The 56,085-nt window shown below is 43.9% G+C and overlaps 3 protein-coding genes across 4 annotated transcripts; 1 reads left to right on the top strand and 2 right to left on the bottom strand.

Moving 5' to 3' along the window:
- Window positions 1-4,460: 4,460 nt before the first annotated feature.
- On the bottom strand, window positions 4,461-11,041 carry LOC311251192 (acylphosphatase-2-like). The gene is made up of 4 exons (XM_084343547.1): window positions 10,922-11,041; window positions 10,623-10,639; window positions 6,083-6,192; window positions 4,461-5,260 (listed from the first exon to the last, which is right to left on the bottom strand). Exons 1-4 carry the CDS (start codon window positions 11,016-11,018, stop codon window positions 5,146-5,148), a joined length of 339 nt encoding a protein of 112 aa, XP_084199673.1. The 5' UTR covers window positions 11,019-11,041; the 3' UTR covers window positions 4,461-5,145.
- A 1,077-nt stretch (window positions 11,042-12,118) lies between these two features.
- LOC311264328 (equilibrative nucleoside transporter 1-like) lies at window positions 12,119-23,455 on the bottom strand. The gene is made up of 13 exons (XM_084365117.1): window positions 23,169-23,455; window positions 20,937-21,106; window positions 19,630-19,711; window positions 18,620-18,792; window positions 17,910-18,049; window positions 17,225-17,359; window positions 16,954-17,051; window positions 16,439-16,517; window positions 16,280-16,347; window positions 14,767-14,875; window positions 13,547-13,632; window positions 13,189-13,388; window positions 12,119-13,034 (listed from the first exon to the last, which is right to left on the bottom strand). The coding sequence occupies exons 2-13, from the start codon at window positions 20,960-20,962 to the stop codon at window positions 12,923-12,925; spliced, it is 1,308 nt and encodes a 435-aa protein (XP_084221243.1). The 5' UTR covers window positions 20,963-21,106; window positions 23,169-23,455; the 3' UTR covers window positions 12,119-12,922.
- A 26,372-nt stretch (window positions 23,456-49,827) lies between these two features.
- On the top strand, window positions 49,828-51,073 carry LOC311273036 (uncharacterized protein). Of its 2 annotated transcripts, none has more exons than XM_084379891.1 (3): window positions 49,828-50,209; window positions 50,318-50,431; window positions 50,566-51,073. In XM_084379891.1, exons 1-3 carry the CDS (start codon window positions 50,165-50,167, stop codon window positions 50,755-50,757), a joined length of 351 nt encoding a protein of 116 aa, XP_084236017.1. In that variant the 5' UTR covers window positions 49,828-50,164; the 3' UTR covers window positions 50,758-51,073. The 2 variants fall into 2 exon arrangements, with proteins under 2 accessions (XP_084236017.1, XP_084236016.1); XM_084379890.1 differs by having other exon boundaries at window positions 50,315-50,431.
- The last annotated feature ends 5,012 nt before the right edge of the window (window positions 51,074-56,085 follow it).

The raw sequence follows: 56,085 nt of genomic DNA, 5'->3' as shown, positions 1-56,085 counted from the left end.
GTTTTGTTGTTCGAAATAGCGCTGGCTCAGTATTCAAGAATGTTTATATAGAGTACAAGAAAATAAGGCCTATTCCACATGTACATAGGTATTTTTAAAAATGCATTATTTTCAAAAGATTCCCGTCCATACAAACGCAGGCTGCCAAGCACACGCCAAAGTGATATAACGCTCAACTGTCCGCGTACGTGTGAACGTAAAGCAACTGTTCATTCTGTTCTTAAAGTGGCATCAAAAACAACCGATAAGAGTAACAGTGACCTTCCTATCCCTATCCAACGGTTGCCTGGCAACTGCTTGAGTCAACAAATCATCCAAACCAAAAACCAACCAGACTCAAACACAACCTGGTGAAAACTGAATGAGACTAAAATATTATCAAATGTTTGTCCATTAGAGTATCACATTAGAGGAGGTACGGAAGGAGTGGGGGAGGTGAAGAAGGAGAAGAGGAGGTATAGAAGAAGTGGGGGAGGAGTGGAGGAGGAGTGGAGGAGGTGGAGAAGGAGAAGAGGAGGTACAGAAGAAGTGGTGGAGACACTGTCTTCAAGCTGTGTCTCATGGTTTTCACACAGAGTGAGCGCTCGTGTTGCAGCTGCAGTGTTTTTGGAGCTTGGCCAGCTGATTACATCATTGGGTGACCTCATCGGAGTGTTTTTGTCTCCAGCAGCTCGACTCGGTTCTTTCTTCACTCTGTTCCATCAAGATGCAGTCGCAAGTTTGAGCTCTTCAAGTTTTGTCATCAGGACGACCTCGTGTCAACATCATCTTCATCACCTTTACCCCATCTGCACCCTCTGTGACATCAGACCCAGGCCCCGCCTCTTCTGCACCACCTGGCCCTTCTCACATGCTACTTGATGAAGATGAAGAGGAGAAGGAGGAAGGAGAGCCGCTGTCTCACTGTGGATGTGTCTCAATTCAGGGGCTGCATCCTTCGAAGGGCGCATTTGAAGGCCAATTACATCGGAACGCCACGCGAAGGCTGTCCCAATTCAAAGGCTCCTTCAAATGCAGCCTTCTTTTCCCTCTTTTTGGAGGACGCACTGCTACTATCCTTCGTGGCCTCCCATATCCCAAGATCCTTTGCGTACCCTGTGATGACAATTTTGTACTTCATGTAGAGGAATGTGAATCGACGTTTGCCCTATTGACCTTACGCCTTATTGAGAGAGACCGTTAAATGTGAACTGTGACCTGTAACTTGTGACCTCTTTTATGACCTTGTTTTATTACTTGTTTTATATTGTTTTATGACCTATGTAAGGTACCGAGTAATCACTGAAGGTAAACACTCTCTTCTCTGTAGGAGGGCATGAATGAGCAGCTGTTAGAGTGAAAACACACCCACAGAGATATAAACCAAGCCTTGCTCTGATAATGAGTCTTCACTTTGTAACTGACCTGTGTGTTGCTCTGTGAATGCTCCTCTTGTACAAGATTAAAACCCTTGTTTGAACTTTGAGCTGACTCCGATCTCATTCCTCCAGTTCTAAATTAACGCAGCATTATTTTAACACACCCAAAACAGAAGAAAGAAAGAAGGAAAATGGCGACATCAAGTGGTGTAGATCGTCACTTTCGCTACCCTGGGCGGCAGAAGTCGTGACCTAAGGGTAAGGGGCAGGAACATCTGGCGACGCAACCAGGAAATGCTCCGAAGGCTAGACCGTCCCATTTAACAACGGTGGACGCGGCTTTTGAAGGTACCTCCGAAGGACTCACCTTCAAAGGCCTCATAGGCCGCAACGGTTGAAGGATGCAGCCCCTGAATTGAGAGACAGCCTGTGTCTCCTCCAGATTTGTCAGAAAGATCGCTATCTGCAGGAGCACTGAGGAAGCAGTGCATGCTGGGAAATCACCGCCAACATTAGCAAAGGGGGAGATGACACTGGCTGTGTCTCAATTCAGGGGCTGCAGCCTTCAAGGACGCGGCCTTTGCGGCCCATGAAGGCTGGGTCCTTCTGAGAGACCTTGAAGGCCTCGTCCACCGTTGTTAAATGGGACGGTCTAGCCTTCGGAGTATTTCCTGGTTGGCCACCAGATGTTCCTGCCCCTTACCTTTATGCCACGACTGTGAATGAAGAGATGCATTAAAGTCTGTTTTGGTTCAAATCTATCAAATGTGTACATTTATTTGTGTGTGTACAAAAATTAATGACAAAATCTAAACTGAATGATCAACATTACGAAATAAACATGAACCCATTGGTGAATAACAACTATATTTACCATAGCATCACCAGCGTCACGTGTTGTAACTGAAAGTTAACATCTGGAGGTTTTATAGTCCCCTGAAGTTTAACATATCTGGCGTTGGATGTTCAAATGACTAAAAACCGAGTATAAACCCATTACTTAAATTTGAATGTCATGTCTGCGCCACTTGATGTCGCCATTTTCTCTTGCTTCCTCTTCTGTTTTGGGACTGAGCAGCAGTGTGCAAAGGATCTTGGGATATGGGAGGCCGCAAAGAATAGTAGCGGTGCGTCCTCCGAAAAGAGGGAAGGGCAGGCTGCGTTTGAAGGAGCCTTCCAATTGGGACAGCCTTCGCACAGCGTTGTGACGTAACTTGCCTTCAAATGCGCCCTTCGAGGGCTGCAGCCCCTGAATTGAGACACAGCCACTGAGTGATGAGGAGGAGGTGATGAAGAGCACCTGTGAACATCTGTACGTCCTGTTCTTGTCCTCTACCACCTCTTTCTTTCTTCCTCGTCTCCTCCTCTACCTCCTTCTTTCCTTCTCTGGTCACATGATTTGTGTGTGTGTGTGTGTGTGTGTGTGTGTGTGTGTGTTGTAATTTTCAACAGGAAGTGAATCTTGCTCTGGAAGTTTCTTTGTTCTATCAATGAACAGGTCAGAGCACTTCATAGCTTTAAGCTCCAGCTAATGGAACCACAGCACGCTAACACTGATGCTATCACGGATTCTAATCAGCACTTTGTTTTCCTGACTGAATAATTCATCTGGCTGAAAGCACTCAGTTTGTTCTACATGAACAGAACAAACATCAAACTTTTCTGCTGAACCAAACTAAACGTGGAACATCGACCGACGTCTCTACATATTTTAATCTCATACTTGTGGTGTGTGTGTGTCTGTGTGTGTGTGTGTGTGTGTAACCCTAACCCGCTGTTTGAGATTATGTGTTCTTGCATGTATTACATAATATCACCACCAGAGGCCGTCGCCAGTGCTGAAAAATCAATTAGTCTCATTAATTCTTTTACATGCAATTCTATAAGTTAAAACCGGTTAATAACAAATGTAGACCAACAGTACAATGATTGAATTGAAATTACATCTCCTTTCATTCTGCTTGTGTTTATTTTGTACATGACATGATATTAATGTAACTACATCTGGGTGAAATATAAACGAACAGTTAATAACTATGTTTTTCTATTTTATACAACTTTGTACTTGTAATCCATTACATTTTGAGGCAAATATTCTTTTAAAAAATTACTTTTTGCTACATTTGTCTGACAGTTTTAGTTACTAGTTACTTTTCAGTTTTCAGTTTTTCCTCTCCCCCCCTTCCTGTCCAGGTAACCCTGTATGTTTGGGTCGAACCCTGTATGTTTGGGTCGAACCCTGTATGTCTGGGTCGAACCCTGCGTGTCCGGGTCGAACCCCCGTATGTCCGGGTCGAACCCTGTATGTCTGGGTCGAACCCTGTGTGTCCAGAGTGCTGTGATGTTGAAAGTTGGTGAGGAACTGAAGGAAGAAGTGCTCCTTTATGTTCTTCAACTGAATAAACTCTTTAAAACCCTCTTGGATTAAAATGCATCGTCACAGAGCTCAGAAAAGATACAAGGTTCTCACAGGAAAGCCAGGCTATAAACACATGATGATCTCATAGACCATGATGCATTGCTGCAGATGAAACCAGCCAACAGGATATTAGGGAGTGAAATGAGCTTGATCTTAAACATCTACAGCAGTAAAATGACACATACACATTAATGCAGCAGGAATATTAATCCACAAACTTCTGACAGAACGACACTGACAGGAACAGATTACTGCAAAATCAGTACTTTTACTTTGAGTGCTTCAAGTAGAATTTGCTGCTAATACTTACATACTCTTAATTCAGTCAGGTTTTGAATGCAGGACTTTTATTTGCATTATATACGTACATTTGTTTCCTTCACAGCTTTACCAGGATATTATATACTTATATGATAAGTGGAGTAAATATTAAATATATGTAATGACAGAATGACAGCTGTGGGCCTGGCTCTCCTCTGTAACTGTTGCTGCAGCAGTGTTGTTTCATCAGAGAGCTGCCTTGTGTTGTTTTATTCCACCTGAAAATCCCCTTTATCCTCTCAATGCCATCATTTCAATTTACCATCAATCAATCAATCAATCAATCAATCAATCAATCTTCATTTGTACAGCACCAATTCACAACAAAATCTCATGGAACTTTCCAATTAGAGGTCTGGACCAACTTTTTAATTAATTTATTATTCATCCACTAAAACAAACTTTGGCACAATACTGTAGCAAGACGGGTCTGTGGGCACGCCTGCAGTTCTTAGAACATTTTTGTATTGGGACAGTTACAAAAGATGAAGAATCACAAGAACAGACGAGATAGATGCAGACCGACAGGCTGTTGAGGCTGCAGGCTGTCTGAAAGACTCACCAGGGTTAGTGTAGACGTTGGGATTGGAACATTGACCTCATGATAATAGTTCATGAGATGGCGAAGTTTATATTAACTGACTGAATGTGATGGACAAGTGATCAGGCAGGTATTGATCAGGATAGATTGATTTATTAAACTGCTGTGAGGGAAAGTTTGACTTCTGTGAAAGACTTTAACTATTTGAGGCTATTTAAGCCAAAATTATCTCCAATAAACTCCAAACACAAGATGCAACTTATTACAATCGGTGCTGGTCAGGAAAAACAATATAAAGTTTGATTTAAAAAAAAAAAAAAAAGGCTCAGTAATTTCCTCAATCAGCTAATCACTGAAGTTTTTATCAAACATTATTCAACATTTTTTGAATAACTGAACATTTTTACATGTTCTGTTGACTCACTAATTGAATAATTAAATTTTTCAGTTCCACTTTGAGTAGCAGCAAATTGTTCCTGTTTTTGCAGGTGAGACGTCACTGATGATCAGTAGCGGGTAGAGAAGCCGTGGATCTCCAGTTTAGAAATGTCTCTCTCGTTGGAGAAGACGGCTCGGTCGATTCGAGAGCTCGGACTGCCAATGCTCTTTAGCCAGAGTTTCCTGAAAAACATGAGAAGAAGAAGAAATGTGGATTATCTGAACAGTTTAAACGTAAACGACGCAGGAGAATTCCCTAAAACCAACACACACACACAAAAAAAACAATGTATGGACTAACCCAGTGCATGTTGGGGTGTGCACCAGCTGCGGCTCAGCAACCGGACTTTGAGCGCTCGACATGCCTCTGAAATGTCATGTGTTTTGGACACTGCGCGAAAGAGGTCAATGTGTCTTCCTGTGTCCACTGTGTTGCCTCAGAGAACACTCAGTAATTACATGTTAGGTTGAAGTTTATCAAAACTAGACTGCACCATGAAAATGTCACATAAATCAAATGACCCACTAGGTGGCCCTATGACAGAATATTGCCATGTCAATGTCTTCAGGACTCTTATGTGAAGTTTGGGGCAGATTTGACAATGTACAGTGTAATTACAACAACTTCCTCTTTTAGATTCTTTCGACAGGTTTCGGAAAGTATTTTGTTGAATAAATGAATAAAAAACAGGAAGAGGAAGAAGATTCTGTCTTCAATACCCAAATAACATTCTCATATTTTGACACTTGAGGGTGATATGAACACTGTCATGGCCATTTTTGGATAAATCAAACCCCAAACCTGCAACCGGTCAGCAACAGCACTGACATGATATCGATTCACAGATCAATTCATCTGTATTGAGCCTCGGAGTTCACTCCACTCAACAAATGAGCAGTTCTTCAGTTCACTTTTTATGCCCCCATTCTCCTTCATCTTGAGACCTGAACTTCAAATCCAAACCCAAAGACCTCCGTCCTTTGAAAGTTTAAACTTGGACTCACATGTCGCTGACTTTGTCTGAAGGGCCCTGGATTTGACCCATCACAGTCCCCTGTCTGGTGTTCTTCACCCAGCCACTGAGTCCCAGACTACGGCCGTGATCCTCTGTGTACTGACAACAACACATCATCATCACATCATCATCACATCATCATCACGTCATCACGTCATCACATCATCATCACATCATCATCACGTTATCACGTCATCACATCATCACATCATCATCACATCATCACATCATCACGTCATCACATCATCAGATCGTCATCACATCATCATCACATCATCATCACGTCATCACATCATCAGATCGTCATCACATCATCACATCATCATCACGTCATCACATCATCATCACGACATCACGTCATCACATCATCATCATCACGTCATCACATCATCACATCATCATCACTTCATCACGTCATCACATCATCATCACATCATGATCACGACATCACGTCATCACATCATCATCACATCATCATCACGTCATCACATCATCACATCATCATCACGTCATCACATCATCACATCATCATCACGTCATCACATCACATCATCATCACGACATCACGTCATCACATCATCACATCATCACGTCATCACATCATCACATCATCATCATGTCATGACATCATCACGTCATCACATCATCACATCATCATGTCATGACATCATCACATCATCACATCATTACATCACATCACATCATCACATCATCATCATGTCATCACGTCATTACGTCACATCACATCATCATGTTGTGCTCACATCACACGAGGCACCATAATGTAGTGCTTCATGCAAGAGTTTTGGGTTAAATTTGGCTATCAATAATAATTAATGATTATCAGGGATAATTATTAATTCTGATTACTAATAAGATCCAATTTACATTAGATCACCTTGGGGCACCACCCTTGAAGAAGGGAAAATATAGCCAATTCACCAAATCAGTCTCAGAAAAGGTACTAAACTGTTTGTAACTCTGATCAATAATTAACTTAATAACTACAACCAATATTACCATAACAGCTAGTAATGGTCGAAGGATTTTGGAGCTCTTGACAGAGTAGAGGTTGGCAACATTCACTCTTATACAATATTAAATAGACAACATGTGGGTTAAAAAGTATTTTATTCAACACAAAGATGAAAACACACTAACTAACATGTACTATATACAGGTGTGTGTGTATGTGTATGTGTGTGTGTGAGTGTGTGTCTGGCAGAACAAAGAAACAATGGTGGTCACTGATCTCGCATGTGGGTGTGATATGCTCCAGGCTTAAGGAATGTGTGTGTGTGGGTGTGACGTGATGCCAGGTTATAGAAGATGGTTAGTTGCATGCAAAGACCCTGAGTCTGTGTGAAGCATCATTCACTAACTAGAATTAGCCGTCTAGGAAAGCAAACTACCAATAACCTGACCTGAGATCACAATAACACTCAAACAGTGGACACACATAAATTGATCACATATGCATTACATCAACCAGAGTTTAAAGTCCTGTGCTTAGCCGTGCTATGCTATCTAAGCCCAGTTCAACGTTACCAGTCTTTGAAGAAAAGGTGCTGGTGGTTGCAGGAGAACGTTGGGATTCCAATGTTGAATGCTGTTCTTGCTGTGCAAGGACTGATGAGTCGGCAGAGGAGGACAAGGTTCGCTCCTTTCCTTTGCAGGGATAGCAGCTCAGTGCTAACTTGCTTGGTGTTCCTCAGATTGTGAAGTTAGCTGGCAAGCTTTGGGTCGCAGCTGCTGGTGCTAACTGATCAGGAATACTGGCAGGACCTCATGTCGCTGCAGTGAGGAGAAGTTCTTTGGGCCTGCTGCAAATGAAGCTTGCAGCTCTCCGCAGCTGTTAGGCCCAGAAGAGATCTTGAGGGCAGGCAGCCCCGTGGGGGGGGGGGGATGGAGAGGAGCCCTTGAGGATAAGAGAGGCTTGTGGAGAAGAGAGCTTGTGGAGAAGAGAGAGAAAAAAGGAAGGCGCTGGAGTTTTGACTCTCTGATCAGAGGGGGGTCTGTCACCCTGACCAATAGTAGCTCAAAGCTGAATTTTGCACCTAGGTGTGAAGAATGGGGAATTCTGGGACACTGAGTTCAGTTCAGAGTCCATTTTGAAATCCACAATAAATGACTTCATCTGTGGGTCCCAACAATCACATCATCATCATCATGTCATCACATCATCATCACATCACATCATTACATCACATCACATCATCATCACATCATTACATCATCATCACATCATCACATCATCATCACATCATCATCACATGATCATCATCACATCATCATCACATCATCATCACGTCATCACGTCATGTCATCATGTCATCACATCATCACGTCAACACGTCATCACATCATCATCATGTCATCATCATGTCATGTCATCACATCATCACGTCATCACATCATCATCACATCATCATCACATCATCATCACGTCATCATGTCATGTCATCATGTCATCACATCATCACGTCAACACGTCATCACATCATCATCATGTCATCATGTCATCACATCATCACGTCATCACATCATCACATCATCATCATCATGTCATGACATCATCACGTCATCACATCATCACCATGTCATGACATCATCACGTCATCATGTCATCACATCATCACGTCATCACATCACATCACATCATCACATCATCATCATGTCATCACATCATTACATCACATCACATCATCATCACATTATCTCATCATCATCATCACATCATCATCACATCATCATCATCACATCATCATTACATCATCATCACAACATCACATCTTCACCATCACATTATCACATCATCACGTCATCACATCATCATCACGTCATCACGTCATCACATCATCACGTCATCACATCATCACATCATCATCATGTCATGACATCATCATGTCATGACATCATCATGTCATCACATCATCACATCATCATCACATCATCACATCATCATCATGTCATGACATCATCACGTCATCACATCATCACGACATCACGTCATCACATCATCATCATCACGTCATCACATCATTACATTACATCACATCATCACACCATCATCATGTCATCACATCATTACATCACATCATCACATCATCACATTATCACATCATCATCATCACATCATCATCACCACATCATCACATCATCATCACATCATCACATCATCATTACATCATCACGTCATCACATCATCACATCATCATCATGTCATGACATCATCACGTCATCACGTCATCACATCATCATCACGACATCACGTCATCACATCATCATCATCACGTCATCACATCATTACATCACATCACAACATCACATCATCATCATGTCATCACATCATTACATCACATCATCATCACATTATCACATCATCATCATCACATCATCATCACATCATCACCACATCATCACATCATTACATCATCATCACAACATCACATCATCACATCATCACATCACCATCATCACATCATCACATCATCATCACATCATTACATCATCACGTCATCATCACATCATCACATCATCATCACATCATTACATCATCACGTCATCACATCATCATCACATCATCATCACATCATCACCACATCATCACATCATCATCACATCATTACATCATCATCACAACATCACATCATCACATCACCATCATCACATCATCATCACATCATCACGTCATCACGTCATCATCATGTCATCACATCATCATCATCACGTCATCACATCATTACATCACATCACAACATCACAACATCACATCATCATGTCATCACATCATTACATCACATCATCACATCATCATCCCATTATCACATCATCATCATCACATCATCATCACATCATCACCACATCATCACATCATTACATCATCATCACAACATCACATCATCACATCACCATCATCACATCATCACATCATCATCACATCATTACATCACTATTCATCATCACATCATCACATCATCATCACATCATTACATCATCACGTCATCACATCATCATCACATCATCATCACATCATCACCACATCATCACATCATCACATCATTACATCATCATCACAACATCACATCATCACATCACCATCATCACATCATCATCACATCATCACGTCATCACGTCATCATCATGTCACCACATCGTCATCACGTCACATCATCATCACATCATCATCATGTCATCACATCGTCATCACGTCATCACATCATCACATCACATCATCACATCATCATCACGTCATCACATTATCACATCATATCACACCATTACATCACCACATCACATCATCACATCATTACATTACATCACCACATCATATCATCACATCATAAACATGATGTCTGTCATTCAACCTCTTTAAGTCTCACTTCACTAATTAATGATCAAAAACATTGTCCATTCATCGATTATTCATCGATCACTGACTGACTGTATTTATTGTAACATGAGATCATTTTATATCATTTAATAATTATATCATGAGTATGAATATTGAAATTTAACATGAAACTCACCATTCTGAAGCAAACTCCTGAAAACAGACAAACACCTAATTAGTCTGATAAAGAACACAATAATATACAGTTTAAATTATATATGTATATATAGTATAAAATGGAGATATTTATACCACATCTCAAGTTAATATGAAACATTTTTAAATCCTAAGATCCTGGATCCACAGCTGTCAGTCTCTTATCATTGATATAATAATGAATATTTTAGACGGAATAGAATCTTTAACAGACAGAAAATAACTTTATACCTTAATACATGAAACATACATACATGGGACACGTGACACGTGACTTACCCTGCACATTCCCAAAAATCTCAAAATCCACTGAAGTCAGTTTGTTTTGGGACATGACGACGTTAAAGAGACAAAATAAAAGTGCAGACAGAAACATGTCGGTCCACCTTAAATTTAACTCTGAACTTAGCAGCGTTTATTTTTATCTCTGATATCTGACACTACTGACAGAATGACAGCAACTTCCTGCCATGTCTTTCAAACTAAAGGCATCACAGTTTAACTGAAAATATATTGAAAAAGTGATTCTAATGAGTTTATTTTGAAGGTAGTCATCAGTAACAATATAGACGACTTCCTGTTAATAAAATTAAAACATGTTTGTTCTTTCTCCTTCTTTCTTCACACACACAAACACGAAGAAGAGGAATTGTCTAGAAAGGCGTAGGTCTGAACTTCCTGATGCCAGATTAATATTTTGAGTTTATCTGAAAAAATCAATTGGTATAATATAATAATCTATATAATAATCTATAATAAAACCTGATGTTAGGGTTACTGGTATAATATAATAATCTATAATAAAACTTGATGTTAGGGTTATATAGTGTAAAACCTGATGTCAGGGTTATATAGTATAATATAATAATCCATCACAGAACATGAAGTGTTTCACTGATCCAGCAGCTGACAGGATCAGGGTTTGTTGGACCGCCTGCAGTTCACCTGGAACCAACAGAGGGACTTCAGTGTTTGAAGAAGGAATACTTTTATTGATTGTCTCGTCGTCTTCCTGTTATTTCAGCCACACTCTAGTCTTGATCCTGACCATAGCATTGTGAGGAGGACTGTTAATCTCCTGACATGTAGACTTAAGGTATAATGGTGCCCTTTTCCCCTGGAGCACCACAGCGATGTCTTTCCTCTGTATTGTGCAGCCTCTATACCAATGATTGTAGGCATCTGGTTCTGGTCCAAGATGGAGAGACCTCTCATGTTCCTGCTGCTGATTATTGGAACACAGGTGTCATGATCATTTCCTGAGGCTGTTTGTTGGTCCTGTTGTTAAAGCTCAGTGAGTCAATCAAGTCGATTCAATGAATTGAAACTTAACTTTGATCCAAACACTACAGCAATCTGTAAGAAGGTACAGTACAGTACTGATGTTTACTGTCATTGTGTATCTGTGTTCTCCAGCGAGACGATGAAAAACTGAAGTAAAACCCCACAAAACATATTTCTTACAAATATTAAATCTGATGCTGAAAATGATTCTTTAATGCAGAATAACAGTAGAAGGAAAGAGTTCGACAAACTGTTAGTTTAGTGAGTGAAGGAAAAAATCTGGAAAGAAAAAGAAAAGAGTGCACGATAATAATAAAACAATGTCAGACAACATGTTGACACAAAACATCACAAATATGTTTTTCTAGGAGGAATCATGGCATCACACAATCTCTCATTACAAATGACTATAATCATTTTATTTATTTATTTATTTATCTCTTTTTATTATTTTTGTCATTCTTGGTCCCATTCAGTAAACTGTACAGGACTGTCTTACTGATGTCTGTAAAGGAAACAATAAAAATTATAATTAAAAAGAAACGAGTAAAAGTACACCGTGGTATAATTTAATTATTGCAGTTTCCTTGGAAGAGCCTAATTTTAATAATTAAATCAAATGTTTCTATAAATATTGTGCATTTGTGTTAATAAATATCAGACGTTCTCCTCCCAGCAGTCTTTGTCCTGTCAGAGGCCTCATCACGGCAGGCTTTGACAGACAGATATTTAGGTTTCCTGTAGCGCCACCATCAGGACAAAATGTGAACTTTGCTTGTTGAGCCGTACAACAAGTTTCAGGGTTTGTTTGGCAAAATGCTGCAACATCTGACGGTTTGACACTCGGCTGTAACTTTAACCCTGAAACACAAAGTCAGACCAGTAATAAACAGTTTGTCTTCCAGTAATACAGTTAGCAAACTGGTGGTTTTTCAATTAGACCAGTACTGGCCATGTCGGTTCCAGTGAAACCAGTCCTAAAGACGCAGTTTCCAATTAGACCAGTGCTCTGAAGACGAAGGACAGAGAAGCTCCTAAAGCCAAACCCAGAGACAGAAAGAAAGCCATGATGGCTCCGGCTGTTTCAGCTTCATGAGGAAGGACGTTCCTGTCAGTCAACAAGAGACATTTAATCATCACTATCCAGCTTATTGCAAAATATTTCATGTTTAATGGAATTTATTACAAAATGTAACAATATATCACAAAATAAATCACAAAAATATTGGTGTGTTTTATTTTGGTGTGTGTCAGTTTCTTACTTCGGTCCGAAGCACATGCAGAGGCTGGCCAGGTACCCGTTACTGAAGGCAAAGACGATCATGAAGAAGATGAACCAGCCGTCATGATGGAAGAACACGGGCAGGTTGAGACGAGGCTGAACGTTACACAACATGAAGAGAGGGACGAAGACGAGACGGCACACGATGGACACAGGAAGTAACAGACTGTCCTTGTCCGGCTGGAAACAGAGATTAATGATCAATAATCAACTGTCCTTCATCCAGGTGGAGACGGACTGTATGAAGCAGGTGGAGACTGAGGACGTTTGGTGTCTCTGTCGATCATTCAAACTGATCCAGGAGCTGTTTAGTGTTTATCGTTTGATATTAAACTCACCCACATACAGATGGCTGTTAAGCTCCGCCCTCCCCAGTCACAAAGGTTAAAGAGCAGGAAACAGCTGACAGGGATGAAGTACCCCTCTGTTAGAGAAATAAGAGCAAGTTAAAGAATTTATTTTCATTCTGATTTAAAAAAAAGATAAATATGAGGTTCATTCATATATATGGAGGTTCATTAATACAGTTGAACACAAGATCGCCACAGAAGAAGTCACATGTTTAGTGTAGCAGTCCAATTGTTTGACTTGCTATTTTTCTTTGTTTGGGCTGATTTTCCCTCAGGACTAATCACAGGGGATTCAGAGCACCTGTGCACAGGTGGGGAGACTGACTCCTGATTTGAGGAGTGGAAGCAGCTTGGGGTACTTCCCTCCCAGCCAATCAGGGTGTGACGACACCCTGATTAAAAGGCTTAAAAGAGATGGGAAATGGCACACCGGTGGCTCCCACCCTCAGACTGAATTTTATTTGTATAGGCCAAATTCACAAATCACAGTTTGCCTCAGAGGGCTTTACAATCTGTACAGAGATGACACCCTCTGTCCTTCGACCCTCGATTCGAGTGAGGAAAAACTTGCCCCCAAAAAAAGCCCTTTTAACAGGGAAAAAAAAATGCGGAAGAAACCTCAGGAAGAGCCACAGAGGAGGGATCCCTCTCCCAGGACGGACAGACGTGCAATAGATGTCGCATGTACAGAGCAGATCAACGAGATCACAATGTATACAATTATAATGGATGGTTGACAGGAATGAAAGTACATAAAGAGGTATTACAGCAATAATAATGAAATGCACATGGAAATGTGACTACTAGGGATAACAGTAGTAGTGGTTAACGGTAAGGATAGTATGTAGTAATGCATCACTCCCTGAATTTCCTAGAACCTCATTCCCTTTAGATTGTCAGCCAGAACTCTGGTCTATTTGGGCCATATTTTGTTTCTGGGCTGCCAACATCTTTAGTTAGGAAACTTTGTTTTTGTGGGAACCCTTTAAAACTCAGGCCCCTTTACACCTTCGGTTTACTATTTTATTTCCCTGGGGCCTGTAGAAGAGGCATTTTTTTATTACACCCAAAAGAGATATTTGTCCATTTATGGGTTTATTGTCCTAGTAGTGGACAGTGTGCATTCCCCTAGATATGTTTTTTGTTTATTTTTATGTAGGTTGGGCTGGCCTGTAGGCAATTTACAGCAAGTACCACCACAGACTCACCCCACGAGCCTCCGTCAGCTAGGGTGGATTTGGTGTCAGCAGTGATGGCGGGAAACAATCCAATGGTGATGGTGAAGGTGAAGCAGACTGACACAGCCAACAGCCAGATCTGGAGGTCAAAGGTCAGCAGGTAGGAAGGGGTAAAAAGTTACAGACGCACATAATCAATTTAATTATTGACGATAATAACAGTGGTTAAAGGAACTGTATATCATGAGATCCTAAATTAAATTCTCATTATTTATACCCTTTATAAGCTTAAATCTTCACTGTAGCTGCTAAGCTAACAGTGTTAGCATGCACCCTGTCTGAAGTGGGTGCTCAAGCTCGACCGCATGTCGAGTGTGTAAATAAATCTGGTCTCCTCAGATCAGGTTGTGATCTTTGTGATCGCAGGAGACGAGCTGTGTGGAGACATCTGATGTTTAAATCATCTCCAGCTGCTTCAGGTTTTCAGCAGAATGCTGCAACTCTGTTTTACTGTGAAGCTCCAGAAATGTTCTGTGGACTACGAGACTTCACCTGACTTTATATCATCAGGAGGAGACGATGACTGAGCCTGACTTTATGTCATCAGGAGGAGATGATGAGTTTTACTTTTGGGTGAACTGTTTCTTTGATGGTTGCTTTTCTGCTTATAATAGACATTACACATTCATCCAGCATCTGAGATCAATTTTGTTTCAAGCAGTGAAGTTTAGATGAAGCAGCTCTGACAGCCTGACGGTATCTGAACCAGCCCCTCTGCTCACACAGTCAGAGGCTCTGACCCATCGAGTGTTGTTCAAACCAGTTCGCCTTCAGGGAGAGTTGGTTTAAAAGAAGTCAATCACAGGGGTACAGCCTCACCCCTCAGCTAAGAAAAAGTTGCACATGTTGATTCGACTTGATTGACTGTTGTAACCCCCTAACCCTAACCCTAACTCAGTGACGATGGAAACAGGGTTAGAGTTCAGATTAGAAATAGAGTAGAAATGTAGCGGTTTATGGCTGTAATTAATTACCCTCCCCTTTAATTAAGAGACAGTGCACAACTGCAGTGTGACTCCAGGTGAGTGGACCAGAACAAGGTTCGGCTTCACCTGATCAGGTGTTTGCTCTGCATCTAGGGAGGCCACGAGGGTTTGTGTTGGCTGCAGAGATGAAACTGAACAGTCTGCTGTGTCGCCGGGTAAGTGTTTAATCAACCCAGTGTGATCTTTGTCATCTGTGATCCAGACGTTTATGTGTGTGTAGACGAGAAAAACGAGTCGGATCTTTGTTGGCTTCAGAAGAAGTGAGATTACGACCGTATTCATCACCAGAGTCACCAGTTCATCTGCTGTAATTAACATTGTGCAGTCCTTGTTATCTTCGTATTGTATGTGAGTGTCTCTGGACTGACTGCAGTGGATTCAGATCACCTTCTGCAGGTGTGCAGACTCACTCCTGATTAATGAGTGACAGCAGCTTCAGCCAATCAAAGCGTTATATGATAAATCGGTGAAAAACAGTTGATTTTTGTGTCACTGACCTTCTTAAAGATTGTCATCATGGAGACGTTCTGTCGTCTGCTCTGATCCGCAGTTTCATCTTTTCTCTCTGAAAAGTTGAAGAAGGAGCAGGACTTAATTTATACTTAATGAAACTTTAAATCAATACATTTTATTTTTTGCTATTTTTGTTTGTTTACCTCTGTTCATCAGATTTACAGAGTTTTCCTCGTCTGATCTCTGTTTCCTGTTTGTCTCCTGATAAAACTGGAAAAACTCCTGAAAACAAACATGAAATTTGAAACACTGTCAGACATTATTAACCTCAAACCATCAAAATAATCAGTTAAACTTCACTGTGTGAGGAAACATGAAAACAAAGTGAAGAAAAATGTCCAAATGAAAACGTGTGAAATAAATCAAACCTGCTGAAAGATGAAAAAAGGCTCCTGCAGGAGGCAGCAGAGCTCAACTTTCATACTGATCTCAGTTATTATTATTGTTGTTATTATAATAACTTTAATACCACAGCTGTGCCGGCCAATCACAGCTTAGCTTTCACAGGAAATGAAGTTGGTGTGTGTCATGTGACACAGGTGCATACAGGTGATGTATCAACCTTTAGTGATGTCACATTTACTTAACCCTCTTGTGAGTGGGTAGTTCTTTGGTGTGTGTGTGTGTGTGTGTGTGTGTGTGTGTGTGTGTTAGTTACCAGTTTAGGAAGCAGGATATAGGAGAGGATGGACAGAAAAATAACAACACAGGCTGTAATGAAATAACCGAATGCTGCATCCTGAAGCTCTGAGCCACCTACAGGTGAGGAAACGAGGAAGAGAAGAATGACAGGAGGGGAGGACGGAGGGAAGGTTGAATCTTTGACTTAAACAGCAGAAAATATTTTTTTCATCAATAGATTTTTATTTCTCATAATCATTCGGAATCTGATGAGTTATTGATAATTATTGGTAAGCTAATGATCTCACTTGCAATGGCGCAGATCATGGCAAAGGCAGCAAAAGTTCCAGCGAGTCCCTGACCGCTCATAATGGGAGTCGTGTATGAAGCTGGCAGCAAGCCAGCCATCCCAAACAGACTGCCCTGTAGCACGGCCCCGAACGCTGTCAACAAACACACAAACAAACTGATCAACAAACAGACTGCCCTGTAGCACGGCCCCGAACGCTGTCAACAAACAAACAGACTGATCAACAAACAGACTGATCAACAAACGGACTGCCCTGTAGCACGGCCCCGAATGCTGTCAACAAACAAAAAACTGATCAACAAACAGACTGCACTGTAGCACGGCCCTGAACACTGTCAACAAACAAACAAACTGATCAACAAACAGACTGCCCTGCAGCACGGCCCCGAACACTGTCAATAAACAAACAAACAAACTGATCAACAAACAGACTGCCCTGCAGCACGGCCCGAACGCTGTCAACAAACAAACTGATCAACAAACAAACTGATTGACAAACAGACAAACAACATGATCAACAAACAGACAAAGTGACTGATCAACAAACTGATAAAGAAACTGATCAACAAACAGACAAACAAACAAACAGATTAACAAACAGACAAAGAAACAGATCAACAAACAGACAAACTGATCAACAAACAGACAAACAAACAAACAAACAGTTCAACAAACAGACTCACAGTTGATGATGATGATCTTCACCATGGTAATGGAGAAGAAGGGCATCGGCTCCAGAGGAACTTTGACGAGGACCGCTGTGACCATGAAGACAAACATGATGACGAGCAGACTGCCCATCACACGCAGACGCTGAGAAATCCTGACACAGGAAGAAGAAGCTGAAGGATCAGCTGAAGGATCAGCTAAAGGATCAGCTGAAGGATCAGCTGAAGGATCAGCTGAGAGCTCTGGGTTACACACAGACTGAACAAGGATTCAACTGTTTGATAATCTGAGACATCAAACAGAAGTAACACAAAGTACTGCTGTTAACAAAGCACATGTGATAAAAGATTAATTTATGGATGGAATATATTTCACTCTTTAATTAATACGTGCCAGACCTCGTAGAGAAGACCACATCCTGTCCATTAACACTAGAACCCTTTCACTGATGGCCATAAACCCTTCAAGCTTGTGAATCATCTCTGAAAAGCATATTGTGACCAATACTTCACCTTTCAACAATGTTTGAGATCCTGAGCTAACCCCCCTCCCCCAGCCTGGACCCTCCAGAGCATAAAGTCATGAACACATAAAAGTGTTTCCCTCCTCCACCTCTCTGAACCCTGAAAAACCTTCTGAGGACCACCTAGCCTCCAGTACTTTTCTTTGTGTCAGTGTGTTGTAGGATTCTTCTTCGTTGGTGTTGTTGTGTTGCAGTACTCACAGTGAGTGCAAGAAGGAGTTGAGGCAGGTGCAGAGGAGCAGTGGCAACATGGCACACAGCGTCATCACATTGTTGAATTTGGCCTCCAGAACACTGCGATGCTCACCTGCTGCCTCCGTCTGATTGGCTGAAGAATCAGCCAATGGGGAGTCCTTCAGACGGCTGGTGAAGTACTGGGGACAAAGGCAGTGAGTCTGTAATCTCTGACTTCCTGTCATTGTGTGGCGGTACTGACTGTAAATTCAATACAGGCCAGCCCAGCCTACATAAAAATAAACAAAAATATAACTAGCCGAATGCCCTACTAGTACAATAAACCCATAAACAAACAAATGCCTCTTTTGGGGTGTAACAGTCAAACAATTGGACTGCTACCATTGGTTATTTCTGAGATGGAAATCTTTAAAAAGCACCTCATCAGTACAGTTTTTAATTTAGATCTTAAAACCTGACTTTAACTACAAACATGCCTGAAATTGGATGAAACAGTGTATTTGAGTCGGGACAGTGAGATCAACGAGTTGACCATTAGATTCAACAGTTCAAGACGGAATCACTGTGACGTCACGTGACAACAACAGACAACTGGTGGTTGATTTTCTTTGTGCAGCGATGTGAAACATTTAGGGGCAGTATAGAGATTCACTGATATGAATCAGAAATAGTTTTTTTATATTACAGATGCGAGTACATCGATGTGCAGGCTCTGCGTTGATATCGGTGTACTATGAATCCGTCGATTGCCTGTTAATTATCCGTCGACTGAGGCTTAGCTTAGTTGCTAATTCTGCACAGCATCTCCAAATCTTGTTCAAGGTTAAAGTTCACAGTGTCACTCTCAGGTTACTTTTATGAGAGTTATGTTAGGGCACCACCTCTGTAACATTACATTACATCGTAATATAAAATAAAAACTGTGTTTGTAATAAACATGAACAATGTTTAAATTATCTCACCAAACAAAATCTGTTTTAGATCAATGTGTGAATAGACAGGAAGTGATGTCATACCACAGTAGCAGTCATGAAGAAGTTCCAGGGCAGCAGCGTCCCCAAACCGAGCATGAAGAAGATCAGCCAGACGCCAAAATTCCTTGAAGGAAGAGTTTTGCAAAAGAGGTGTTTAATCAATCAATCAATCAATCAATCAATCAATCAACTTTGGTCTTTTAATCTTAAACTGTCTCAAAGCTGGCCTTATTGTCAAACTATTGTATGTGTTTACATTACATTAAACTATTATGAGGTTGGTTTTGATTTTGGCTGTCAAGAGAATTGTATAAATGTGGGTTAGGGTTAGAACTAGAACTAGGGTTAGAACTAGAACTACCCAGTGAGCAAACAGTGGTCTAGATCACGTCTTTTAGATGTTTTTACGGACATCCAAGGCGTCTAAAAGACGTACTCTGGGGAGCCAGAATGAACGTTTTTTATACATCTTTTCTGGGCGTTGTATAGACGTTTATATGTTGTTTATCGACTAATTCTGGCTGTCAGTGGATGTCCAGATCATAGCCAGTATGAACGTCTATTCTCAACTAATTCTGGATGTCAGTGGATGTCTAGATCATGGCCTGACTATTGACGTGGCCAGGCCATGATCTGGACATCCATTGACAGCCAGAATTAGTCGATAAACGACATATAAACGTCTATACAACGTCCAGAAAAGACATATAAAAAACTTTAATTCCTGCTCCCCAGAGGACGTCTTTTAGACGTCTTGGCTGTCCATAAATGATGTCTAAAAGACGTGATCTAGACCACTATTTGCTCACTGGGTAGGGTTAGGACTTGAACTTCACTGGTACAAGTTGGACTTTTCAGTAAGATGTCATTCAATCATGCTGTTATAAGGTCAGTTTCACAACAGGGAATAAGTACTTATGTAATTTACATATTTTTATGTCTAGCTAAAGTAAGCAAAGTGCTAGCTAGTTAGCTTGGTTAGCCGTAGCGCTTGCCCTCCTATTAGTTGACAAATGTGGCTAGTAAACCCCCTACATACAGTTATTCCCTGTTGTCAAATCAGCCTCCAGTTGTCATAACAAAGACAAGTCAAACAATGGTAACGCTGAATTAAGTGACTGAGTGACTCGTAATCACAGCTGCCATAAACATGCTTGAACTCCTTCGCATTCATGACAGCTGTCATGTCAGTCTGATGCACACCTCTCCAAAACAACCGTTCACAGTAAACTATAGTTCACAGAATGTGTCAACATGTCTAATATCCTCAATTGTTTCTTATTTGTCAATAAAATCAACTGAAAGCTAAAAATGTAAGTTTAGCTTTATTTAAATTGTTTTCCACTCACTTGTCCTTTGGTGAGCTGACAATCATTTTTCTTTGAAGACCAAAGAGCCGACAGATTGAAGACCTGATGGACTGAAGACCTGATTGAGTGATGGACTGCAGACGTCCTGTGAGAAGTAGCTCAGTGTGTGACCACGAGACAGATAAAGAGAGTTGATGCTTTCTGAGGTGCTGAAAGACATGAAAACAAACCCGATCAGTTAATGAATGGACCAACAGATCAAATAATTAATTAGCTCAATTAACAACAAACCATTTAGGTTTCACTGAAAACTACTCGCTAAACTTGAAGCTCAAAACTACTTCATTAATATTTTAAACACACAAACAAGTCAACATTAATTGTAGATTAATTCTTATATATTTCCAAACACATTTAAAACAGATGAGTTATACAGTATCTCACAAATGTGAGTACACCCCTCACATTTTTGTAAATATTCTATTATATCTTTTCATGTGACACCCATGAAACACTGAAGAAATGACAACTTGCTACAATGTAAAGTAGTCAGTGTACAGCTTGTATAACAGTGTAAATTTACTGTCCCCTCAAAATAACTCAACACACAGCCATTAATGTCTGAACCGCTGGCAACAAAAATGAGTACACCCCTAAGTGAAAATGTCCAAATTCGGCCCAATTAGCCATTTTCCCTCCCCGGTGTCATGTGACTCGTTAGTGTTACAAGGTCTCAGGTGTGAATGGGGAGCAGGTGTGTAAAATTTGGTGTCATCGCTCTCACACTCTCTCATACTGGTCACTGGAAGTTCAACATCACGGCACCTCATGGCAAAGACCTCTGAGGATCTGAAAAAAAGAATTGTTGCTGCAGCACAGTGGCCAAGACCAGACATCGGTTTAACAGGACAGGTTCCACTCAGAACAGGCCTGGCCATGGTCGACCAAAGAAGTTGAGTGCACTGACTACTTTACATTGTAGCAAAGTGTCATTTCTTCAGTGTTGTCCCATGAAACCATATAATAAAATATTTACAAAAATGTGAGAGGTGTACTCACTTTTGTGAGATACTGTATGTTGAGAGGGAGTTCAGATGTCACAGGAAGTTCTCTTCAGTGTGGTAAATTACTGCTATAGTTGTAAACCAGGTCACAAATCATGTCAAATTGTAAATATGTGAGTGTGTGCATTTATTGTGAAAGGTTAAATGTGAAAGTTAGGTTTGTAAAAGTAGACTTGGAAATCCTTTAATCAAATGTTACGGTGCCAAAATAATCCAGAGTAGCCACTGAGTTGCATACAGGTAGCTGCTGTCAGTCAGTCAGGTGAAGAGTGGTGTTGACAGGACACAGCTGCTGCAGGTCGGTATACTAAACTCTCATTTTAACCGCTACATTCATCTCAAACTGTGTTAAACACGAAGTGTCATGAGACATGTTATCTTGTAGATGTCTGCTTGATGATGCTGAACCTGCGAAAACCTGCTAAAGGAAACACTGAACGCTGATTGGTGAGTCGCGGTTTAAACCATTTATTGTTGTTGGCATCGTGCGACACGAATTAGCACACAGCAGCTAATTAAGCTGCACTGCAATAAATGTTTGTTTGTTCTTCATGTTTCCACTGAACTGTTGGCCACTCTGCAGTGAAACCTAATGAGTAACATTGTGTGTGAAGTGATTTGAAAGCTGCAATACGTTCAAGGTCTGTGTATCATCTGTTCAGTCACTATAAAACTCAATCTGACAAATGAAAAAGGAAAAAACGATTCAGAAATGTATTTATTGGGTTCGGTATCCACCAAAGATTGACAAAAGGAGTTTGTTTTCCGTCCGAGTCTCATTAAGTGTTCATTTCCTCCTCCGTCCAACCACACGTGTTCTGATCAGCCCAGATCATGTTTGCTGTCATCACTGGCTACTGCTACAAAAGGGTAGTGGTATGCTACATAGTACCGCCAGATTGCAAAAACTACTACTATAGTAGGAAAACACTTGAAAATAAAAGACACCAGAATTCAGACACTTTTCAAAATAAAAGAAGTCAGCTGCTGACACTCAAACATCAGATGTTTGAGTGTCCGGCGTCTCGACTGACATGGAGGAAGTTAATCCTTCAGAGACTCTTAAGTTCAAATATCACACGTTTGTCTGAATTTGTTTTGAAAGAATAATAAAAATTCACAATCACTAAAAAAAACTACAAATACACATATTTAATATTCAACTTTAACTTCCAGGCACAATCGAAAGAACGTCAACAGGTTTTACCTCAAATATTTCTGATGAAAGCAGACGTTCTGTCAACGGTCTGCAGATATTTCCCTCGGCAGTCCTGCTGGTTAAAGCTTGACAAAAACCAGCTTCAGCCTCACTGTGTTAAAGTCAATGAAGATCTTCTGCTGAAGTTTTAGTGTCTCTGGAGTCGGTTCACACTCAGTCATTTTTCTCTAAATTTGATGGCATGTTGGTGAATATTTAGTCCGTTTGAATCTTCATTTGGTTTGATAACGGTATTTTTTTCCTCTTCAGTCTGCTGAAGTTGGTTTTAAAATGCTTCTTCCTGTTTCTCCGTCACGTTTATAGAATCCCCTTTTCTTCCTCCACGTGTCTGTCTTTCTGCAGATTCAGCAGAATCAGTTCTTCATTGTGCAGTGACCTTTGACCTGTGACCACTGATATCAGTCAGTTCAGTGGACTTTGTTTCTGTGTAAAAGATGCTGTGATAACAGTAGAACAAACCCACAGTTTACTTACAAGGATAACATAAAATCTGGCTTGTTTTTTTCAGGAGGTTGAAGATGTATTGTTAATGTTGTTAAAGTCTTATGCACATTTCATCGATTGAAAGGATAAAAAATCCAAACATCTTTTCTTCATTTGTCTCTGTTGGGTTTCTTTCTCGTATTTCAGCAGCAGTGATGTAAATTACAATCACTGACATTCAAACTGTGCCTATCTTATAAAATTTGAAGTTATTAAATACTGTGGTGAGTTTCAACCCTATAAAGTCACAAAAATAAGCTTTATAGCAGGGCACCCATCAATAATTAACAGTGCCTCCAATCGATACAATTGGCAATGATTAGTGTCGATCATTTATGATGGGATGAGGCTCTGCCCTTTATAAACACTGGTCACTGGTTTCCTGATAACTGCTTATTAAAGCAGTTATCAGGAAACCAGTGAAACCAGTCTGACTTTAAATCAAACTGATCAGCGTGATACTGATCAATATGCATATCTGATCTGGTCACTGTGAGGGGATCTATCTAGACTTCATGTTATTAGAAATAAACAGGTGATGATTCAAGTCTTTTTTTAATAAAAAGTTTAACTATATGTCTTTATATATGATTCTGTCAATCACTGAACTGTCAAACAAACATGTCCAGCATGTTTCCATCAGACTAGCAAAGGGGACACGTTAGTAAGTATCCATGTTTACAAGTTCTCAGTCTTCAGCGTCTGTACTCGGCCTGCTGATTTTGTAACCATAATCCTTCTTTCTCGAGAAGTTCATCTTCAATCAAATCAGATTAAAACCAAGATTGTAACACATAAAATCGGGCTATATGTGGATTTACAGTGTTACAGCTTTAGTGTTGTGGGTGTGTGTGTGTTGTGACTTGGTGCTGTGCTTCCACTCAGGTGTCGCCCTCGTTCTCTCCCTCGTCCTTGCCCGTGTATGGAGGGCCTTACTGATCCTACTCACAACTTTGGCCGGAGGATATAAAGTGCTGCTGGTGCCAGTGGGCCGGGCGGCTGTGGTGTGCAGGAGCCAGAGTGACAGAGCTACAGACTGCATATTTTCTTTTGGAGACGAATCTGTCTTTGTTGACTAATGTTTTTTTTTTTTGGTGAATAAACTATTTTTCAGCTTGAACAACTACATCCTGTTTCCTTTCCCTTCTTTATGCTCAGTTTCATGTTACTAAGTTACTATGTCAAGTTGGGCGTCATCAGAACCATCGGGCTGAGAACGTGCCCACTAAGTCAGAGGGGAAGGAGAAGGAACAGAAGTACATCAGGGGACAAGTTAAAACCTGTGGCTACCAGAACTGGACCTTTGTGAGAAACTCTAAAAGATCCAGAGCAGACAGAGAGGAGGAGACAAGAAAACATAACATCCTCATTCCTCATGTTGCAGGAACATCTGAGAAACTCAGGAGGATCTTCAATAAACATCATATCCTGCCAACACACTGAGGCAGAAACCAGTCCATCCTGAGGACAAACCCAGCAGGCATAAACAGAGTGATGTAGTTTATGCTCTTCAATACAGCCAGGACTGCACAGATTTGTACATTGGGGAGACAAAACAACCTCTCCATAAATGAATGGCACCACACAGAAGGACCAACTCCTCAGGTCCAGACTCTGCTGTCCACTTACATCTAAAGGAAACAAATGATTTCTTTGATGACAACAATGTAAACATCTTGTCTAGAGAAGATGGATGGTTTGAAAGAGGAGTAAAACAATCCATCTATGTCAAACTGGAACGACCGTCATTGAACAGAAGAGGTGGCCTAAGACATTACTGATCAACCACCTACAATGCAGTACTGAGTTCTCTCCCCAGACAGCTTAACAACCATTCACACCTGGGCTCACCTAGCCTTAGCAACCCACATGAAGGCCGGTTTGACCAACGACTCACAAGTGGACCTAATGACTCTGAAACTCAGAGCTCACACGTGTCCTTAACGACTCTGTAAGGACTCCCACACAGTTTAAAAGCCTGCAGCTTACGGGGAGGTAACAACAGCTTTAACATCACATTACAACATCTCATCATCTTATAAATCTGGCCACAATCCAAATACGTAAATGCATTTTTAAAATCATTTTTTAAACCACACACGGGTTTTAACTGAGTCACGAGCCCTTTTCAAATCAAATCAAATCAAATCAAATTTTATTTGTATAGCCCAAATTCACAAATCACAGTTTGCCTCAGAGGGCTTTACAATCTGTACAGAGACGACACCCTCTGTCCTTCGACCCTCGATTCGAGTGAGGAAAAACTTGCCCCAAAAAAGGCCCTTTTAACAGGGAAAAAATGCGGAAGAAACCTCAGGGAGAGCCACAGAGGAGGGATCCCTCTCCCAGGACGGACAGACGTGCAATAGATGTCGCATGTACAGAGCAGATCAACGAGATCACAATGTATTCAATTATAAGCGATGGTTGACAGGAGTGAAAGTACACAAAGATGTATTACAGCAATAATGATGAAATGCACATGGAAATGTGATTACTAGTGATAACAGTAGTAATGATCAATGGCAAGGATGGTATGTAGCAATGCAGTACGATAATAGTAGTGGAACGTATGTAACAGAGATGTGACTAATATTAGCGACAGTAGTGGTTTTCACACAGAGACTCTGCATTATCTCAGGTTGCAAGGTTGCAAGGCCGGATGCAAGGTTACTGGAAAGGGATACCTAGAAATTATGGCTCAGGAAGGTGCCAGAGGGATGGGAGCCCCCCCCAAAAAAAGCTGATGAGCAGCTTTCCAACAGCGCCAAGCCCGAGTCCGTGCGACCTTCCCTTCCGGAGATGTCGAGTCGGGCACCACAAGTGCCACAGGCCATAGCCACGGTCTGTAGGAGACCTCCAGGTGACCTCTTGAAGTTCAGAGCCAATTTCGAGGCACTTCCTGCGGTGGCAGAGACACAAAAAATGACCCCCACCATTGGGGGGATGACAGCTTTCAGTCAGAAGTGGTTGCAGGTCTCTAGCCCATCGTATGGGTGAGCAGGACCCAGAAATGTTACTCGACAACGCCCTGCCCTTGTTTACATTGTGACCTCTTGACCTTTCGGTCACACAGCCTCACCGAAAACAGTTTTGGAAAGGTGTCAGGGAGCCGAACGAGCCTGCGCTTCAACTAAAGCTCTGAGTCGCTGCCAGGGGGCTTTAGACGGCTCCAGAGTTTGCACACTCCGGTCTGCACACATGTGTTGCAGGCCGTAGCGTTTTTCCACAGTCAAGTGTGGAGCTCTGTGCAGTGCAGGCAGACAGACAGACAGACATGCAGATAGACAGAGAGAGTCAAAGGTCAAAGCTCTAGGTGTTCAAGGAGTATGTCATTCTTCTTTAGGAGTGGGTCCCAGACTTTAACACAGATAAACTGTTGTGATAAGTGGTCACCTGTCTCCATCTAGTGGACAAAACAAGCCATTGCATACACCTTAGGCAGTAACAACAACCATTAGTCCTACACTCACAAACCATTAAAAAGCAGTGAAATGGAAATGCAATCAGTGGAACCCAAAGACTATTGTTTGCAGAAGTAAAGTGTTTTAGTGATTCATCTTGCTCATTGCCTTTGTTTTTTGTCGGCATGTCCAAACTATTCTACAAAAGGCAGAGTGGCGGAAGGTTTTCTTTCCAACCAAGCAGCAGCAGAACAGACTTGACTTGTTTCATCAGCTGATCTCAGTCTTCAGACAGCGGATTTGTCAGACTGTGTGGTCTTGGTTGGTTGGAGAAAAAACCTGCAGCCACAGGGCCCTTTGCGGAATCGTTTTTGACACGTCCCTGGTAGAATGAATGATGAATCCTGTGGCACCTGCCCCCCTCTCTCTCTCTGTCTAAAGCATTTACTTGTTTATTCATTTACTCGTTAATTGATTGATTTATTTGTTTGTTTTGTTGTAGCTGCTCATATGGCAATACATTTATTCATCCTCGTATGGTGATTACAATTATCCCATGTCATTATGGAATGTTTCACACGCAGTGCACATTTTATGCATGCCCTTTTCCTGCAGTAGCAATGTTTTTGTAAATGTTTAAACCCTTTATTTGTCAAATAAATGAGTGAGAGAGAAGACAGTGCCTTTGTGCTTTTTTTTGTGTAACCCTTTCTGTGTCAATGTAATGTTATGTAAAGACTTCAAGGCGTTGTCCTTGGTAGCAAAAAGATTTATTTAAAACAATGATGCTAAACAACTACAACAACAACAACAACAACAACAACACCACCACACAAGCCAACTACACAATATCATTTTTTTTAATCGTCCAGCCAGTCCAAGTCCATGCCTTCGCCTTTGAAGGACCGCCACCTGATGCTGTAGTCCCAACGCAACTCCTCGTCCACTACTATGGTCTTCGTCGCCAAGAACAAAACGGTTTCTTTGGGTCCGTCGGGAAGGTTTAGCTGCACCACCACGGGCTTCAGATTGAAGGCCTTTCCAGAATGGTTCAGGCGCCTTCCAAAGGTGTCCTTGCCAGCATGACATTCACAGGGGAAGGTCTGGGAGTCTATGCACAGCCTGGTGTTGAGCCTGCCCTTGAAGAAAAACAGATAGCACATTTGCTCCCTCCTCTAATTCCTCCATCCGCTTCTTCCCCTCTGCCTCAGTGATGCTGCCGTGGTAATCGCAGACAACGTCCCCTTTGGCGAAAGGCATCGTGGCGATTACTCCTGCACAGAAGAGCGAAAGAAAAAACAACCAAACACATAAACAGCTGTTATTTTGCTGCCATGGCAAAGTCATTACAGGAAAGTTTGCACTGTGCTTTTCTCTCCTTCCTCACCTTTGCCTTTTGGTTCTCCAAAGTCCTTTAACTGGACCCCCTTCCACTTCTGCTCCACCACAGACTTGATGACTCCTTTGTCATCTTCAATGGCACTCTTCACAGGAGACACCCATTTCTGAAGCACATCCAGGAAGGAGGGGACATGGGGGCAAGTTTTTCCTCACTCGAATCGAGGGTCGAAGGACAGAGGGTGTCGTCTCTGTACAGATTGTAAAGCCCTCTGAGGCAAACTGTGATTTGTGAATTTGGGCTATACAAATAAAATTTGATTTGATTTGATTTGACATTGGTTTGCCACTTTTCCTTTGCCAGGATGGCTTTCACTCTGTTCTCTGTTGGACGCTGCCTGCCACATGAAGCTGGGAAGAAAAGAGACAGGGAGTAAGGGTAAGAGTAAGGCAGTGAGGCAGTGAATGAGTGAGGCAGTCAGTCAGTCAGTCAGGCAATCAGTGTGCGTGTGAGAGAGTCGGTGAGACACACAGGCGATGGGAAAAGGAGATGCAGTCATAGTGAGACACTAAGCAGCTTTCACAGACAGCATACAGTATCTGTTTGACAGAGACAAAGCCGGTGCCTACCTGCGACATGCAGCACACGTTGTTCCAGCTGAATGCGCCTCCACATGTGGTAATGCCTCCGGTCACCTCCAAATCCAGCACTGGCTATGTCATCCTTGGAAGGGGGCAGGGCACCGACGGTAATGGGAAATTCTCTAGCGAAGGCGTCCCCTACGTCGTCAAATGGCACATTTGCAGATGCCAAACTGCAGGAAGAGAAAAAGCACACATCGCAATCAGGCAGTTGTGATGTTGGACGCGTCGACATCGGCACCGAAACTGACAATGTTTACCTTTGGTCCTGGGAGGACGTCCCCGTTGCCTCGGCCGTACTGGACGGCGGATTCGGGCCCGCTCCCTTGCAGATTTTCTCACAGCTGCGTCGTGGATGAGCGTGGGGACAGAAAAGCAGAGACAGAGAAAAGGGAATTTTTAAGCCAGAGCTTACGTTCAGTGGTTGCAAAATGCCTCGTCTGATGTGAAGAACAAACCAACTAACAATACTAGCACTAGTAATTAGCAGTTACATAAGCAACCTGCTAGTTCTGGTCGCTTAACCCTCATGTTATGTTGCGGGTTTTAAAGTTTAAAAAATCCCCCCCAAAGTAGTTGAACGTTTTTTTTCGGTATGGAACTTATATGTGTGAGGGCACTCTATCTTGCTCTGTGAGTGGTGAATCAGCTCACTGCAATCAGGTGTGTGTGGCACTGATTGGCTGTGATTAAGCCCAGGTGTGGGGAGCCTTCTTATACCCTGAGTCTCCAGCGCTCTGTGCTGACTCATTATCTCACCATCAGAGATAGTGAGAGGTTCTCCCTGTGGCATATCCCATTGTCAGTGTTCCTGTCACACCAACCCTGAGCGGTTTCCCAGTGTATAATTTGGGGGTACTGGTGAGTTTGTTGCGGCTCCAGCCTTTTTGTTTATCAGAGGTCTCCTGGGCAGCCTTGCTTTTTATTTTGGTTGTTTTCTGGGTCTCCTGGACACTTTGGTTTTGAATCAGCTGCTGGGCAGCGGTGGTTTAGTTGTTCGTTTTAGTGCTTTGTTTCGTTAAGGAAGCCGGTAGTGGCTCAATACAGTTTTTGTTTCTTTTCTCCCCTTCCAACCGATCGCGACTGCGATTTAGTGGTTATCCCTCTGTGATAACTTTAAGACACCCCTGGGTCCGCACCTGCGTCCCAACCCTCCCCCGTCTTCCTGACAATATGTGTTATCCACATAATATGAAAATGGTTCATTTCACATATTTGCAACACCCCCCTGCACGTTTATATTACATAGATACTGTACGGGGCAATTTAACCCAGCAGTCAAAGTGGAGGCTAAATGATGTGTCAAATACAATTGGTTTCTTTGCAACTGTGAGACATATTTCACCCTCTCTCTCTCATTGCTGTTCCTGAGAAATGAACATAACAGGAGGATTAATGAGTGAAATTGCCTCACCCCTGTTAAAGAAATGAAAAGTACACTCACTGGCTCCAGAGACGATGCAAGTCCGACCTTGGATTCGCCACGGGAAGTCCCGTCGTCCCCAGAAAGAACTGGCCCTGGTCGTCTTCCGGCTCCTCCTGCTTCTGTAGGTAGAGCGGCCTGATTGTCGTAAAGTAGGCGCCGAACCACTGTTGGTGGGAAACGAAATGCCAAGCTGTTTTAGTCAGCCGTCTGTGGAAAATGGTTCCTTCACTTGAATGTAAAAAAAAAACCAAACAAACAAAACGCTCAACTCACCCTCTCCTCGTCCACGCTGATGACAGCGCTCTCCCTGCTTTCTGTGAAGGCAATCGTGGAACTGACGCCGGGGCTCGACTGCTTGTCGTTCCAGTCGGTCATCTGTGATGGGGGATTATTTTTGTAGGCAAAGATACAAACAACTTGAAGTGTACGAGAGCCATAGTTGCAAGGCAACAGAAACCTACTTGAGGGAATGTTGGAGTAAGTGCACGCGTACCTTAAATCCACCACCGTCTTCTTCGGTTTCTGGTGCCTTATCATTAGCGTCGCCATACAAAAGTACCGGTACACTGTCATGTGAGCGTGCGACAACCGGTCGCCACTCAGAAGCCTGTGGGGGGTGTGGGGGGGTGTTGTGGGGTTGGGGGATGGGGCGTGGGCACTAAAAAACCCTGTTGTTAGGGTCCTCGGAGTGGCTTCCGGAGAACTTCTCCGAGTCGACTTCCGAGATGTCTCTGGAGAAGGCCCCAGAGATGACTCCGAATCCTACTCTGCGGTCATCTGCAGAAGAGGTGGTCAAAGAGGCCATCTTGCATTTTCCTATGAAAGACTACTCTGGGGAGGACCCAAACCTACCCTTTGAGTAGTTCCTGGTGCTGGGTTAGTCGTTTTGGTAAGTTTTCTTTCTATATTGAATTTTTTATTTTTTTTTGTAAATAACAATGTTTCATTTTTTTCTGTTGTTAAAGCACAAGTTCCGAGACTGTTCATATACCCGTTGTTATAAAATATTGTGTTCAATGCATTTGAGTGTGTGGTGTGTGATTTATTTGAATCCATAACAAAAGTAGAATTTATATCTTAATTAATACTTATCTTAGAAATATTTAATACAACCTGAAATAGTGAAATTCATACTTACCCTACAAGTTGAAAAATACAATATATACTTACCTGAAACAGACAAAAATGTATTAATTATTAATTTATTGGAGTCTTTGGTCTTGCTACTGAGTGGCCAGCATGCATCAGACCGTCCAGCAAGAAGAGTGGCAGGTAAGTGATAACATGTTGGACTCTTTGGTTGTGCCTCAGTGGACCTGTGGACTCTAGGGATTGGGTCTACCCAGCTGATCTACTACTGCCGTACCAAACAGCAGTAGACCAGCTGGGTAAACCCAATCCTCACAGTCCACAGGACCACCGAGGCACGTAAGCTCTCATGCCACGACAAGGCAAGTCCATGTGGGAGATTATTATTATTTATTGTTTTTGGATTTTTATGTTTTTTTAAAGGAACTACTTACATGTATGTGTCACTAAAAGTGTCAAGGGATTGTGTCCAGTCTCTTCTTGTGGGTGCGGAATGTGTCAATGAAAGTGAGTTGAGTGGGTGCAGTATGTGTGTGTGTGTAGAAAAATAAAGAAATCCCCCTTACTCCTCTCTGAAGCACAAATATAGAGTGTAATAGTCCCCTAGCAATGTTAGTAGAAAGTGACATGGTGAGGTTAAACAGTTGTCTTTACCTGACTGACTGTGTCTGTATCTGAGGCAGGCAGGCAGGCAGGCAGGCTTCATTACAGGAGTGAAAGAAAAAAAAGAAAAAAAGAAAAAAAAAAAAAAAAAGGGAGGGGGGGGGGGGGGGGGGGCTTGACCGGCAGCAAAATGGGGGGAATAAATACAATATAAAACAGAAGAAAAAGGAGGGGAGGAGGGGAGAGAGAGGAGGGAGAAGTCAGACAGTTGTCCTCTTTAGTTGAGTCCATGGGGCCAGAGAGTCTTGAGTTTTGTCATCCAGAGTTTTTCTTGTCGTTTACGTTGTGCCATGGTCCATCCTGGATTAGATTCAAGTCCGCTAATAATCAAATTGTCGGATGAATGAAGGCGGAAGTGGCGAGTGAGGTGTGTGTCGGGGATTCCCCTATTAACTCCGCCCAGATGTTGCGTCAGTCTGACGTCCAAGGGTTTCCCAGTTTCCCCCACATATATTAGGCCGCAGACTTTACAAGTGATCGCATATACAATATTTATAGTTTTTAAAGAGAATGACTGGGTAATTGGTGCGCCTCGTTTACTGTGTGTGTTAATGATATATTTCTGCTTCTGTAGTCTCCTCCAGTGTTTATCTCTAGCTGGTAGTTTTGTATTAAAGGTGGCTTTAACTAATAAGTCTCGTATGCTGGAGTTTTTGCGGAGCGCAGAAATCGTCGTATGGTTTCTAAGGGAGGTCTGCTCTAGTTTAAGTCGAGAAAAATTGGATTTAAGAAGGAAGTCGTTGAGATGAGGAGGAGTCCATGTAGTCATAATTTGGGCGAGGAGGAATAAGGGTAGCAAGCGTTTGACGTTTAGTTTGGCGGAGAAAACGTTTTGAATAGTGTCGTTTGCGCAGGCTGCGGAATAGAATAGAGATGGCCTCATGGAAGTCAGTGTCCAGAGTACAAATACGGTGAAAACGAAGTATTTGCGATTTAATAATCCCTCTAAACGTATGTTTTGGATGGTAACTATGTTTATGGAGTAGTGCGTGTGTGTCTGTGGGTTTGAAAAATACCTTAGATATTATTTTCTTTCGCGTGGTGTCTATTGGTAGAAAGGAGATAGTGGTATCCAGAAAATTGACCGATTGATTGTCTAGGGTGTGTTTGATTTTGATGGATGGATGGCAGTTATTAAGAATGGTTTGAAATGTAAGAAAATTCTCCTCTCCATGTGGCCAAATGCCTATGATATCATCCAGAAAGCGGAGGTATAGGGAGGGTTGAAGTGGGCATTTTGACAGGGCTTCGCGCTCCCACTCACTCATGTAGATGTTTGCATAGGATGGAGCGTAGCGGTGTCCCATCACGGTGCCCTCCATCTGTAAGTACCACTGCTCGTCAAACAAAAAATCATTATGGGTGAGACAAATTTCTAGAAGTTGTAAAATGTGGGAGTCCGGTCTGTTTGTGTCGGGATAGCGGTCGAAAATGGTTTTGACGGCTCGCAGACCCATAGTCGTATTAATGTTAGTGTATAAACTATCTATATCAATGGTAAAAAGAAGTGCATGGGTCGGAACTACGATGGAGCGGATTAATTCTAAAAAGTGGTATGTATCTTTAATATAACTGGGGTGTTTGACAGAAAGTGGACCCAGGAAGTGATCGATAAATTGTGAAATATTATATGTGGGACTGTCACAGTCCGATACAATAGGGCGCCCTGGCGGGATCTCTCCCGGGACCGTCCATGTGTCAGGGGTTTTATGTATTTTAGGCAGTAAATAGAATCGTCGAGGGCGTGGGTCCGTCGGACCACAGAGGAAATTTCTCTGTTTCGCGGATATAAATTTTTTATGGTAGAGATACAAGATTATATTTATGATTTGAGTCTGGGTTTGCGTTTGGAGAGTGGCGTCTATTTTTCTGTAATATTTGCTGTTGTCGAGTTGGCAGAGGGCTTCAAATGCATATTGTTGTTTATCCATAATAACTATCTTGGAGCCTTTGTCTGCCGGTTTGATGATTATGTGATGGTAATTTTGAAGTTGTAGGAGTGCCTCGCGTTCTGGGTTCGTTAGATTATTTGGTCTGTCTAAAGTGGTCTCATAGTGTGATAAGATGGCCCGATCCTCAGAGATAATTTTCTTAGTGGTGCCGCTGAGAGTCGACCATTCAGGTTCCCAAGTGGATGGGAACGTGAATGGGATATGCGTGTGGGTGGTATTGGAAAAATAGTCTATTATTTTAATGCGACGGTGATATTGGTATAAGTCCCGGCGGAGTTCAGTCGTGTCAAAATTGGAAGGAGAGGGAATAAATGTGAGGCCTCTCTCCAGTAGGGAGAGTTGAGCCACAGATGGGGTGAAAAATTTTGATAAATTAAGTACATTGCTATGTACATCCAAAAGTGAGGGGACTGTTTTGGGCAGTATTGGAGTGCTAGTATCAGAGAGGAGGACACCGCGATGGGCCGCAGGGGAGCGCGGTAGATGGAATTGAAGTAGGGGCCCTGGCGAGATGTTATGATTATGGCGCGCGGTCCTATCAGTCCCCGGAAGAGGCTGTATTGAAGGAGAGAGGGAAGAGCGCGGCTGTGGTGAGACGGATTTGGTTCGGATGGGGAGTAGAGAGCTAGGCTGATATAGAGCAGGTGGGCCAGTCGCCTTAGAGGCCATTATAAACCCAGGAAAAGACACCAGTGGGCGAACATCATCTGTGCTGTGTCGGAGGTCCAGTGGATGTCGTCTGTGTGTGTTTTGAAGAGTTTATGGTCCAGTGGTGGTATATGGAGCAGGTTCTCCAGGATGTGATCGTTAATGGCGCGGAGATTAGCCTGTTGCTCTTCTGGAAGACGTAGTGAGAAGTTAATAGTAGTGACGTAGATAAGGGCATTAGGAAACGTGACGTGCGCCTGTCTGTGCAGCGCCCGGAGCTGTTTGATAGATGTTTTAAAAGGGTCTTGTTCGCGGTTATTCACGCCGATCGAAAATACCACGATTTTGGTATTTGTGTTCACCGGGGATTTTTCGCAGACCTCCTTGAAGTGATAAAAGTTCGCTCCGGGGTAGCTGTCAATCTGAGCATTGGCTATGGTTTGTGGGGGGATTCTGCTGAGGTTGGAGTCGCCTAAAAATAATATCGGAGCTTTACCATGGAAAGACCAGTCTGAGATCTTGCGAGCCGGGCGGGCTTTATGGTAGGTGGGAGTGATCGAAGAGAGAGTCGAAGTGGGCCCGGGAGGCGCAGCTGTGAAGGGCTCCCGGCAGACGCTCAAAGTTCCTTTAAGTTTTAAAGTGGAGGGCTCAGAATGTGTTTTAATGGTCTGATAGACATCAGGATCGGATATCTCCCGATCTGAAACACAATTCATCACGTTGTTGCTCTCACTGTGTGGTTTACAGGGTAGAGTTTGTGAAGCCAAATCTTTTAAAGAGCGTCGTTTCTGCCGGGATAGCCGTCCGCCGCGTGCGCCACCTACGGGAGGACGTGGGGGACAGAAGAGCTGGTTAAGAGATGGATCTGTCTGATGAGAGGAGGTGGATGCGACATTATGTGGGTCTCTATGGATTATAGCTGTGACCTTGTGTAATTTCGGTCTGGCACCTCCATGATCAGTTGGTGCCTGTGAGGTCGATGGAAGGTCCATATGTGAAGTCGGAGAGAAATTAGCGCCGTTATTGGAGTGCGTCGGTTTCTCTAGCGTGGGGTGAGTAATTTGTTGTGACAGTGTGTGTGTACCGGAGGGAGACAGTCGTGGTTGTGGGGGAGGCGGAAAGGGCGGACAGGGAGGTGGAGATGAGGGAGTGGGGAGGCGAGAATATGTGGGAGAGGACGGAGGGGGAGATGGAGAAGAGGAGGATGGTGGATGAGCTCAGATGATTAAAGGTCTTTCACTTCATTTTAGTTTGAAAAATTGAAGACAATGGTGAGGAGGAATATATCTTTTCCTTTAAAAAGTTCGGCCGAAATGTCCGTAAAACCACACGCTGAGGAGCGCAGTTGTAGTAAAGCCTCCGAAAACAATTTAAAATCCACTTTATTTTTAAAAGTTAGTTTTTATGAATAGAAATAAAAATCAATGTAAATGGGCAAAAGGTTGCCCGATAAAAGAGCTTAAAAAGGCTAAGGAGTCTCTTCCTCGCCCAGTTTGGTCATGCATCAAAGAATCCCTGACGTTTCGCAACAAGGTTGCTTCTTCAGAGGGACAAGGGAAGGGGAGGGTTAGGGTTAGGGTTAGGGGGAACTGAATGATAACGACAAAGGCGTCAACATTAAATGCACAGGCCATCAGCCGAGCGACGACAGCGGGACCTCCATCCTCTCGTTAAGGCCCCCCGGTGTGCGAGTGCCTAAATGCTGGATCCAGAGTCTCTCTACTCTCCTTCTTTGAGCTGTGGACCACCTGGGATTGCAGCGTAGGACAGTTGCGGTAAGTGAAGACCAATCATGTAGAATAAAGTGTTTGACCAAAAGAGTGTGTGTTTTATTCTTTTTCAAAATATTATGTCTGTGTTGTGTGAAACGTACTAACATAGTACTGCCTGTCTCACCAACATACTGTATGCCACATTTTTTGCATTGAATGACATAGACACAATTTTTAAGGTGGACATTACCATAGTCATAGGTCCTAAAGACCTCCTGATTGTGCTGATTACGCACCCAGGGTCGGTGCTTAAAAAATTCTCCGTGCCACTTGGGTCTAGAGTCAGTGTGTGGTTTGAGTTTGGCTTTGACCAGGATGTCCTGTAAATTTTTGTTTTTCCTATAGGCCGAAATTATTCTGTGGTCTTTTAGAATTTGGGATTTTTCTACAAATTGGTCGAAATTGAATTTAATAGATCTTGCCAATTGAACTGTGGATGGAGAGTATGTGGTAATTAAAGGGAGAAGAGAGCTGATCTGTACAGGCTTGGTCTGTTTAAAAGTGTTGAGAATTCTCCTTAAAAAGGTCCTAGAGTAGCCTCTAGTGGACAAAGCCGAGAATAGCAGTTTGGTGGCTGCTCTGAAATCCTCCTCTCTGGTGCAGATTCTGTGAAATCTTAACAATTGAGATTTGACCAGGCCTGCATAGGTGTGCTTAGGGTGAAAACTAGATTTAAAGAGTAGAGCATGTGTGTCTGTCTCTTTAAAGAAAACTTTAATGTCCAGTTTAAGACTGTGTTGAAAATCTGGTCCCTTAAATGTGGTTGTGTCCAGGAAGTCCACAGAGGAAGGGCTGAGGTTGGATTTGACACCGATGGATGGATTGTGGGTGCCAAGAGTGTGCAGAAATACATCAAAATCCTCTCTAGAGTGGGCCCAAATACCCCAAATATCATCAAGAAACCTGAAATAATGCAGAGGTTTTTTGGAGCAGGAGGCCAAGGCTGATGATTCCCATTCAGCCATGAAAATATTGGCATAGGCTGGTGCGAATTTTTTGCCCATAGCAGTGCCTTTAATTTGAAGAAAGAACTCCCCGTTGAATTCAAAATCATTCCTTTTTAAATTTATTTCCAGTAATTGTAGGAGTTCTTTGTCCGGTCTGTTAATTTCCGGGTATTTTAGAAAGATGTTTTTTATGGCTTGTATGCCCTCTTGGATGTCAATGTTTGTGTAAAGGCTATCAATGTCCATGGTGAATATAAAGGAATTTGCTGGAATTTGGATTTGTCTAATCTTGTCTATGAAATCATATGTATCTTTAATGTAGCTGGCATGCCTGGTCGAGAGAGGATTGAGATAGAAATCAAGAAATTCAGCGGTACAATAGGTTTCACTGCTGCAATCCGAAACAATGGGTCTCCCTGGAGGGATTTCCCCAGGTTTGCTCCACTTAGAAGGGTCCTTGTGGATCTTGGGCAGCATGTAAAATAGTCTTGGCCTGGGTTCAGTGTCACCCATAAGATAGGCCTTTTGTTTGGCATTAATGAATTTCTTAATGTACAGGGATTGTATAATCTTGTCTATAATAGGGATAGTGTCTTTGTAGATAGGTGTAGCCAATTTAGAATAGTAATTTTTATCATTGAGTTGTCTGTATCCCTCCCACAGGTACTGCTCCCTGTCCATCAGCACCACCGCACTGCCTTTATCTGCTGGCTTAATGATGACATTTTTGTTGTTGTCGAGTGAGAAGAGAGCCTCAAACTCAACAGTTGTGAGGTTCTGCTCGGTCCAGCCAATTTTAAATTTTGTTTGAAAGTGCTGAAGGTCAGCATTTATGGCAGTGGCGAGTTCAGGAGGCAGTTTACCTGGGGGAGGGACCCAAGTGGATTTGGGAGTGAAAGGTGGACGCTCAGAGTCCGGTTTGTGTTCAAAATAGGTGGCTAATTTTAATCTTCTATGATATTGTTGAATATCCCATCTAATTTGTTCTCTCATGTTTTTATTGCTGCCTTTAGAGGGGATGAAATTGAGACCCTTGCTGAGTAGAGCAAACTGAGCTACTGTCAAGGTAAAATTCTTACACAGATTAATCACATTTTTATACCCCGTCTGCGTGACAATATTCACGGGGAGGTTTATTTTAAATGTTGCAGCCAGTGATCCAGGATCTGCTTGGCCGTCGAGTGTGACCAGTGGACGCCGTCCTTCTCGGTGGTGAAGATCCCTCTGGCCAGAGCTGGAATGAAGTGATGATTGGTGGTAATGTAGCCGTTGAGGCGTCTCAGATTGTCCTGTTCCTGGTGGGGAAGAGTTCTGGAAAAATTAATTTCAGGCAGGATTATTTGAGCCTGAGGGAATGCCATTTTGGCCATCCTCACTGCTCTCTGTAGCTGTTTAATGGTGGTCTCATTCACCTTCTGTGCTCTATTGTTCATGCCAAAGGATAACACAAGTTTTTTAACTGTTTCACAGATCTCGGTTTTTCCGAGGATGACCTCGACGTGCCGGAAAGTGGGTAGTAGTCCAATGATGGTTATGGTGTGCCATGATTCTGATAGAAAACGCATAAGTGGAAGTGCTATAAAAGGAGTAATTGACCAGAAAGGAGAGGGGGGTGGGTGAGTGGGAAAGGAATGGCAGGATCAAATAGATCTGGATGCTGTATGGGATATGAGGGGGTCAAGGAGGGGTGTGGGTAGGGAAAGGAGAAAAAAAGAAGGAAAAAGGAGATGAGAAGAGAGAAGAGTAAAAAGTGTGGGTTGTGTCCGGTCGCGAACTCGGGTCCTTGGGACGGGAGTGCTAGGACGGATGTCCTGCGCCACCAATCTGGTGGGAAGAACACAACGGAGGACCTATAAGAAAATAGGGTAAGAAGGGGAGGGAAAAAAAATTAAATTTATAAATGGGATTAGAGAGAGAGAGGAGAGAAAAAGAGGGGGAGGAAGGAGAAAGGAGAGTGATGGTCGTGCAAAATTTGTAGGGGAACGAGAGGAGATTGGAGGAAGGGTTGTGTGAATGATGGAAAGTTAATTAAGGCCATGGGGTGAGGTGGTGTGTAATTTGTGGATCCAGATTTGTTCCATCCGTTTTCTCTGTCCACTGGTCCAACTAGGGTCCGACTCCAGGCCTGTGATAAGAAGGTTATTGGGGGAGTGAATATGAAAGTGGCGCGCCACATTAGATTGTGGTGGGTCCCTGTTGACCAGATACAGATGTTGTTTTAATCTGGTCAGCAGGGGTTTGCCAGTTTCGCCGATGTAGATGCGTCCACAGAGCTTGCAGGTGATGGCGTATACAATGTTGGATGTAGTGAGAGGAAGGGAATGCAAGATCGGGGCGCCACGTTTGCTGTGAGTGTTGATGATATATTTTAAGGGATGTAGGCGCCAGTGATGTTCCGGGGGGGTGGGTGATGGATTGAGTGAGAATGCAGCCCGAACCAGTAGATCCTGCAGACTGGAATTCTTGCGGAGAGCTGAGATAATCCTGTATTTTTTTAGGGGGGGATGTTGATCACGAGAGCGTGAGAAGTTGTTCTTGAGGGAGAAATGAAGTCGGTTCTGGGTGTGAGAGAAGGTGGTGATGAGGGGGATCAATTTTGTAGATGAGGAAGTGGGAGAGAGAGGCGGGGACCCGGGAGAGGGGAGCGGGGGAGGAGGGGGAGGGGGAGAGGTATCCATGGGTGCAGGATCCACTGTGAGGGCCCACTGGTGTCTCGTAGGTGGTAACTGGGTTCCGTCTGTGGGGGTTTGTGGGTCCGTTGTGGAGCGAATTTGGGCCAGTGTCTTGTTCTTGATGTCTCGGAGGAAGCGGGCTGAATAGTGGCGTTGTCGTAGGGCTTTGAATAAGATGGAGATTGCCTGATGTAGGTCCGCTTCCTGGGAACATATCCGGTGGAATCTGATGATTTGTGACTTGATGAGGCCTGGGAAGGTATGACGTGGATGGTAGCTGGTCTTGTAAAGCAAAGCATGTGTGTCTGTAGGCTTAAAATAAACCTTGGAAATTAGGGCCTGTGTGGTGGAGGAAATAGGTGACAGACAAATGGTGGTATCTAGAAAGTTGACTGAGATATTGTCCAGTGTGTGTTTGATTTTAATGGAGTTATGATGAGTGTGGAGGATGTTAGAAAATTGTAAAAAATCTTGTGAGCTATGAGGCCAGGCGCCAATGATGTCGTCCAGGTAGCGTAGGTAAAAGGAGGGTTGGAGGGGGCATTTGGATAAGGCTTCACGTTCCCACACGCTCATATAGATGTTGGCATAGGCTGGTGCATAGCGGTGACCCATGGCTGTGCCTTCTATTTGGAGGTAGTAGGAGTCATTAAAAGTGAGGTCGTTGTGGGTGAGACAGATTTCCAGTAGGTCCAGGAGGTGGGAGTCAGGTCTGTTGGGGTCCGGATGTTCCAAGAAGACACTCCGTACTGCTTTTAGTCCCATCTCTGTGTTTATGTTGGTGTAGAGGCTATCGATGTCTATTGTAAATAGGAAGGAGCCCGTGGGGACCGTGATTGGTTTGATAAGATCCAGAAAATGATAAGTGTCTTTGAGATATGATGGATGGAGTGTGGAGAGGGGGCCAAGGAAGTGATCCAGGTATTGTGAGATGTTGTAGGTGACACTTCCACAGTCTGAGACTATGGGGCGGCCCGGTGGGATCTCCGCAGGGACTGTCCAGGTGGATATGTCCTTATGGATTTTGGGAAGTAGGTAAAATAGACGAGGGCGTGGATCATCAGGGCCGTAGAGAAAGTTACGTTGTTTGGCTGTAATAAATCTATTATAATAAAGTGAATTGATGATGGGGCATATTTTATCTCGGGTCTGATGTTGGATGGTAGCAGGGATGGGTTTATAATATTTGGAGTTGTGAAGTTGGCGATGAGCTTCAAGGCAATATTGTTGTTTATCTTGGATGACAATTTTGGATCCCTTATCTGCGGGTTTGATGATGATATTGCGGTTGGAGATGAGTTGCTGAAGGGCTGTTTTTTCCGGGGGGGTGAGATTATCCTCGCGATCTGGGTCAGGTGTATAGGAATGAAGGATGGCTATGTCCTGGGTGATAAGTTGTTTAACAGTGGGGGTGATGGTGGTCCAATCCGGTTCCCAAGTAGAGGGGTAGGTCAGGGGGATGTGAGTATAGGGTGCGTCAGAGAAATGATCTATGATCTTAAGACGTCTATGGTAAAGGTGAAGGTCCCTGCGGAGATCCCCATAGTCAGTGGAAGGTGGGGTGGGGATGAAGGTGAGGCCTTTTTCCAATAGTAGCGTTTGAGCTGGTGTGGGGTGGAAAAACTTGGAGAGGTTCAGGATATTTGTCGGTAAACTGACAGGTGTAGGAGATGGGTGACAGGTGGTCGGAGGTGTCTCACTGTTTGATATATGAGCGTGTGGGAGCGGAGAGGCTGGGGGGGCGGGGTGTATTGTGAGCTGGGTATCTATAGGTCCCGGGATAGATATGGGTGAGATGGATTGAGTGTAGGAAGTTGCACGTCGGGCCTCAGATGTATCTATAAATCCAAGAAGAGACTCCAGTGGGCGAAAATTCGGGCTGCAGTTCCCGGTGTTACACAATAGGGTTAGGGTTACACATACACACACACATATACACACACATATACTTACATTGCACACATATGGACGACAGTTTGTTTCTTCCCTGTTGCCCGTGCACTCAAACCTCGTCAGGAAACTAAAAATCACAACTTTCTTTACCTAACCCCCCCCTAACCCTAACCCTAACCCTTTCCCTAACCCTAACCTTTCCCCCTTCCTCTTGCCCTAACCCTAACCACTTCCCTAACCCTAATCTTAACCACTCCCCCTTCCACTATGCCTAACCCTAACCACTTCCCTTTCCCTAACCCTAACCTATCCCCCTTCCTTTAACCCTAACCCTAACCACTTCCCTTTCCCTAACCCTAACCTATCCCCCATCCTTTAACCCTAACCCTAACCACTTCCCTTTCCCTAATTCTAACCACTCCCCCATCCTTTAACCCTAACCCTAACCACTTCCTTTCCCTAACCCTAACCCTAACCCCATCCTTTAACCCTAACCCTAACCACTTCCCTTTCCCTAACCCTAACCCTAACCCCATCCTTTAACCCTAACCCTAACCACTTCCCTTTCCCTAACCCTAACCACTCCCCCATCCTTTAACCCTAACCCTAATCACTCCCTTCCCCCTTTCCTAAATTTAACCCTAATTCTTATTTCCTTTAAACCCAAATCTCTTTTCTTTGGGGTTAGGTGAAGGGTTGAGTGATGTTTATTTCCCTGGGGAGGTTCGGTGCTCGGGCAACAGGGAAGGACGAGCCGTCACCCACATGTATGTAATGTGTGTATGTGTGTGTGTGTGTGTGTGTGGTGAGAGATGTTATGTGGGAGGGGGGAAGAGGAAGGGGGGCGGGAGAAAGGGGGAAAGGGAGAGGGAGAAGGGGAAGGGGAGAAAGGGGGTAAGGGTCACATCGGTTTGTGCATAAGTGCAGCTGTGCTCTAAAATGCCTAGGAAAATAAAAAAGGTAAGTAAATACATGGTTGACATTGTCCCACCACAAGAGATGTACATCATTTGTTGTTTTCTGTTTTTGTTTGTTGATTTTTTAGGAGGAGGAAGGGGAGTTCTGCAGACCGGCCGGTGAGGCCTGAGGAGAGCAGGATCAAAATGAAGAGTGTTCAAGATGGTGAAAGGAGGACCCCTGCTGGATTGAGCTAGTAGGTGCCTCCTGACTACAGCTCTGATATACAGAACAGGTAAGTATGTAATCAGTTGTTTTTTGTGTTTTTATTGTTTTTAATTAGTATACATATACTTATGTGTATGATGCATCTTATTTATCTGTTTTTTCAGTTTTTTAGGGGGGAGCCTGCAGGTTGGCCTGTGAGGCCTGAAAAGAGCAGGGTCAAGGTAAGTAGGGAGGGGAAACTCAAATGGTGAAAGGAGGACACCTGCTGGAGTAAGCTGGCATAGGTGCCTCCTGACCCCAGGCCTGGTGTTCAGGACAGGTGAGTATAAAATTGATTATTAATGATGAATGATGACATCTCTTGTGGTGAGACAATGCACAAGTTAAAAAGGCAGGCACACAAGCATACACAATTGTAGATTAAACTTTATTACAGCTCCGCAAGGCAAAACACATCAACACTATCACCTCTGCTTCTCATGCAGACCCTGTGGAGGTCTGAGAGAAATAGCTCTTTCGTAGCTGTAGGTGTGGTGTCTTTTGTCATCGGTGCTGGTCCCCCGTCCACGGTGTCCAGGTCTGATGATGTGGTTGTTAAAGTAAGGGTTTGGCCCAACGTTTTGAACTGTCATTTTATACCTCATCCCTGCAGCCTGCAGCTCACCGGGGTTGCGTGGGGAGACCGGGGAGGTCAGAGGATTGGGCCCAACAGAGATTTTGTTATTGGTGGTGGGGTCAGAGGAGGTGTTGTTCACTAGGAGGTCAGCATTGTTGTGCCTTATTAGCCTCTGTCTCATCATTTGATCCCCAACCACCTGTTGTGACATCTGTGGGCCCAGCCTCGGCCCCGGTTGGGGTTCAGAGCCTTTCCCCGGTCCTGCCACGCACCCTGCGGAGGTAAGATGGAGGTCAGAGACTGCAGAGATGGGGGTTTGGGTGGTGGGTCTAATTGTGGTGGTGCGTCTGGGTTGCGGTAGTGGCGCGACAGAGTCCATGTTGGGTGGTGTCCTTTCTGGGCTCCGTCTGCCAGGGGGAGGGGGAGGAGGTGAAGGTGGGTGATTAGGAGGGGGCCGTGAAGGGGAGCCAGGACCTGAAGGGGAGAGGTGAGAGTGGACCCGGGGGAGAGGAGGAGCGACATGTTGTGCCACAACTGTGGGTGTGGGCTCCTGTCTGTCCCCCGGGTCCACCCTCAGGGGGGCATCCCCCACCAGGGATCCCGAGGGAGTAGCTGGGGCAGAGTCTGATTCGTAAGAGATTTCAGAGCTGCACTGGAGTAGGGCTTCGGCCTCCCCCACAGCAGTGTGATGCAGCCTGCCCCGGAAGCGTTTTCTGGCCCAGTTGACTGCTATGGGGAAGGCCACACTGTCATAGGGGGCATGACTGAGGGACATGGTGGTGCTAAGGTAGTGATCTTCCAGGATTTTCAGGTTGTTAGCCATCCAGGACTGCGTGTTTGCAGCTAGGGCCTGTCTGACTGCATCTGTGGGTGAAGCGGGTTTAATGAAGGCCGTGAGTTTGGCCACATGTTTGGCCATGCCTGGAGGTGGCGTATGGCTGGCAATAGCTGCATCAATGATGTTGTTGTGGTGGATAGCTTGAATTAGCTTGAAATACCTCTTAGCTAGGTGTCTGGTGTGATTATCAGGGGGGTGGGGGTAGTGAGGGGGGAGAGGTGTGTGAGATGGCCTATGTGTAGGGTTGTTGTGTGTTCTGGCTTCACCCCCCGCTGCGAGGCTGAACTGGACCGTCTTGGACCTGTAATTAAAAGACATTTTGTCAGTAGTGAGGCCTACCTTATGGCAGAAGCCTGAGGGCTCTGCACACCACGATCCTGGGCCTCAGCTGATCTTGCTGTAGGCTGCCGTCTGGATCCTGGACCTGGATGGATGTGGATGAAGTGCTTCCGGTGTGTGAGGTTAGTGTTCTCAGCAATTTGCAGTTAAAATTTCCAAAAAGCACTAGTCCAGGTAGCATCAATTGATGTTAAAATTTCCAGGTTCTGGTAGTGGTGGTGGCTAGTAGTTAGCAGGCCCGAGGTGGTAGGGTCCTCACAGTGACATACTACGATTAAAATTTAAAGCTTTATTAGGATAAAAGAAGTTAAAAACCATTCCACTGCTGCCTGTGTAGGCCTGCAAGGAAGGATAAAATCAAATTAGCTAAAAAAGGCTCCAAGATTGGGCCCAGTTCAGTCTATTGTCCCTGACGTTTCGCAGCAATGCTGCTTCTTCAGAGGGATTAGCAGCGAGTGGTGAGCCTGTGCAGGTAGATATAACGTTGGGGGAGGGAGGGATGTCCCTCCTCCAAGGTTCATCCACCAGTGTGGTTGGTTGAGGTCAGGGACACCTGGGAGGTTGTTCCTGCCTATCCTGTTGTGTGAGCACGTGAAGGGAACCTATCATGTTATATGTGTTGTGTGGGAGGTGTAGATGTGGAGGGGTAGGAGCGAGATGGCTCCATCTAGTGGCGGGATAGAGGAAGGAGAAAGAGAGCAGAGGAGATGGTTAATGATATACATAGGCTTTGTGTGAGAGACAACGGCAAGGCACGGGCCGACGCATGTTTGTCCCCAGGCCACCGCCCGCGTGCTTCCATGAACCATATAAGAGGAGAAAAGAGTTGAGAGTAGAGAGTATGAGAAGTGAAAAAGTGAACTTGGGATGTCCTATTTATCAAAGCACAGACCAAAAGCTAGTTTAGAAGCTAGGCTAGTATGTTCAAAATTACAACCACAGCGACTTCAAGCAGAGTGAGTGAGTGAAAAGAGAGCAAGACAAAATAGAAGAGAGCGACTGAGCAGGTAAGTCAACAATCAAAAGCACCGAAGAAGAATAAGAAGAAGAGGAAGAGGAGAAGACCACAATTGCTTAGCTGAGTGATTCATGTCTATGAATTTCATGTGGAGATGATTGTATGAAAATTATCTTATAGGCCAATTTTACATTGTAGCCCAATGTCAAATGCAGGTAAGGAAGTACAGTGAGATGAACAAAGCAGGGTGCATTCCCCCGCTATAGCCATCCTCTCCATGTGGTCCGCACCAGTGGAGTCTGACAACTACAGCTGAAGAAAAATAATCTTAACCGAGCTTAAGCGCAAGGCCCGTGAAACAGTGCTCAAAAGGTAAGTCAGCGCAGCTTGTAAGTCCACACCCGTGCCGCTTATCACAGACCTAGTGGCCATTACAGCCCCAGGCACCGCAGGGATTGAGTGGGGACCCCAGCATTATCAACCGCCAAACCCAATTCGCAAACTGGATCACAAGCACTCGTGCAAAAAGCCCTATGTTATGTCTGTATTTAAGAGCACGAGGGCAATTACTGCCCGCGAAACTCCAAGCGCGGAGAAACAACAACAGCGGAATGTTATTTCCCGATCGCAGCCCTGCCAAGTCTCATGCTAACTGGACCACCCCCACAAGTGAGTGTCTTTTAGGATCATCTAGCATGTCGATCACTGAGCACAAATTCCAACCACATTGCACAAATTCCAACCACATAGCACAATCAGCAAACACAAAGAAAGAGAGAAGATCAGAATTCTATAGTAAGTGACTATTTTTAGGAAAAATGTAATGTCATTTGATGTTTAGAGTTGATTACTTTGAATTAACATTATCATAGCTGAGTGAGGTGTACAGAGCTGGGCGCGGTCCCCGCTATAGCCATCCCCTCCATGTGGTCCGCACCAGTGGAGTCCGACAACTACAGCAAAGGATCTTAAAAAGGCTTAAGCGGGGTACTGTGAACAGCGGCGGAAAGCATCCCTGTCAGATTCCATCAAACTCCCAAGACACATCACCAGCAGGCACACCTGTTACACCTGAATCCCCGAGAGGAATGTGGTGGGTGCAAGTGGAGAGTTCAAGAGAGCTCGAGGACAGACGGGTCCCTCACACGTCGCCATGACAGACATCCCTACTTCTCAGTATGCGCAAAAGGAAGGCCGGTGACGACCACCCTGATGTTTAAACTGGATCACAAGCGTGTTGTGAAAAAGCCACATGTTGTGTCTGTACTTAAGAGCACGAGGGCAATTTCTGCCCGTGAAACTCCAAACGCGGAAAGAGAACACCGGAGTGTCCGATTCCGATCGCAGCCCAACCAAGTCTTGTACTCACTGGGACACATCCTCAGTTGAATGCCTTAGGATCATCGAGCGTTTCGACCTCTTACGACAAGACGCTCTCCCCTAAGGAAGGTCCACCCAAAGATGCGCTTTTCTTTGGGGTGTGTCCCTCCTATGCTGCTCTACACTAGCCACTTCTGCATTTTGAAGAGATAGAGTTTTTTGTTGTTTTTTGTAAAAAGCACCATTTTAGTAGTAAAATTCAAAGAATTCGGACGTTATGAGCAGATTTGTATGAAAATGTCTCAAAAACCAATGTTTTAAGTTTGTTGAAAAAGACCAGTTTTTAGAATTTTGACCCATTTTAAGAAAACCAGAATTTGAAACACATTGAAGAAATTTGAAAGGGAAAACCCGCAGGACAAATTGCTACACTCACAGACAATGCCATGCAGAACCACAGAGAGCGGTGGACGATTCCCAGCCCAGCAAAACAGGGGTTTACATCCTGCAGAATGGCTTAGGACCAGCCCCGACAAGGCGGTGCCTTCCCAGCCATCCCACAGGATTATGCAAGACCAAGGCCAGCTGAGACAAAGCCCAGCCTCCTTGGCCCAGCATAAACCCCGGGCAAGGGAAAAGACCAACTCTCTGTGTTCCATACACCGCTCAACCCCAGAGAGTGGTAGCACATAGCAAAACATAAAATAAAACAGCAATATTGAAACCGGTGAGTGTATATTTACCAGATGGGGGTCTTCTATCCAGATGTCCTGATTTAAAGACCAGGCCTAGCTGCCTCTGGTCTATTATACTGACCCCCATCTGCATTATGGTGTCACTCTGAGGTGTTATGTAATGACACTTTTTTTGTGCGATCACCAAGTTATTACATTGTAATTACTCACTAGGTTGTCTTCTGGTAGGAAATGATGATTTCCTGTAAAATTTGCTATTTTTAGGTCACTTTTGTCAAGGTTTAAGTGTGGAGGGAGCTGCAATGCATTGTGGGTAGTGGGAGGTCCCACCCCCTGTACTGTCCACATCCTGTGTGGAAATCGTTTTTGTGTGTTGTAATGCTTTATTTACTGTTATCTGTCATGTTTGAAGACCCAGAACAATTGTGAATTGTTGTGGAATTCATGTGTTGTGCTTTTGGGATGTCAGTGTTGTAATAAAAATGTGGAAAAATGTCATTGTAGTGTAACTATGTGTATTCCCGTGTGGTCCTGTGTTAACAGCAGGGTGGGGGGAGGGAGCATTCAAAATGGCTGCTCCTGTGTCTCAAGTGAGAGCCCTTTGTTCCCATGTGTTCTTTGTCTATGTAGTGGCTGCTCCCCTCTATCTTTTGGAGGAAAAAGTTCTTCCTTGAAGTTTTCAGTAAGTTAACTCTGTTGTCTTTGTTTTAAACCTTGAAAAAAGTGAACCTTTTAGTATTATCTTTATAGTTTGAGATCTTATTGTTAGTATAATCCCGTTTTTCTCCTGTTGTAATGTCAAGTGGGAGGAGTCACCAATCTGGGCTCTCTGTCTTTGTGTCTATTTTAATGTCTTTTGTCAATATTTCTGGTAGGTATGACTTGTACTTTGTTATTTATGTTAGTACCATTGTCTGTACCTGTTTTTCTGTGAAAAAGAATAAAGTTTATCTGTTGTTACTATGTCACTACTGTCTATAGCGTTTTTGCACCATGATCAAGGTGAGTAGTCTGCCCACTCACCACCCAGGTGAAAATGTGACATAACCACACCCCCAGTGCCTCTTGAGGCCACAATTGGGAGGTGCAACTGTCAAAAGTCAAATCATTCACAGAAGCGGGCTCAGTAGGCCCCACCCTTTGCAACTACTCCCAGACATCACAACTCTGAAACTAATTATACCAACAATAATTATAATAGTAATAATGCTTATTATCAGTATTGTGGAAAACCAACTCCACAAAGGAAAAAGATTAGGGTTAGAGGAAAAGAATTGCATGAAAAAGAAAGAGATTAGGGTTAGAGGAAAATAACCCATGGGGGTTATAAATGATGGAAAATAAAGTGTGAAAAAATAATTAATTAATTATGAAGAAAAAAGAAAGTAGGGTTAGAAATAGTGAGGGTTATGGAAGATTAGGGTTAGAGAGAGTGAGGGTTATGAAAGGCTAGGGTTGGATATAGTGAGGGTTATGAAAGACCAAGGTCATGCAAGATGAGGGTTATGCATAAAGCAGTGTTATATATTAAGAAGGGAGTGGTTAGGGTTAGGATAAATAACAAGGCTGGGCATATAATAGAAAATAAACAAGAAAAACAAGAAGAAAAGAAGAAAGAGGAAAAGAGAAATTCGTGTGGTCAAACTTAGGTTTAGGCACCCAAAACCAGTGACCTTAGGTTTAGGCACCCAAAGTCAGTGATTTTAGGTTTAGGCACCCAAAATTAGTGGGTTAGGGTTAGGGTTAGGGTTAGGGGGTTAGGGTTAGGGTAGGGGACTGAGGGTTAGGGTTAGGGTTAGGGTTAGGGACTAGGGCTTCTGTCGCACTTCTGGAACTCGTAGAATGGGCCGGAATTCCCAACTTGTCAGAAGGACTTTCCTTCCAAATTGGTACATTAGAGGGAATACCCAACTTGGAAATCACATTCTTGGGTGAGTTTAGGGATTTCGATGCACCGTTTGGAGTGGGAGGGTTAAAGGGAAAACCGACCAATCACAGGCCGGATGCGAAACGAGGAATCGATTTAGGAATTGTATGCACCTTTTGGAATCCATTTATGGATTTGGATGCAAGCTTTGGAATCCATTTAGCGTAGCTGTATTGATGTGACAAGTGTCTGCAATTTTAGCCCAAGCTATGCTAACATTACTTTCTCTATTCCCACATGTATCTTCAACCATTCAAGAACTTTTGCGAGGAAGTGACAATGGTAAGTTTTAACACAGTTATCAACAGATTTTTTTAACCTCTTGAAGATGATATCATCAAACCGTAATGTGTTTTTTTTCAACATTTATCACACATTTGACTGTAGCAGTGTGACAACAACAACAACTACGCCCGCGCCGCCAGCCAGCCACCCGTGGACTCCGGTGCCCCTGGGGAAAAAACAAGCAAGGAGCAGGAGGCTGATCGCCCTGGGACACCTCAGGTAAGTGTCAGTGTGTGTGTGTGTGTGTGTGTGTGTGTTTGAATGGGTTAGCTTTCCGTTGATGAGCAGGTTGTCGCTGTGTGAATACACTCCAGTTACACTAAATGGTAACGCTTGACTTTTTGATTTTTTAGGACAAAAAGATGCTCCAGATAGGCGTAAACCTCACCTTCGTTCCGGGGGCAGCCAGCGACGAGGAGGGAAACACCCCCCCTTCAAGCCAGAACCCCAAGCCGCTCAACATGGTTCCGGACGCAGTCCCCAAGGGGTTAGACTCCAAGCCCCCGGGGAGTTTTTCTGTGGACAACAAGAAGTGGGAGCATTGAGGGCATTCGACTGTTGTCGACATTGTTTTTGCTTTAATGCAGTTCATTAAAAAGTTTGTTATTTGTTGTTCCGTTTTAAAAATAATGAAGTTCCTGTTCCTGTGAATTCAGAGGAACGTACAGAAATAGTTGCTGTACAAGTCACGAAACGTGGCTTCAGGGTGAGCTGTGGCACATGGAGATGGGCGCTTACTTTTTTTTTGTTTCTTTTCAGCTCATGTGTGTCTGAGTAATAAAAAATAAATAATAATGAATATTAAAAAAGTTTCTCTATACAAAGTACACATTTTAATTAATAAAGTTATGATAATGATGATTGTGTTGGTGCATATTTGTGCCTTTATCCTGTTATAATGTGTATAAAGTCCACAGATTCCACACATGATATCCTAATCTCTAACACATCCAAATAAAACTGATATCCTACCCTCTAATGCTTCCAAGTTACCCGCGCCCTTGGTACTCCAGTTTAAATTACAAAAATAAAATCCTAATCACTAACACGTCCAAATTTTTCTGCGCCCCTGGTACTCCAGTTTAAATGACAAACATAAAATCCTGATCACTAACACGTCCAAATTTTTCTGCACCCCTGTTACTATCTTAAATTACAAACGTAAAATCCTAATCACTAACACGTCCAAATTTTTCTGCGCCCCTGGTACTCCAGTTTAAATGACAAACATAAAATCCTAATCACTAACACGTCCAAATTTTTCTGCGCCCCTGGTACTCCAGTTTAAATGACAAACATAAAATCCTAATCACTAACACGTCCAAATTTTTCTGCGCCCCTGGTACTCCAGTTTAAATGACAAACATAAAATCCTAATCACTAACACGTCCAAATTTTTCTGCGCCCCTGTTACTCCATCTTAAATTACAAACATAAAATCCTAATCACTAACACGTCCAAATTTTTCTGCGCCCGTTACTCCATCTTAAATTACAAACATAAAATCCTAATCACTAACACGTCCAAATTTTTCTGCGCCCCTGTTACTCCATCTTAAATTACAAACATAAAATCCTAATCACTAACACGTCCAAATTTTTCTGCGCCCCTGGTACTCCATCTTAAATTACAAACATAAAATCCTAATCACTAACACGTCCAAATTTTCCCTGCGCCCCTGGTACTCCATCTTAAATTACAAACATAAAATCCTAATCACTGATACTTCCAGAAATCCTTGTCCGATTGACAAAAAACACGATTCCAGGGCGGGGTTCTCCGCATCTTGGCTTACCTGACACACCTGTCTGTCGGCTGGACCCCCGCAGACTCCGCCACGGTGCGGTGCGGTGTGGTGCCACCTTCGACCGCGATCGGCCGGCCGTTCCGTCGTGATTATGACCCAAATATTCGGGTCGGCTCTGGTCTTAGTCTTGCTTTGCTTTGCTGGTTTCCAGTGTCATGGTGTGTTTCTTTTTAGCTCATGAGTGTCTGAGTAATAAGAAATAGAAAATGATGAATATTAAAAAAGGCTTCTCTATACAAAATACACATTTCAATTAATACATTTATGATATAGATGAGTGTGTTGATTCGCATTTGTGCTGTTTTGGTGTTATAATGTGTCCAACCTGTACTGATTCCAAAAATGAAATCATAATCACTAACACGTCCAAATTTTTCTGCGCCCCTGGTACTCCATCTTAAATTACAAACGTAAAATCCTAATCACTAACACGTCCAAATTTTTCTGCGCCCCTGGTACTCCATTTTAAATTACAAAAATAAAATCCTAATCACTAACACTTCCAAATTTTCCCTGCACCCCTGGTACTCCAGTTTAAATGACAAACATAAAATCCCGATCACTAATACTTCCAAAAACCCTCGTCGGATTGACAAAGAAGACGATCCAGCGCGGGGGTCTCCGCATCTTGGATCGGCCGGCCGAAGCACCGCCGTATTTCCCGTGGTCACAGTCTAAATATTCGGGTAGGCTCTGGTCTTATTCTTGCTTTGCTTTGCTGGTTTCCAGTGTCATGGTGTGTTTCTTTTTAGCTCATGTGCGTCTGAGTAATAAGAAATAGAAAATGATAAATATTAAAAAAGGCTTCTCTATACAAAATACACATTTCAATTAATACATTTATGATATAGATGAGTGTGTTGATTGGCATTTGTGCTGTTTTGGTGTTATAATGTGTCCAACCTGTACCGATTCCAAAGATGAAATCATAATAACTAACACCTCCAAATTTTTCTGCGCCCCTGGTACTCCATCTTAAATTACAAAAATAAAATCCTAATCACTAACACTTCCAAATTTTCCCTGCGCCCCTGGTACTCCAGTGTGGACTTAGTCATATTTCGGCTAAGTCCAAAATGGAATACCAGGGGCACGAAAGCTGAAACGGAGTACCAGGGGCGCGAGCTTCCAGCGGGTGCGGCTATTGGCTTCATCCCAGGAGGTGTGCTTAAGTGTGGGTACGCAGGTCCGGCTGGGGCGCAAGGTTCCTGGAGAGTCCATCTCTGGCTCTCCACAGGGAGACTTCTGGAGCCGTCGTGCCCGCCTCTGGAGGTCCACGGCCGGGCTTGTTGGTGCCGCCCCCCCCCCCCGGTCCCTGGAGCTGAGCTTCCAGGAGGCCATCTCAGAGGGTCCTGGGGGTCATTTGGAGCGGATTGAGCGCTCACTTCCAAGGTCTCTGGAGCTCAGGGGCCAGGCTGGAGCAGCGGACGTGCCCAGCCTCTGGAGGTCCACGGCCGGGCTTGTTGGTGCCGACCTCCCCGGTCTCTGGAGCTGAGCTTCCAGGAGGCCATCTCAGAGGGTCCTGGGGGTCATTTGGAGCGGATTGAGCGCTCACTTCCAAGGTCTCTGGAGCTCAGGGGCCAGGCTAGAGCAGCCGACGTGCCCAGCCTCTGGAGGTCCACGGGCGGGCTTGTTGGTGCCGAGCTCCCCGGTCCCTGGAGCTTAGCTTCCAGGAGGCCATCTCAGAGGGTCCTGGGGGTCATTTGGAGCGGATTGAGCGCTCACTTCCAAGGCCTCTGGAGCTCACGGGCCCGGCTGGAGCAGCCGACGTGCCCAGCCTCTGGAGCTGACGTGCCCAGCCTATGGAGGTCCACGGGCGGGCTTGTTGGTGCCGAGCTCCCCGGTCCCTGGAGCTTAGCTTCCAGGAGGCCATCTCAGAGGGTCCTGGGGGTCATTTGGAGCGGATTGAGCGCTCACTTCCAAGGCCTCTGGAGCTCAGGGGCCCGGCTAGAGCAGCCGACATGCCCAGCCTCTGGAGGTCCACGGCCGGGCTTGTTGGTGCCGAGCTCCCCGGTCCCTGGAGCTTAGCTTCCAGGAGGCCGTCTCAGAGGGTCCTGGGGGTCATTTGGAGCGGATTGAGCGCTCACTTCCAAGGCCTCTGGAGCTCAGGGGCCCGGCTGGAGCAGCCGACGTGCCCAGCCTCTGGAGCTGACGTGCCCAGCCTATGGAGGTCCACGGCCGGGCTTGTTGGTGCCGAGCTCCCCGGTCCCTGGAGCTTAGCTTCCAGGAGGCCATCTCAGAGGGTCCTGGGGGTCATTTGGAGCGGATTGAGCGCTCACTTCCAAGGCCTCTGGAGCTCAGGGGCCCGGCTGGAGCAGCCGACGTGCCCAGCCTCTGGAGGTCCACGGCCGGGCTTGCGGGTGCCGACCTCCCCACCCTTGGTACTCCAGTTTTAATTACAAACGTAAAATCCTAATCACTAACACGTCCAAATTTTTCTGCGCCCCTGGTACTCCATTTTAAATTACAAAAATAAAATCCTAATCACTAACACTTCCAAATTTTCCCTGCACCCCTGGTACTCCAGTTTAAATGACAAACATAAAATCCCGATCACTAATACTTCCAAAAACCCTCGTCGGATTGACAAAGAAGACGATCCAGCGCGGGGGTCTCCGCATCTTGGATCGGCCGGCCGAAGCACCGCCGTATTTCCCGTGGTCACAGTCTAAATATTCGGGTAGGCTCTGGTCTTATTCTTGCTTTGCTTTGCTGGTTTCCAGTGTCATGGTGTGTTTCTTTTTAGCTCATGTGCGTCTGAGTAATAAGAAATAGAAAATGATAAATATTAAAAAAGGCTTCTCTATACAAAATACACATTTCAATTAATACATTTATGATATAGATGAGTGCGTTGATTGGCATTTGTGCTGTTTTGGTGTTATAATGTGTCCAACCTGTACCGATTCCAAAAATGAAATCATAATAACGAACAGCTCCAAATTTTTCTGCGCCCCTGGTACTCCATTTTAAATTACAAAAATAAAATCCTAATCACTAACACTTCCAAATTTTCCCTGCACCCCTGGTACTCCAGTTTAAATGACAAACATAAAATCCCGATCACTGTTACTTCCAAAAACCCTCGTCGGATTGACAAAGAACACGATCCAGCGCGGGGGTCTCCGCATCTTGGATCGGCCGGCCGAAGCACCGCCGTTTTTCCCGTGGTCACTGTCTAAATATTCGGGTAGGCCCTGGTCTTATTCTTGCTTTGCTTTGCTGGTTTCCAGTGTCATGGTGTGTTTCTTTTTAGCTCATGTGTGTCTGAGTAATTGGAAATAGAAAATGATAAATATTAAAAAAGGCTTCTCTATACAAAATACACATTTCAATTAATACATTTATGATATAGATGAGTGCGTTGATTGGCATTTGTGCTGTTTTGGTGTTATAATGTGTCCAACCTGTACCGATTCCAAAGATGAAATCATAATAACTAACAGCTCCAAATTTTTCTGCGCCCCTGGTACTCCATCTTAAATTACAAAAATAAAATCCTAATCACTAACACTTCCAAATTTTCCCTGCGCCCCTGGTACTCCAGTGTGGACTTAGTCATATTTCGGCTAAGTCCAAAATGGAAAACCAGGGGCACGAAAGCTGAAACGGAGTACCAGGGGCGCGAGCTTCCAGCGGGTGCGGCTATTGGCTTCATCCCAGGAGGTGTGCTTAAGTGTGGGTACGCAGGTCCGGCTGGGGCGCAAGGTTCCTGGAGAGTCCATCTCTGGCTCTCCACAGGGAGACTTCTGGAGCCGTCGTGCCCGCCTCTGGAGGTCCACGGCCGGGCTTGTTGGTGCCGCCCCCCCCCCCGGTCCCTGGAGCTTAGCTTCCAGGAGGCCATCTCAGAGGGTCCTGGGGGTCATTTGGAGCGGATTGAGCGCTCACTTCCAAGGCCTCTGGAGCTCAGGGGCCCGGCTAGAGCAGCCGACGTGCCCAGCCTCTGGAGGTCCACGGCCGGGCTTGTTGGTGCCGAGCTCCCCGGTCCCTGGAGCTCAGCTTCCAGGAGGCCATCTCAGAGGGTCCTGGGGGTCATTTGGAGCGGATTGAGCGCTCACTTCCAAGG

This window comes from Pagrus pagrus (assembly GCF_965226575.1).
Source record: "Pagrus pagrus genome assembly, chromosome: 2".
Lineage (NCBI taxonomy): Eukaryota > Metazoa > Chordata > Actinopteri > Spariformes > Sparidae > Pagrus > Pagrus pagrus.
The sequence above is the reverse complement of the archived record's forward strand: the minus strand, read 5'-3'. Positions and strand labels throughout refer to the sequence as shown.

Excerpts from the sequence above, each read along its gene's own strand:
- LOC311251192 (XM_084343547.1), bottom strand. The coding sequence starts at position 11,018 with ATGTTTCTGTCTGCACTTTTATTTTGTCTCTTTAACGTCGTCATGTCC. Across the intron at positions 5,261-6,082 it reads TCAGACAAAGTCAGCGACAT|GAAACTCTGGCTAAAGAGCA; the intron begins GTGAGTCCAAGT and ends CATGTTTTTCAG.
- LOC311273036 (XM_084379890.1), top strand. The coding sequence starts at position 50,165 with ATGTATCTTCAACCATTCAAGAACTTTTGCGAGGAAGTGACAATG. Across the intron at positions 50,210-50,314 it reads TTTGCGAGGAAGTGACAATG|CAGTGTGACAACAACAACAA; the intron begins GTAAGTTTTAAC and ends ATTTGACTGTAG. Across the intron at positions 50,432-50,565 it reads ATCGCCCTGGGACACCTCAG|GACAAAAAGATGCTCCAGAT; the intron begins GTAAGTGTCAGT and ends TTGATTTTTTAG.
- LOC311264328 (XM_084365117.1), bottom strand. The coding sequence starts at position 20,962 with ATGATTGTCAGCTCACCAAAGGACAA. Across the intron at positions 18,793-19,629 it reads TCTTCATGACTGCTACTGTG|TACTTCACCAGCCGTCTGAA; the intron begins GTATGACATCAC and ends CTTTGTCCCCAG. Across the intron at positions 17,052-17,224 it reads CATGATCTGCGCCATTGCAA|GTGGCTCAGAGCTTCAGGAT; the intron begins GTGAGATCATTA and ends CCTCACCTGTAG.